This window comes from Muscardinus avellanarius (assembly GCF_963383645.1).
Source record: "Muscardinus avellanarius genome assembly, chromosome: 15".
Lineage (NCBI taxonomy): Eukaryota > Metazoa > Chordata > Mammalia > Rodentia > Gliridae > Muscardinus > Muscardinus avellanarius.
Window position 1 is genome coordinate 80,968,262 of NC_137801.1, and position 72,089 is coordinate 81,040,350.

Sequence of the window (72,089 nt, forward strand, 5' to 3'; positions counted from 1 at the left end):
GAAGAGGAGAAAGAGGAAGAGGAGGAAGAGGAGAAGGAGGAGAAAGAAGAGGACAATAAAGAAGGAGAAAGAAGGAGAAGGTGGAGGAGGAGGAAGAGGAAAGTAGGGAGAGTGAAGAAAGGCAACAAGAGAGAAAGAGGGGACAGAGACAGAAAATGAGAAAGGAAGGAAGGAAGGAAGGAAGGATGGAAGGAGCGAAGGAAGGAGCAAGAAGAGTGGGAGGAGGAGGATAAAAGAAAGATAAAACAATCAGAACTATGAAACGTAGGTGCCATTTTGTCACCTTTACTTCAGGATAGTAGCTTTAGTTTGGACAGTAAAAGTGACAATGTAAGCGACTTTGTTTCTAAACTCAGTGCTATTAGGGACCAGGGGTTTCTAGGTCAGCTTCATCAGGCATCAGAATCCCCTAAAAGACATGTTAAGTAGAGAATGGCAGCACCCCTGGAGTTTCTGATTTAATAGGCCTGGGTGGAACCCAAGAAATATAATTTCTAATACGGATCAAATTTTGAGAACTACCACTGCACTTAATTTTTGGACAGAAACTGACGAGCATCCCAAACTTGAAGCACCAGGTGACAAGCGACATGCAACTTTCACATCAGGAGGTCAGTGTCAGCTCCCAACCTGAGAGAGCACTGGAATCTGGACATTGTTCTTGTCTGTGTGAAGATAAAATTTCAGTAGAGCCGAGCCAGATCTGACCCAGGCGACTAGGCAGCCTATTGCACCAGAGAGTCATGCATGCAAAAACAAAAAAATAAGATTATCCATTCGTGTGTGTGTGTGTGTGTGTGTGTGTGTGTGTGTGCGTGTGCGTTTGTGGTTCTGGGGATAGAACCCAGGGGATTTCTACCTCCAAGCTACACTTCCAGACATATTTTGTATATTTTATTTGGAAACAGGGTTTCACTAATTTTAGTACCAATACTGTGTGTGTGTGTGTGTGTGTGTGTGTGTGGTACTGGGGGTGGAACCCAGGGGCTTTCTACCTCTGGACTATACTCCAAGACCTATTTTATACTTTATTTGGAAACAGGGTCTCACTAAGTTGCTGAGAGCCTCACTAAGTAGCTGAGGCTGGCTTCGAACCTGTGCGATCCTCCTGTCTCCGCCTCCCAAGCGCGGGGATTACAAGCGTGCCCCACCGCGCCCGGCTAGTAGCATTACTTTTAATACAGTGTACACAATATGATATCATTTTAACATCTAATCAATCTAAAACATATTAACAAGATGTTTTACATTATTTTAATTTTGGCAGGGGCTGAGATCCTGCTCTGGATGATTGGCTCCAGAACTGGTGTGGTTTGAGGCCAAAGTTCCTAGGCCCTGGGCTCAGAGAGAAGGCGAGGCTGGAGGAGGCAGAGAGAGCCCTCCGTACTGGGGACCAGCAAACATGTGGATGAAGCCCAGGCACCCAAGGAGCTCCACCCGCACAGAAACTGGAAGGGATGGCCAGGCAGGTGTGCCTGGTGAGTCCGCCCTCGGTCCCCATCACCCTACCCTGACTCACAGCTTACACAATGTCCCAGTTGTGTCGCTGAACCTAGCTATGGCTTGGGTACCAACCGAGGGACTTCTAGGCACAGAGAAACAGCTATGAGAGAAGTCTTTGTGTCAATCTGTTCTGCGCGAAGGGGTGGCGGGGGTCATGGTCAGTGTGGTTGTGGCTGAGGAAGCAAAACTCCGCACAAGAGGACATGGTCTGCCTGGACTGAGGCCCTGTAGATGTCAGAAAAGTGACAAGAGGAAAGTTTATGAAATAAATGTGGAATTGGGTGCATTTAAGTTTGTGTGTGTGTGTGTGTGTGTGTGTGTGTGTGTGTGTGTAGGTTCAAACAACAACAACAAAAATACCCAAGGGTCTAAAGTCCAAGAGAGGTTAGAAAAGTCTCATGATACTGCAGTGATTTTGACCAAAGGAATCAGTTGAATTTGATCTTCTGTCAAATTTTCTTTTCTGTTTACTGTCATCCTGTGCAGAGACTTATTTGTGACTGTTTAAGAACAAAAATAAAAGTGAAGCCAGCATGATGGTGCACGCTTGTAATCCCAGCATTTGGGAGGTTGAGACAGGAGGAACGAGGTTTGAGGACAGCCTCAGCTGGTGAGGCTCCGTTTCTAAATAAAGAATAAAAAATAGGGCTGGGGGTGTAGATCGGAGGTAGAATGCCCCTGGATTCCATCCCCAGTACCACAATAAATAAATAAATAAATAAATAAATAAATAAATAAATAAATAAATAAATGTGAGAGTGGCCAGTTCTTCTGGAGCTAACAGCTCAGTGTACCCTAAAGAAAATATTAAAGTCAATTTTGCAGGTGGTAAAATTTCTGATGAGTCATTACTTTATTAATTCATTACAAATGTTTCCCTTGCTGTAGGATGTTTTGACACGGGATAAGGGGGCACTAGCTTATTTATGAGAAACAGGAAATTAAAATCATGCTTCAAGCCGGTCGTGATGGTACACTCTTGGAATCCCAGTACTTGGGAGACTGAGATAGGAGCATCACAGGTATTCATGGCCAGCCTCAGCTACTTAGTGAAACCCTCTACAACTTAGTGAGACCCTATTTCAAAAATAAAGAATAAAAAAATAGGGCTGGGGGTGTATCTTGGAGGTAGAATGCCCCTTGGTTCCATCCCCAGTACCAGAAAAAAAAAAAAATTAACAGAGCCAGACATGGTGGTGCATGCTTGTAATCTTAGTATTTGGGAGACAGGAGGCTTGCAGGTTCAAAGCCAGCCTCAGCAATGAGTGAAACTATCAGCAACTTGGCAAGACCCTATTTCCAAATTAAAAAATAATTCTAGGGGTATAGCCCAGATATAGAAGGCTCCTGGGTTCCATCTCCAGTCTCAAAAGCAAAATAAAACAACAAAACAATCCCTTATCTGGCTCACAGATCTAGCATTTGAGCAGAGCTCCTTGGGGGAGTCTTCTCCCACATGGCATCTGCGAGTTGATTGGATTACAGATGGGGTAATCTGTATCCAAGATCATGCATGGTGTTGGTGGCCAGATGAGAGTCTGACCACAACCAAGGGCCAGGAAATCGAGCTTCTCTCCATCTGGGCCTCTCCGTGGTCCGGGTTTTCCTCACAAAATGGTTGTGTTCCCGGGGGCACATCCCATGACAGTCAAGAAGAAGCCACATCGCCTTTTTGACTTCACCTTCAAAGTCAGGTGGCATGATTTCAGCCCCACTCTAACAACAAAGATAATCCCAAAGGCCACCTAGTTTCCAGCGGAGCAAGAATCCATTCCTTGGCGATTAAGTCTGACTAGCCATTTTTAGAAAAGGTAATCTCCCCCTTGTGGCAGCCCATGTGGACGATGGAGAGAGGGCTGGGACTAGAGTCGGGGAGATTCACTGAGACACTCATTGGAAAATGAGAAAGAGGAACAGGGAGAGAGAGAAAAAGAGGGAGAGAGAGGAGAGAGAGAGAAAGAGAGAGAGAGAGAGAGAGAGAGAGAGAGAGAGAGAGAGAGAGAGAGAGAGAACAGAACCTTCCTCTACTGTTTAGTTACTATTTCTCCTTATTCATCAGCTAATATCTTCCATGAATGACCGCACAGACATGCCCAGAGAGAATATTTTAACAGCTAACTGAGCATCCCTTAGTCTAGTCAAGTGGGACACTAAAGATTAACAGTAACTGCCAGGCTTGGTGGTGCAGATTTGTAATCCCAGCGCTTGGGAAGCTGAGACAGGAGGATTGGACAGGTTTGAAGCCAGCCTCAGCTAACTTAGTGAGACCTTGTTTCCAAATAAATTATAAAAATAGGGCTGGGAGTGTAGCCTGTAGGTAGAAAGGCCCTGGGTCTCACCCCTTACCAGTACCACAAAAAATGTTGAACAATAACACATACTTTTCCAGAAAAGCAAAGTAGTAGATTTTGATAATTGATATGAGCACAAGCATTTGAAGTACATTTAGGAGGAGAGAACAGGAGATTGAACCCAGGGGCATGCTACGTCTGAGTTATACCCCAGCCCTTCTTACTTTTTGAAACAGGGGCTCACTAAGTTGCTGAGGATGACCTTGAACCTTCCATCCTCCTGTCTCAGCCTCCCAAGTACTAGAATTACCGGTATGTTCCATGACAGCTAAAGCACATTTTTTTTAAGAGGGAAAAAAAAAGTCAAGGTCATTAGGATCAATTAAATTTCTTGACTTCCCTCCGGGGACATTTTCTTCTTTTCTTTTTAGTTACCAATTATAGCACCTTCAAATTTTCAGTTTGCAAGCCCTCTTCCCCAAACATATCAGTCATTCTTCCAATTCATTAATCTTTCAGTCTCACCAAAGACCTCCCAGCTCATCAGTCTCTGGAATCTCCTCTTCATTTTTCTGCAATGTGTGTGTGTGTGTACACAAAACAAATATATATATAAATATATATACACATACATACACACACACACACACACACACACACACACACACACACACACACATATATATATATATATATATATATATATATATATATGTTTTGTTTGTTTTAAGACAATTTCCTTGCCACAGTAGACCACAGAAACCCTAATTTTTTTTGCTGCCTTTAACTGGCCATAAAGAAATTCTCTGACCTACCTTGTCTGATAGCAGGTCATAAAACCCTCCTCATTACAGAGAGGTCCTGCCCTATAACCTGGAGGAAGGAATGCTAAACAGAGAGAAGAATCTGACTAGACATGCCTTTCTGGATTCCTCACCAGTCTATTAGCAATCACACCTGTGCAATGATGTCTCCATTAAAGCCTGAAAGGACTGGGTTCAGGAAGTCTCTAGTTCATGTGAAGGTACTAGAGGCTGTTGCCTGGGGAGATCATGGAAACTCTGTACCCCTTCTCTCGTAACTCACTCTTGCATCCCTTTCTCCATATCCTTTGCTAAAATATCTTCTAGAATAAACCAGTAAACATGTTTCTCTGCATTCTGTGAGTTAGTTGATCAAGAAAATTAATCAAACCTGAGAAGATGATCATGGGAGCTCGTATTTATAGCTGGCTGGTCAGAAGCTCTGGTCAGAACAACCTAGGGCTTGCGATGGAGTCTCAAGTTGGGTGGGTAGGAGGAGTCTTGGAGACTGAGCTGTCTTGGGTATTATGATCTCTCTAAGTAGGTAATATCAGAATTGAATTCAGTTAGGTGTCACCCAGCTAGTGTCTGCTATGGAATTGCTTGCTTGCTCCTGGGAAGAAATCAGCAAAGCTTCTGAGATTGTAGAATCTTTTGGAGCAGAGTTGATTGAGCTGGAAAAACCACAGAAGAAAAATAGGCAGATTTTGCAACATACACTTCCCCTTTATCCAGTTGAGAGCCCATGGTTTGGCTTCGTAATTCTAGCAGAGGCGTAGTGGCGCATGCTTGTAATCCCAGGAGACAGGAGGATCACGCAGGTTCGAAGCCAGCCTCAGCTACTTAGTGAGATTCTCAGCAACTTAGTGAGACCCAGTTTCCAAGTAAAGTATAAAATAGGTCTGGGAGTCCCTGGGTTCCATCCCCAGTACCACAAAAATAAATAAGTAAATACTTGAAAAGTGAAAAAGACTAACTTATAAAGTTGGGAGTTTTGAAAAGTGAGGCATGTACCTTTCAACATCTTATTTCAGTTTATAACATCCAAACCTATTAATTCACCAATCCGTTGAGTTAGACCCAGGCCTTCATTTGAGAATGTGTCTGCTGATTGGAACTTGGCATTGCTTTTTTGTTTTGTTTGTTTTTGTTTGCTTTTACATATGTTACTATAAGCCCACCTCTGAAATTTCCAGGTTGATTTTCTTTACAGTGGAGTAAACAGCGAAGGACATTTAAGAGCTAACTCGTTCAGGTTTCATCATCTCACAGAAACACACAAGCCTGGAATTAACAGGTGTCGGGACACCTGTGAGCCCAGAACAGATAGAATCGATGCGTATAAATAGCAGAGTGCGGGTGGGCACTTGGGGCGGAACCGTCTGGTGATCGCTCTAGTCCAGAAGGTCAAATAAACCCTCGTGCTCACTGAAGATGACTCAGAGCCTCCTGGAGCCCCTTCCCCAGGCCTTCTCAGCCTGGAGCCCCTTCCCCTGGCCTTCTCGGCCCCTTCCTCAGGTGATGATCCGGCTTCTGGATTCTGAAGGGCCTTGGAACCAGACAATGTCACAAGAGACTCATCTGGGTGCTAGGTATCTATGTAAGAGTTGCAGAAGAGCAAATAGGAAACGAATTCTACCTAAAATGGACACAGTGAACAGATTTGGTGCAGACTTCCAAAAATTAAAAAAAAAAAGCCAGAGGAGAGGGCCAGAGCATCTGCTGGAATGGGACAGTCTAAGCCTCAGGAGAGCTGAGAGAGAGTGCAGGCCAGAACCCAGCCACAGTCTTGGATGGGACCATCTTATTTATTTATTTATTTATTTATTTATTATTTATTTATTTGCAGTTCTGGGGATGGAACCCAGGGGCATTCTATCTCCAAACTACACCCCTAGCTCTATTTTTTATTCTTTATTTTGAAACAGAGTCTCGCTGAGTGGCTCAGGGCCTAAGTAGTAGCTGAGGCTGTCCACGAACCGGGATTCTCCTGTCTCAGCCTCCCAAATTCTGGGATTACAAGCGCGCACCACCACGCCCAGTATCCACTTTGATACTTTTAATTGGACAGCAGCAACTACAAAGCAAGCTCAGAAGCCCCTTTAGGAAGTTATGTTGAACTCTTTGGAGACCCCAAGAATTTCTTTTATAAATAAATATTTCTTTACCTCAGGAAGATTTTGAAGTAAATATAGAAATGTTTAGGACAAGCAAAATGTTAGCATTAGCATTATTGAGATAAGAAAAATGGGTACGTATTTGGTAGTGTATGTGCTTATGAAAATTTGGCCTGTTGATTTAAGTTGTTGAGGTTGGCCCCAAACCTGCAGTCCTCCTGTCTCGGCAGCCCCCCCACCCCCCCCCAAGCAAGAACTATCACACCTGGCTGGCCTGTTGATTTAAAATGTATAATTAAACTTAAAATATTGAATTTAGGCTGTAATCTTACTAAGTGTATAACATTGGAACATTAAGAAAATGTAAAATTTGCCATATTCCTAAGTTTAAATTATTGGATCTTCAAGTATTTCTAAAAGATGCAGAAAGGCTTGTTTGTTAGATATCTTTAGGTACTTAAACAAGAAAATGGAATTGAGACAAAAATGGAGCTCGAAACACTTGAAGGCTATTTAATTCTATTTATAAGTGAAACTGGACATTAATTAATTAAAATAAATTGCTAAATGCTAGGTTTATAAATAGGATAAGTAGTTCGGTATGGAGAATTTTAAAATATAAGTAAGAATTAGGGTTTCCCCTCTCTCCTCTGGAGGGACTGAAGCCATCGTACAGATATTTCTATCCTGTTGACCAAAATCTATAAGACAACGGACAACACTGTTCATTCCTCCTTCCAAGTGGCAACCGTCTTCTTCCACGATTTTGAGTCCAGACCCCATTTTTAGTCTAACCCTAACCCTCGCTCACAGGATGCCGCTTTTTATGACCAGCTGCCCCTTCTCTGTGTGACCGATGGCGCTGGCACATGAACAGTCTCTGGTGTCTGGTGTCGGGAAACACTCCACAAACCCTTCATCTAGTCTTCCTTTCTCAGCTCCAAGTTTCTTCCTCTCCACTCACTCCTTGATCGTCCTGTCTGGCTTTCCCCAACCCTAACTGCTCATTGGTGATTATATCAAGGATGTGCTGTCACTCTCCTGGCTGGTCTTGTCTCTCCCCTCATCTGCCAACATCTGATGGTCCCTCCCTCCTCCTTCTCAACTTCTCCTGGACTGCAACTCACCACTCTAACTTCCACGTCTTAGTCTCTAGGTCCAAGAGCTAGATTCTTTGGGTGTTGATTCTGGACTTCCTTTTCTTCTGTCCCTACAATTTTGCCCTGAATAATCCCATCTGTCTTCCCGGTTTAACTGCCATCTGTATCCTCACAAATCCCACCAAGACTGATACATGCAACTGTCTTTGACAGCTCCTGTGAATGTCTCTCGGCATCTCGGAGGTACCACATTGAAAAGTGAACCCTTGCTGAACAGAACCATCTCTCCTCTGACCCATTTCTTCTCTGGCTCCCTCTCAACTGTCCTCCCTCTCTCCCTCCAAACCAGCATCAAGCATGCTGCGCTCCCCAGTTCTCACCCACCTTCTATTTTCAGGGCTAACCCACACTGTCTTTGGGAACAACTAGTTCCGTCTCCCCTTTAAGTCTGTACTTAAATGCCAGCTCTTCAAAGAAAAAATTTTCCCCTCCATTCACTCTGATTCAATTAGGCAGCTTCCTCCTTTTCTATCAAAACCTTCTCGGTTTATCTTCAGAGTTCCTCTGTCAATCCAAAATCTGCATGCTTGCTTCCTTGTTTGTTTAAATGTATTAGTTATTGTTTGTTTCCTTCTATGCTGATTGCTACCATTCTCTTAAATTGAAAGCTCTCTGAGGGCAGAGAACTGTATATTATTTTACTAATGCAGACTAAACCTAGAACAGGGGTCAGCATTAAACTTTGGTTGTATGAAATGCTGTGTACCTGCAAGAAAGAGGTAGGCTGCCTAAAGGTTCAGAGACATTGGATAAAAACCATTTGGAGTCTCACAGTCCCCAGTGGGCTGGGATTGTCTGTCTTGATCATAATGGATAAATCTTTTAAAGACACAGGCTGAGGGAAAGTGGGACAAGATAGCTCTCTTTATTATTTATCTTGGCTACTTTAAATGTTTTTTTAGCATCAACTTAATTTTAGAACTAATCTCTAACCACCTGTTTTCTTTCAATTTCAGCTTTTCTAATGTAAGGTAATATGTACTCTGTGCACACCACCTATGGGTTAAGATAACTAAGAAATCGACCTTTCAAGACAGTCTGACGTCATAAGTTGGATGCACTTTTAAATGCCAGGAAGTGTGTGGGTTTGAGGCCCTACAGGAACTGAAGTTTAAGCTCCCACGTGCAGTAATGAACATGAAACTGAGCCCTAATGGTTTGACAACATGCTAAAAGATAATAAAACCTCGTCTAGAATTTTGCAAGGAAAAAATGGGATGCATGCATGAATCATATCATCAGAATAAGCACTCCTTTTCAAGGTCAGTTCAGAGGATTTTTCAGCCTGAAAGGACTCTACACTGTTCTTTGCTCTCAGGCTGATTCATTCACTGATAGCAATAAATGTGTGTTGAGTGCCAAACATCTATTGAGGTTACAGCAGTTAACAACAACAGCAAAATGCCCTGTCTTTGTGGAAAATAAATAACAACCACGGTAAATGAATAAATTATCCAGTCTGTTAGAAATTGCTTACTATGGGGAGAAAATGAGAGCAAAAAAAAAAAAAAAGGGGGGGGGGACAGAGCAACTTTGAGTACTTTGAGTATTAAAAGATAGGCTCTCCAGAGAAGGCTCTTCAGAAATGTTTTTATATTTCTTAGAATATGAGTTAAGTATTCTGCAACATTGAATATGCTGTTAACTGGTGTCATTTTCATTTTCAAACCTGGTAGTCATGTTAATAGAGGTTTGCTGGAAATATTGTCTGAAGATAAAACGTTTTCCATTATACCTGGAAACAAAGCAAGGTCCAGAGCAGACATCTTTCTCCTCTAGCCAGTAGAGCCAATCTGAGCATCAACATTTACTTGGCCAGTTTGGTTCCACCTGAGTTAAAATACACAAAACTTTTTCCCTATGTAATGTTCACTCAGGTAATTCATATTCATCATAGAAAATCTGGGATATATTCAGAAGTGAAGAAAGTAAAAAAAAATATCACTAATTCTTCCTAATAATTTCCAGATAATTTTGTAATTGGTATCACTATCTCTGCAAAAAAAAAAAAAAAGGCAATTCTAAACATCTTATACTACTGGTTGTAGGCACTGTGGACTGAAGCCAAAGGCTACCTGGAAGCCAAACTGAAGGAATGGTGTGAATGGGATTCTGACTCTGGTGAATTCTCTCCCTGGTAATTTGCTCCCTCCCAGGCTTTTATCCCGAATAAAGCCTGTTCTTTGCCATCGAGTCGTGTCTCTTCGTTTTCTAACATTGGTAACTAAAGACTATACTATAGTAAGGGTGGACCTTTCCCAAAGACAAATTTCAAAAGAACCTTCAACAAAAATTGGCATCCCTAATCCTCCAACCCCTAAAGCAACCACTATGATAGGATCCGCACCATTTGCATGCTATTTGAACATCTACATTCTGGTTTGGCCAATATTTAAGTTTGTTTCTTCAGTGCCGTGCGTTTCTTATTGTATGGTCCTCTGATTTTCGACAGGAACTTCTTAGCCCTTGTGGAGCTGAGTCTTGCTGGCATCCGGCTTTCACCTGTGACTAGATGGGAGTTCTAGGTTGAAATCATTTGAATACAGCATCTCTGTGGTACTCTAAGCAGATGTGGTCTGGGATCTCAGATTACTCACTCACAGATTCATTTAGATAACAGTTGAGCACATTAGCCTATCTTTTCTCTTTCCATCAAGCTCATTTAACATGCAATATATAGGTTCTAAATGTTTTTGCATTATCACCTACAGCATATAAAGCAGTTTACCTCATCGAAATGCCCGATCACATCTAACAACTCTTATACCATCTTTAAATGGCTGCATAAAACATGCATCTCTGTGGGTTGTCAACACATTTTGGAACTTGCTGGAAGTCAAGCCACAGATGAGGCAGAGCCTAACTTTAGCTGTAAGGTAGATACCAAAGGTGGGCAGGTTCCCCTACTATGAAGCAGGCTCTCTGCCTCACACAAGCCCGATAACATTTTAGACTTGAGGTTTCTCACGCCGTGACCTAATGTTGGAAGGCCATGTGTCTTGACCCACTAGCAACAGACAGAGGACAAGGCCCCGGTGCTCTGGTTCCTGACTTGAGCTGTAGATTTTGGTCATGTAAGCCAAGGAGTTGGCCAAATGCCTGCTCCCGGAAAGGAGGTCATGCATTTTTAAAAGTGGTCAAAGATGAGTTTCTAGACCAGCTCTCAGGTTCATCCTTCTTCTGAAATCACTTAGTGTCAAGTAGCAGCATCCTCCAAACATAGGATATACTGAGTCTTTAACATTGGCATGCATGGCTAGTGGCAGTGCTGTGGAGAATCCCAAGGGAGGATGGGGTAGATAAGGGATGTTAAAAACAAACAGGCAGACAAATCCCATAATACTCTTGGGGGGTGTAGCTCAGTGGCAGAGCACATGCTTAGCACGTGTGGTGCCCTGAGTTTGATCCTAGCACCAAGCCCCAATGCAGATGACTATCTTCTGTCTTGTTCCAATTGGCATCTGAGTGGTTGGAGGGACCATGTGTAAAGGAGCAAATTTCCTAGGGCTGGAAACTGCTCTGGATCTTAGAACAGCAACAACCAGTTCCTTGGAGCAGTGAGAATCCCTTCTGCTAAAAAGGGCCATGGTGTTCCTGGACACTGGTAGGCTTATTTAACCATTGTTCAATTCTCAGTAAACTATTGCACTGTCAAAATCAGGATGACAATATTCCACTCCCTCCACCCAGTGTGAAAACAAACATGCCTCCGAGGATCGTTAGGGTTAGGATATACAACGTTCTCCAGGAAGGCTCATGTGTTTGTTAGCGATGCAACAATACTCAGAGGTGAAGTCATTGATTGGGGCTCGCATCTTATCAGTGCATGAATCCACGGATGGATTAATAATTTGAATGGACTTACTGGGTGGTAACTGTAGGCAGGTAGGGTGTGGCTGGCACTGGGGTCACGGCCTTGGAGACTCTGTCAATCCTGGGTCCCTTTCTCTCTATTTGCTTCCGGCTGCCATGAGCTGAGAGTGGTTTTCCTCTGGCACGCTGGTACTGCCTTGGAGTCCGCTAACCATGGACTGTACCTCTGAAACTGTGAACCCAAATAAACCTTTCTTTCTCTAAGTTGTTTGAATCAAGGCTTTTTTTTGTCACTGCAATAAATTTCTGACTAAAATAAGGATCTTTTCTAGGGATGTGAATCTGTCAATCATGGCTGAGTATGGCTTGTGGTCCTGGGCTTGAAAAGGAAGGCAGGTGGCCAGCATTCACTGACACAACCCTTCCTCAAATTCTCAGAGTCTGAGCTCTGAAAGCAGTGTGTTGGAGCTGAGACTGCCAGGTCGGGGCCACACTGTGGGCTGATGGAGGTGGCTCCTCAGTGTGGTCCTCTAAAGGAACTGATGAGGCACAGAGAAGTTTCAACAAATGAGGGAGAGTAGCAAGCAGATCTCATGACATGTGGTAGGTAGAGGCTGACTGGGACCAATTCCTGTTACGTAATGCTTCCTGCAAAACACTTGTACCTGGGCTACACAGCTAACTCAGCACCAACCTGTGAATTACAGCAGTGGAGAGCAGCCCCGTTTTACTTGTGAGAAAATATATTCAGAGAGGCTGAGCAATTTGCTTGAAACCACGGGGCTGATAAGGACAAGCTGGCATCACCGCGGTGCATGGGTTTGAGCAGGTGTTCCCAAGTCTGAGAAGAAGCAGCGCCACATCACAGGAACAGCAGCTGGCTCCCACAAGGTGTTAGAACTGAAATAACCATATTAACGAAACTGGTGAGAAACTGAAAGAGATCACGTGTCAATTTCCCATCACTCTGACAAAATATCTGAGAAAATGTTTATTTGGGCTCATGGTGGCAGAGGCTCCAGTCTCCATCAGCGCTTTGCTCTGTGGTGGGACGAGCTTCAAGGCAGGGAGTGCGTGATGGAGGCAACTTGGGTCTCAATATTTCTCCTGCAAGGACACTCCCCCCAATGACCTCATTTTATCTCACTGTATTCCACCTTCTAATGGTTCCCCCACTTCCCAAGAGTGTCATAAACTGGGAACCAAACCTTTACTTTGGGAACATTCAACGTCTACACTATAACCAGCTACCTGCTTATAGTTACTGAATCAACCCCCTAGATTTCACCTGCTTTTAGTTGACTACAGACAACACCTCTGAGTGTCAGTCATGATGCCTTAGCCCATAAATAGCCCCAAATCCTATCCTGGGGGTAGTGGATTTGAACTTGGCTGCCTCATGAATAAACTTCGTCTTTTGCAAAACTCATCATTGATTCAGTCACTGGGATACTTTAGGGGTGGGAAAAAAGAAGCCCAGTTTGTAGCATTTATTACATTGCCACATACTAACAATAAACGAGGCTGGTGCTAGCGTAAAAGGCCAAGACTTGACCCATGCTTATTAAAAAGTAAGTTATGCACTGCATGACATATTTGACCATGGTCCTCTGGGAGTATTCTGTCTAGTGAGTTGTAGTTGTCCTTGTTTGTATACATACACTCCCTGGTGCTCATGCAAAGGTGCAGCCCCCAACGCATGTTACAAAATGTGTCCCAGTCATTGAGTGGGAAGTAACTGTTTTCTAAAACAGCACTTTCAAACTTGTGCTGGGGGTGTAGTTTAGAGGTAGAATGACTAGGTTCACTCCCCAGTACCAAAAAAGGAAAAGAAAAAATAACATTGGTGTATTTGTGTCCTGGCATTGGGCATCAGGTAGTCATGGCAGAAAAGTAGATTACAGACTAGTTAACACACAGACACCAAGACCACGATTGTATGGGTGCTGGGAATGGTTTGGATATTTCATAATTTCAATAGTCTAATGATTATAAGGTTTTGTGATGCACTTTGGGGGAACCATTAAAACTCCAATACTTGTATCATTTGGTGGCATTTGGTCGTGGACCACTCGAGAAGTCTGGTGGGAGCATCCTGTAATTCAGCAAGGCTCCCACAGACCACGATGCTTATATGAAACGATGCTTATGCACACGTTCATGCAAAAAAAGTGAACAAAGTCACCAACTTTAGAATAACTTTTATTGTTCTTTGCTGTGTAGAGGCAACGGGGTAACAAAGCAAGATTTGTCTAGGAAATGTCTGAACACGCAGGAAGGTCAGTGGCATTACTGCTACCTGGTCAGGTCATCGGTGGCCGACATCCCAAACCACATAGGAACAATACTCCTGGTTTTCCTTTCTCTCTAGGCTCATCCTGGGACCATTAATCCAGCCTCGGGTGGTTCACCCAGTGCTAGGATGTCCCAGGGTGCCAGTTTCTTAATAAAACACAGGCGCACACAAAACTAATTCTGATCTCCTCATCTATATCTCCGGCAGCTGGGGGACTTTCAGAAGGCAGTCTGTGACATGACTGAAAATTGCTGTCAGCTACGCCTTAAGCCTTAAAAAAGTTCATGAAGCCAAAATGTGCATCTGTCTTCTGCCCTTTAACTGCTGGTTCCTTCCCAAAGTGGTCTATATAAATCAAAGCTTTTATGTGTCCAGCTGTCCAGGAACTCACTAGAGAGATTCTGGCAGAGATAAAAATGTAATACACAACAGTGAGACCTAAAGAAGTCCACAGGAACCGTTTTCCCATGGATGAGGTGGAGAACAGACGTATATTAGGTAATGATCGTCCTCACTCACCTGAATGCCTATACACTATGATTGGGTACAGCCAACCCCAGCTCCTGGACATCCAGCTATAATCTATTAGAAGGCAACAGAAAGATACAAAGAACTCACAGGGAATGGCGAGGGCAGAGTGAGTGAAGGTCATCAGGACGTATCTCATGTCTCTTAAATTCCTTCCCAGGTTGGGGTTAGAGAGGGCCAAGCCCCAAAGCGGAACCAGAGCTGGCATCCCTGACCACCCATGTGGTGGCCACATGTCTTTGTGTCCTGACTTGGTACCTCACTGTCTTGGGTGTGCTAAACAACAAACACTGTGCTTGGACCGAGGGAGGAACATTCTGTGCACATGAGTTGTGGCTGGACCCCCGGGACACAAGTCATATGACTGCACTTCCAGGCCAAATGGTGGTGTGTTGGAAAATAAAGTGTTCTGTGATTGAGAGAACCGAGTGAGACTGTGGTGGCTAGAGCCACTGAATGTGAGAACTCTGGCTGATGATGGACTATAAAATACACTTGGTAGCCGGGCATGTGGTGCATGCTTGTAATCCCAGTACTTGGGAGGCTGAGACAGGAGGATCACAGGTAAACAGCCAGCATCAGCAACTTAGGCCAGAAACTTAGTGAGACTTTGTTTCCAAGTAAATACATAAGAAAAAGGACTGGGGCTATATCTCGGAGGTAGAATGGCCTAGGGTTCACAAAGAAAATAAAAAAAGAAAGAGTCAAAGTAATAATTTCTAAAGAGTGAAGGTCACACTTGACATTCTGGGTTTCTTGGCATTTCACGAGGTAAAGTTAACTATTTCAATATACAAAAACGTAGTGGTAGAAACTGAAAACATGGGAGTCATAAGTGTGTTCAACTCTTAAAAACAATTCTCTCAGCCGAGAGTGGTGGCTCACACTTGTAATGCCAGCACTCAGGAAGCTGAGACAGGAGGATCCCAGTTTGCAGACAGCCTCAGCTACTTAGTGAGGCCCTTTGCAAATCAGTGAGACTCTGTTTCAAAATAAAGAATAAAATATAGGGCTGGGGGTATAGCTCGGAGGTAGGATGCTCCTGGGTTCTATCCCCAGTACCGCAAAATAACTAACTAAATAAATAAGACAATCCTCTCTTGGCATGGAGTGCTCAGAAGGCTGAAGTCCTTTCTCTCCCATAACTGAGTCTGTTTTCCCCAAAGACAAACATGGACAGAGTTTTGTCGTAATACTTTTTTTTTTTTATTACAATATCCAAAAAACTGGGTATGCAAGTTTAAGGGATCTCAAGACCCCTTCTTCAATCATAGGAATGTGCCATCTCAAAACTGTATATTTAAACTATAAAGAAGTTCAAAAAGAAAGAAAAAAAAGAAAATGCAATTTCTTCATAAACATTCTGTGTCTCATACTACCAATCACGTATTCTTTTGTAAACCCTGAAAAATTTCCCTGTAAAGCAAATAATATATATATAATATAGTCTACACATATATTATATATATATATATATAATGTGTGTGTATAAAGTGTGGGTAGCGCCCCCTTCCCCCAAAGATCACCTGTTTTCCTTAATCATCTGTTATTAGTGTCAACAAACGCCTACGGATACATATTACTTGGAGAATTAAATACATAATTGTGAAATTCAAACAAGCTGAAGGGCAAGAGGGAAAAAAAAAGCACTATGGAGATGGCACATCTGGGGATAAATTACCAAAACACGTCTTTCTGCCTCACCGGTTCCCTCTTTGCAGACGGACTCTCACGAATTTCCTCTCTTTATTGCAAGCACAGCCTTGAAGGCACTGGACAGTTCGCTTGGGGCCACCTCTCCCGGCGGTTCCAGTATTGCTATCCGCAAGCGCGCTGGCTGGCTGCAGACCCAGGAGCCATGTCAGGGTCCAGGAGCCGGGACCAGGGCCCTGGGCATCTGCCGCCTGGCGCTTCAGGCCACCGCTTTCTGAGTGTGCTGTGGTTCACGAACTAAGCGCAGCCTCGGGGCCCTCCAATTGCGCCCCGTGTCCTTCAGCAGGGAGGGGAGTTCTGCGAACGTGAGCAATTTGAACAGACAAATGCCGTTTCCAATGGAAAAGGAAAAGAGTGAGCAAACTTGCCCCTGCACCTCCCGTTCTCTGCGAGCGTGGCTGCCAGGGCCTGGGGTGGCGAATGAGAAACCAACCGAGCTGAACAGAAAGACTAGGCTAAGCGGACCGATCCAGGACGAGCGCCCACACAGCAGCGCAGCGTCCGCGGAGAGCAGCAGCGACAGCCACCAAGGCCCGGGCCCGGGGAGGCCGCCGTCACTGCAGGGCTCTGACCAGGTAGAGCTTCTCCCCGTGCTCGCTGGTGAAGATGGGCGCCTTCTTGTAGTGTTCCACCAATTCGTCCATGCTGTGGAATCGCCGCTGCCCAATGCAGTAGACATTGTCCACGAGCTGCACCTTGAAATGTTTGTTCTTTCCTGATGCTTTGAGAGACACGGAGAAGTCGCTGGGCTGCGGAGGAAGCAGAAGGAGAATTATAACCTGGGTATCAATAGGCGACCGTGGCAGCCTGGCTCTTAACTATGTTGACCTGCTGGATTCTGCCCGAGAAAGCCGGGATCGTGTCTGGCTCACGTAGCTAGGTCTTGGGTCATTCGAGCAGCAGAGATCACCAAAGCCACGTTATGGAACCAAGCTAGCATCCATCAACAGATGAATGGATGACGAAATGATGGGATGGATATACTCAGAATGGAATTTTACTCAGCAACCAAGAAGAGCAAAGTTATGTCATTTGCAGGAAAATATATGAACCGGGAGAACCTTATGTTAAGCCAAATTTTACCAGTCACAGAAAGTGAAGGGTTATATATGTTTTCTCTCATTTGCGGAAGCTAGGGAGAAATCAGGACACAGGAGAGACTTCAATAATGGAGGAAAAACTCCAATGGAGCCAGAGAAGTGGCCTAGGGGAAGGGGAGAGAGAGAGGACCAATGAAGGAATCGCTCCCACTGACATTCCGTTCATATGTGAGGATATCAACATCAATGTCAATACCCAATACTCAATGAAGGGGTTGGGGGTAGAGCGAGAGAGCAGGGGAAAGCCTGCCACGTGCCGTGTGCATGGATGTGCACATCACCGTGAACTACAGCATAATGTGAAACTATAATACAACAATTGGGAAAATATAATACACCAATTGGGAAAATAATACACCAATAGGGAAAATAAATATACCAATTGGGACACACCTGAGGTGGTCCAGGGTCTCCCGTTCTGCATCAAAGACAAGAGAAGTGAGTCAGGCGTGGTGGCGCACGCTTGTAATCCCCGCGCTTGGGAGGCTGAGACAGGAGGATCGCACAGGTTCGAAGCCAGCCTCAGCTACTTAGTGAGGCTTTCAGCAACTTAGTGAGACCCTGTTTCCAAATAATGTACCACCAAAAAAAAAAAAAAAAGACAAGAGAAGTCTGGCTTGGCGCAGTCACAGTGCCAAAAGCATGTTAGTTCTCGGACCCATAGAAACTCACTACGGGAAGAACGCTGCCCTGTTTGTTAGCCTGGGTGCTGAAGGCCCGTGAAGTTTTCATTTCCCAAACTGTTTTTGATAAATTGGGAATAATTCAAAGAGGTGTGCATGCAGGCAGCAGGCAGAGATTTCTGCTGACTTCTACCAGAAATAAAGCTGTCAAAAAAAATTTCTAATTTTAAGCTCTTAAACAATAGATATTTTAAAGACAGTAGAAAAGTCTGGTTGCATTTTAAATAGAGTCAATAATATCCTGTAAGGGGATGCACTATTGTCTAAGCACAGATTTTATTAAGAAATCTTAGCCAGGCGTGGTGGCATACGCTTGCGATCTCAGCATTTGGGAGGCTAAGACAGGAGGATCTCAGTTCGCGGACAGCCTCAGCTACTTAGTGAGGCCCTGTGTAACGCAGTGAGACCCTGTTTCAAAATAAAGAATAAAAAAGAAAAAAATTAGGGCTGGAGGTGTAGTTCAAAGGTAAAATGCTCCTGGATTCCATCCCCAGTACTGAAAAAAAAAAAAGAAACCTTTAAATTCTGTAATTATATCAATGCCTTAATTATATTTGGGCATATTTTAGAAAATATGTCATTTTTATTAAAATTGGCCTTTTATTTCATTTTAAAATAAAAAAAAAAAATAGCTGGGTCTGGTGGCGTACACTTGTAATCCCAGTACTTAGGAGGCTGAGTCAGAAGGACTGCAAGTTTGCGGCCAGCCACAACTATTGAGGCCCTCTAGAATTTAGTGCAATCTTGTTTCAAAAAATAGAGAATAAAAACTAGGGCTGGGGGGTATAGCTCAGAGGTAGAATGGTCCTGGGTTCAATCCCTAGTACCGAAAATAAAAGTAATAAAAAATAAAAAAAAAGATCAATGGATGACTTTGGAAATAGGAAGACTTGCTTTTAACCTGAGCTCCTCAATTTAACATCCAAGCGTGCATGTGTATGTGTGTGTGTGTGTGTGTGCGCGCGTGTGCGTGTATGCACACGCGCTTATGTGCATTACGGCAGTAAAATTAATGCAGCAGAAAAGGTAATTTTTAATTTCATGGGCTCTTAAGCAGAAACTTTAAAGTTAAGGACACAGAACCAACTTATGGCGAGCAGGAGTGCTGAAAATTGGGGAGTGTTTTCCATTCCAGTTGAGTTGATTTTGAGCAGAGAACATTTGAAAATGAACGCTCTGTCCTGGTATACAATGTTGTATGCATAGCTTGAGTATCCCTTGTCCAAAGGGCTTGAGGACGCAAATATTTTGGCTTCTTCAAATTATGGAATACTTTCACGTGCATAGTGAGATACGCCTCAGGGATGAGACCCAAGCCTAAACACCCAATTCTTTTATGTTTCATATAAACCCTACACATATAGTCGAAGGTATAATTTTAATCAATATCTTTAAAGAATTTTGTGCATAAAACAGTTTCGTGATGTGGAAGTTTTCACTCGTGACCTTCTATCCGCACTCCGAACGTTTCGGGTTCTGGAGCGTTTCGAATTTAGATTAAGGGATGTTCAACTGCACTGCTCACTGGCCCTGAAGGAAATCTGAGGATGAATAGGCTAATGGGGTCTCCAAAGGTGCTCCTAAGACCAGCAGCCTTGGCATCACCCGAGAGCTTCCTAGGCAGATTCCCAGGCCTTGCCAGGCATGCAGAAGCACAAACCTGCCCGGGCTGGGGCCTGGCCATCTGTGTTGCCAAGCGCCCTGCCCTCCAGGAGAGCCTGATGCAGTGTGAGAACCAAAATATAATTTGGGCCGACTACCCTCGGTGTTGGAGTCACCGGCAAAGGTTCAGAGCCACCAGAAAAAGACGTGGCTGCGTCTGATGGGCGAAGTGGTTCCACTTCACCCCAGCCGACCATGTCTTTGATTCTCTCCAGACTGTCCCTGCGTGGACTGTTTCCTGACAGGAGAAGAAAGAGAGCTAAGGTCTCCTCCCTGGACTTGCTGGAGAGGCTGGAGCCTCTGCTGATCTAAATCATCATGCTCCCAGAGCAAGTGCAAGGCAGGGAAGGGTTCCCCTGATGGCAATTCCATCAGTCCTTCTATCCTTGAGCACGTAAGAAAATCAGACGAAAAAGGACCGCACCACACTCACCCCTTCAGTGAGCTGCGGGATACTGCTAGTATCCCGGAGGATTCTGCATCGAAGTTTGCTCGAGAACCCTAGAGTGTTTTTGAAACATGCAGTCAGGATACTGCTGGGAGCTGCCTAGGGTAGGGGCCTCCCCGTGGGGCTGCGTAAGTGTCTGCACACTATAGGGCCGGCTCACCCCAGGTGGAGTGACCCGAGAAGGACTAAAGAGCAAGCCAGTCTTGGGAGGTACCCACCACACGTCTGCCATGTCTCATCACCAGAAGCGAGCAGCAAAGTATAACGCCAGTGCAAGGGAGAGGGCCGGGCTGCGCCCTCCAAAGGGAAGGGATGATGGAATTTATGGACACCTTTTCAAGTCGTCCCAGATACCACTCTGCCTACCTTTCTGTGGTTGGACTGAGATCTAGCTAGCTGCATTCCTGAATCTTCTCTTCTATTTCGAAACACTCGCCTTCTATTTCCATCTGTTCATTTCCTCCTCTGCACTTCCTCCCCCTGTCTAAAGGCCTCTCTGCTTTCCTCCTCCCTACACAGACTTACTTGGTATTATTTCTCTTTGATGATTACTGGGATAATCGTCACCCTTCATCCTAAAGTCAGGTCATTTCTTCTCGTTATCTCTTTCTATGACTATGGGAATGGTCATGCTTTTCTCATACTTTTTGAATTTTCCTATTCTCGTGCTTTTGAATCAGAAGTCCTGGAGTAATTTAAGTACTACCACCCATTTATTCCTCTCTTGGCTCAAGAAAGTCATTTTTCAAGTGGTATCTGCAGATGAGAAACAGGTTGGTATAAAACCAACCTCTTTGGGGGCCCTTATGATTATTGTTTTATTTAGGTTTTAGGTCCCCTGTTTAAATGTAATTCCTCCATGTGCAAGAATTTGATTTGATCCCCCAGCACTGCCTTGGGCTCAGAGTATCTGCTGTTCAAGAGACACAGTGACTTACACATTTCCAATTTTGACCACCTTTTCTACTAGTCATTCCTTTACGCAATTCTTACACCTGAGAACACAGTCGGTGATACTCTCTCTTCAGGATCAACCGGTTCCTACAGCTTCATCCGCTTGGTCGGCTGCCTCAATTACGCACTCAGAAGCACACCTTTGTGTTTTTATAAATTAGATATAAACTGTCCAAATACTTCCCTTCCTCGCTCACTGAGGGGGGTGGATGAATACCAAGAAAATTTTTTTGATATCCTTTCTTCTTTCTTCACACCTGAGCTTAATAAGAAAATAAGAGGGCGGGACCCTGCTCCTAAGCTCTTGCAAACATTCCAGTGGCTTTGACATTTCTCCTTATCATCACCCACTCTGAACCAGAGTCAGCAACGTCCTCCCCGTCACTCACCTGGCCTCCCACGTGGACTTTGGTTTAACCTCTATTGTTGTGCTGAAGTTGCCAAGCACCCGTAATCTGAATACATATGTCAATAAAGTTATTAATTAATTTATTTGGGGTACTAGGAAGTGAACCCTGGACATTTTCTGAGCTACACCCCCAGCCCCCCCCCCCTTTTTAAAAATAGGGTCTCACTAAGTCATTGAGGCTGACCTCAAACCTGTGATCCTCCTATCTCGGCCTCCTCCCAAGCACTGGGATTACAAGCATAAACTATTGTGCCTAGAGGCTCTGCTTCCATATTTAACACTCCTTCTACCCCCAAAGGCAGGTCACTCTGTTGGTTTTTTATCAAAAGCTACGTCATTCTTCTCTCTCAGTGCAGTCAATGGATATTTTTTCTCCTTTAACTTCCTCAAGGAAGGCCCTGTGGTCCAGAGGAGCAGTTTGCTGACTTTCAAAATAAAGAATAAAAAGAGGGCTGGGGGTGCAGCTTCAAAGTAGAAGGCCTCTGGGTACCATCCCCAATACAGCAATAAGAAAAGATTAAATTTGTTATTGTGACCATTAGAAGTGGCTCCCATTAGATTTCTGTTGGACTGCTGAGCTTTAGATATTTGAGGCACATTTTGCCTCTGCAAAAATCATGTTCCACTGGTTAATATTTTCTCTGTTCTTAGCCTCCCCCCAACCCTGGTGTATAATGTGTCTTCTTTTAGTTAAAGGAACTGGCTGCCTATACTAATATAATAATGTCACCAGCTGTCAGCCGGCACTATTTTTCCCTCACTCCCAAGCATGGCCGGCCTCCCTGGTATTTTCTGGTCTCCTATAAACATGTCTCTGAAATACTTTACTCTGTAGGCCTGAAGCCAGTCCACATGTAGCCTGATCAGATGTTCATCTCATTAGTATAATGTAAGCTTATTTTCATAAATAAGAAAAAAATCCATCACCAACAGAGGAAAGCCCTCTGAGCCCCACTACCTAATCTTTAAATAAATGGAGGTCTAACTGTTCCATTTTCAAGTTAAGGTGTGTGCTTATATCTTTATTTCTTTTTTTTTTTTTTTTTTTTTTGGTGGTACTGGGGTTCCTGGAAGCCCTTCTACCTCCGGGCTATACTCCCAGACCTAGTTTTACATTTTTATTTGGAAACAGGGTCTCCTAAGCCAGCGCGCGTGGCTGGCTTCGAACCTGCGCGATCCTCCTGTTTCTGCCTCCCAAGCGCGGGGATTACAAGCGTGCGCCACCACGCCCGGCTGCTTATATCTTTCTGTCATCTGTAATATGTTTCCTGAAGTTAAGTGCAAATGTCTCCATGCATGGAGAACCTTACAATACTGTTCTTTTGCAGGGTCATACCTAGTGTAACGAAGTGATAGCAATTTAAGTGAGAATCTTACCATATAACAAAACCATGTTCAAAAAGGTTTGAACCTTGTCTCTCTTCTGTAAGGCTGTGATTCTCAAAGCTGAGCATGGGAACTACTCAGAGGACCCCCCCTCCCCCTAGAAATACAAGTTCAGCAGGGTGGGCAAGGCCTGGCAATCTACAATTCTAACGTGTGTGTGTGTGTGTGTGTGTGTGTGTGTGTGTGTGTGTGTGTGTATTATGGCAGAAATAAAGCTTCATTGATTACATGGCAGAAAGAAAATTCAATCTATAATTTTTCATAGTAACGGATGGTTTTAAGGCTGAAATCCCATGATTCTCAAGAACACACAGCATGACTGAAAGGCCAGTTTTTCGTCTGCTTGCTACATGCCACTTTGATCCCAGCGTGTGGCGCTGCCATGGAGACCGTGAGGACCAGAGTCATGAGGAGGCCAGCCTCGCCCACCCTCCCAGGAAGGACTACGTGCCTGAAAGAAACCGTGAACAGCACATGCACCAGGTGTGCTCCTACTGATTAGATCCTAAGAACTACATCATAATCAGACCCTTGCCTTCCCTACAGATGCCAGCGCGTGGCCGGCTATTTACTTTGCAGCGAGAACTGAAAGCAAGCAGGTGGAAAGGCAGGGCGAGGTCTGTCTCTAAGGCTCTGGCTCACCTGAACCTCAGGCGAGGGAGGGAATCGAGTGGCGAGTGCTATATTCCCGGAAAGGAGCTCTTTCTAAATGACTTTGTGAGCCCTCTAATTTTAAGAGATAAATAGGTTTCAAGGTAGAAATATGACAAAAATCCAGGCTTAAAACTTCTATTGTGTCCTGGGCCAAAAGCCTGACAACTAAAATAACTTGTTGGCTTTGGAACAGGGAGGATGCCCCCTGGCACAGCTCACGGCAACCAGCTCTTCTTAACATCAGCTCGGTTGTGAGGTCGCTAGTGCTACAGGTTCTGGTGTCTGGATTGCTCCTCATTTGAGCTGGCCTCAAAGAGGCTTGTGATTTGCTTTGACAACTGAACTCTTTCTAGTTCTCCAGCAGAAAATAAATCTAGTTTATTTTCAAACACGAAAGAGGAAAAAAAAAGTTAACTGAGAAAAACCTTTTCGAAGGATAAATTCCACAGACGTAACTGATTTTTGGTAAAATTAAACTTCAGGACAGAGTTATAATTTCTACTTTTGAACATTTTTTAAAAAAATGTTTTTTAAATGTTCTTTTAAATGTAGTATTGCATCAAAATTGTGTTTTAATAACTGCTATCAACATGTCTCAAACCATTAAAACTGCACAACAGAGGACCAGAGGTTTTCAAAATGTGGTCCCCAGGCCTTAATAACTGCTATAAAGATGTATAAAGCAAATAAGAATGCATGGCAATGTGGTCCCCCGAACAGCAGCCAGGCTACTGAGGGACTGTACTCAAGATGCAGATTCCCAGGCCCAGACCTCCTGAGTTAGGGATGCTGCAGGCGGGCCCCAGCAGTCTCTGTTCTAACAGGTGCCCAAGTGGATTCCAATCCACACCACAGTGTGCAAATCGCCACCCAGGGAGATGGATTGTGAGTGGTAGTCACAAATGGTTTCCATAAGAAATATTACCATTCAGAATATATCTCCAGGAACTTTTCTAATTCTTTTATTTTCTGAGCAAGTCATATTAATAGATTTAAAAAGCAAGAAGAACAAACTGCTTATCCATTTTACGTGTGGTGAATATATACACTAAATCTCTCGAAGCCAGACAATTTTTCTCTATCTGAAATAAATGTATCGGTGACAAAAAAAAAAAATCTTAGCATCTAAATGCTACTGTGAGAGCCGGGCGTGGTGGCGCACGCTTGTAATCCCCGCGCTTGGGAGGCTGAGACAGGAGGATCGCACGGGTTCGAAGCCAGTCTCAGCTACTTAGTGAGGCTCTCAGCAACTTAGTGAGACCCTGTTTCCAAATAAAGTATAAAATAGGTCTGGGAGTATATCCCGGAGGTAGAAAAGCCTCTGGGTTCCACCTCCAGTACCACCCCCCACCCACAAAAAAATGCTACTGTGGGGTGCAATACATACGAGGGAAACATGGTTTCCTTGGGATGTGAAGTCTTACCCAGGCATGCAGCCTCCTCCCTCTACCTGTGGTGAGGCTACCCAGCACACCACCCTGGCCAGTTAGATCTCTCCAGATCTCATCTAACAAGCGACCTGCCACTTTTTCAACAACCTTCCCAAGCAGAAGACAAAGTACTAACAGCTTGCAGAGTATACCTGGAGTCAACTGTAATTAAAGCTTCGTAACTACATCTGCAGAATCGATGTGGATGTGTGCACGAGGATTCACCAGGAGCATACCGAAGGACACAGAGGATTCCTGACATTTCTAGGTGAGAGAGGTTCGTTTTACAATGGAGGCCACTTAGTTAAATATGCATAAGAAAGGAAAGACTGGGAATTGTGTCCCCTTTAGCTGCTCAGGAGCAATGGCAATTGGAGAAGAGAGAGGAGAAAAAGAGAGGAAAAGAAGCCACTGTAATAAGAATAAGCGGTAAGAAGGAGAGTCGGGATGGGAAAGTGTCAGCACGTCTGCTAGTTCCTTTCTTCCTTGATGAATTCAAGATTCGGCCAGCAGATTTTTCTGAAGTACCCAGCACTGCCCTGACTTGCGCAGACACGGCGAGGGCTTCCTTTGTTTTTCCTGAAATATGTACTTCCTACCTCTCTTCCTAGCACTCAGACCTGGACATATTTTTATTCTTCAAAGGAGAAAGAGTAGTTTGCATTTTTAAATGTACAACGTCCTCCATCAAGAGTCTACCTCGTTCACACTACCATTACTTGGGATAGGTCTAAAAATGATTCACGTCGTGAAGATGCGCTCCCTGAAACTGCCATGCTTGCTGAGAAGTCAGGGTTCCTGCAGTAACCCTACCAAAAATAAATAAATAAATAAATAAATAAATAAATAATAAAATAAATAAATAAATATCCCAGGCTCAAAGACTACAAGAGGAAAAAAAAAAAAAAAGAATATGAAGATATGTGCCTCTGGGTCCTGCTGAAGTCTGAGCTCTTTTAAACCTTCCTGTCCTGTACTCTGAGACACACAGTTATGTCAGATGACAAATCTCAGGTCTCAGTGGCTGCGAGAACCAGGCTACACCTGAGAAATGCCGACAAAGCGAAACAAAACAACAATAGCAACAAAACAAAAATACCAGGAAGAAAGATAAAGGGGGAGGTGAAAGGGAAATGAGGGGTTGGGAGAAAAAATAAGCAAGAAATTTGTCCCCTTGTCCTGAGCAGTTGCAGGTGACAGCTGAGAACAGGGCATGGCCAGGAAGAGCATTGTGGGAATCTGGCCTCTTCTCTCAGCAGAAAAGCTCCACCCTTAGAGCCCTCGCAGCACCCCACGTGGGCAGAGGATGCATGCCGGAGTGCAAAAGGGCCTGCGTCACAGAAAGGCCACCAGCACAAGCTGCCCTGAGTAGCATTAGGCCACGAGAACTTCAGGCTAAGACAGTGTTGCTCCCTAGGCAGAGCCGGTGCCAGCCCCAGCCAAACGCGTCCCCCGTGGCCAATCTGTCCTCCCTCAGTTTCCAAAGTCAAGTCAGAGTGTAAACGGCATCCACAGAAATGGTTAAAACATGAACAGTTAGTACCTCCATTACTCAGTACTTCCATCAGCTAGAGAAAGTTAATTTTTTAATAATGCAAGACAGACAGTGAGTCGTACTCATCCAAGTTCTGAGAGAGAATCCAAATAGTATCTGTGACTGTCCCTACCAAAAAGGGCTTGGTCTCCAAGGTCAGAAAGTGACAACCATCTGTAACATGTCTCACGAATAAAGCAACAGGTCTGTCCTAGGGCCAGTGACTTTGGAGGACACTTGCCCATCTACTCTCTTTCTTTTTTTGTGATATTGCTGGGGATGGACCTCAGGGGCATTCTAACTCCGAGCTATACCCCCAGCACTGTTTTTTAGTCTTTTTATTTTTGAAACAGGAAGTGAGTTGCGAAGGGCAACTGAGTAGCTGAGGCTGTCTGCGAACCGTGATCCTCCAGTCTCAGTCTCCTGAATGCTGGGATTTCAAACACGCGCCACTAGGCCTGGCTCTACCCTCTTTTTAAGGGCTTTTTTTTTTTTTTTTTAAACCCCTGGAGCCCTATACACAAAGAAAATGAGAGCCAGGTGTGGTGGTGCTCGCTTGTAATCCCAGTACTTGAGAGGCTGAGACAGGAGGATCACGCAGGTTCAAAGCCAACCTCAGCTACTCAGTGAGGCACTAATGTAGTGAGAGCCTGTTTCCAAATAAAATATAAAATAGGTCTGGGAGTATAGCCTGGAGATAGGATACCCCTGGGTTCGAACTCCAGTGCCACAAAAAAAAAAAAAAAAAAAAAAAAAGGAACAACAATGAACAGGACCAACACTTCTACGGTTTCTTCTGCCTCTACCTCCTACAAACCTCTTCAAACTCAGTTTTAGGCTCAGCATTCTGTGTGTTAACTCTGATGAGCATTCCTGATGGCGCATTTATACTATAATTGGGTTTTCAGCGCTTTCTCTAAGTTTTTGCCTTGTGGAGTTAGAAGAGCTACTGTACTTAATCCCCTGCAGGCCTTCAACACGATCTCCTCAGAGCCATCCGCGGAGCTGACGTCGCGTGAGAACAATTTCATGTGATGTCTTGCCAGAAATGATAAACTCGGACAGCTAAGCAAATCTCAGGGCTCAGATTTCAGATGCAGCTAACTTCCAGTGTGCCTGCCCCAGCCTGTCTCGGGCCTTGGCCAACCTCGCAGAGCTGCTGACACCATAAAAGGGTCCGGTTTCCACCACTACCATGTCCCCCCATCTTCAAAGACCAGATCACAGCTACCCTTCTCTCTGAAGAGCCGTGGCTCAATCTCCACCAGTCATGGGAATTTCACTGCAGTATTAACCTGCTCAGAAGCCCCTTCTCACAGTACATCCAAACCAGTTTTATGATCTATATTTAAAAAATGGAAGTCAAGTATACTAGAGTCTAAATACTCTGGACTCTGTGCTTAAAACTCTTTCCAAGTTTGGGGAGGCAGGAGGTATCACTATGTAGAGGGTACATTTGGAAAGATGTCTACAAAACCAGTTAGGTATTGTAAGTTACTCACAAAAACCCTGCCTCGTGTGTCAACAGACCTGGTCTGTCCAAACAGGCCTCCCCGAAACTCTAACCCCCAACTCGTGCCTCTTGGCAGTAGATCTGTTGCGGGTGAGGCCAGCTGCCTGCTCCCTCCGATTCTCTTCACACCTACAAAGCTCCACTCTCTCAAGCACCGCTGTGTTCTTTTAATACAGCTCCTAAGTGCTTCAAAAGCCCTTCAAAGATGAGCTCAGTGGTGCTGCAGCAGCAGAGATGACCTTGGGATTATGTGCTTTACAAAGAAAAACAAACTGGCCGACGAAAGGGGCTGCGTCAGAAACCAGGCACAGGCGCCCGCGGTGCAGGAAGGCTCTGTGCGCCCAGACACACACACACACAGCGCTAGCCAAGGTAAATCCCCAGGGCCTTTCTCATGAGCAGAATGAGGACCTGGGAAAGGAAGGGACAGCTGAGTCTCTAGAAAAGAGAAGAGGGAACCTTAATAAAAAGGAAAGCAGCCTTCACATGCTAGAGCCCATTTTACTTACTCTCTCCCCAGCTCCTGAAGAATACGTGACCACAGGGAACAGATGGTCACGTTCCTAAACTGTGGGTGCAAACCTTACCTTACATCAAATCGTATTCATCCAGCTCGATAGGAACCCCAAATATCTTTTTGCCGTTTCATGTATATTTACACAATTTGAAAAAGGAACAGAACACAAGAGTCATAGTGTGCAATCTACACACAGTGCCTTCCTCTTCCTCTCCAGCCATGGGGGAACACGTTCCAAGACTTGTGGTTGCAGGAAATCTTGGCTCCTGCTGAGGCTTACATAGACAATGCCTTCCCCTGTAAATACCTAGCTCTGATAAAGTTTAGTTTAGAAATTAGACCTGCTAAGAAATAAAAAACAGAACGGAGTGATATCAGCATCCTGTTATAAAAGTTAACTTCAGGCTTAGGAATTGTTCATTTGGAGAACTGTCAAGAAGTATTTTCTGACCTCGGTGGACCCTGACAGAGTGAGATCGTGAGATGAATGGATGGGGGAGGGGCGTAGGATCCGTTTACTGTTTTCTCCTGGGGCGGCCTGGGCCGGGCAGAGCTCACTTACCGAGGACTCGCTGTCCCTAATGAGGAAGTCGCCCTCGACGCCCCGCTCGTTGAGGGCGCACTCGGCCTGATGGCGTGTCACGTTGCCATAGTACCACTCCCGGCCCGCGAAGCGCCCGCTGGACGAGGGCCCGGTGTAGCTGATGGGCGGCGCGTGCGAGGGATGCAGGGCCGGCCCATCACTGAGGACCACCACGTAGTTTTTGGGTACCAGGCCAACCTGGCCCCGGGCGTTTTTGCATTTCCACCACTCGGGGTCGTTCTCGGGCTTCTCAATCACCTCCATGGTCTCTCCCTTCTCGAAGTTAAGCTCCTCCTCGGTGACGGAGCTGAAGGGATACAGCGTCTGCACCAAGTGCAGCACCCGGGCGCCCTGGCCATTGCTCAGCGAGGCGCCCTTGCGCAGGCTCAGGAAGCTCGGGGACTCGGCGGCCGCCTCGTCCGCCTCCTCCAGCACGTAGTTGGAGGGGAACCAGCCGATCTGCCCGTTGAAGCTGCCCCGCCACCAGCCGTCGCTGCATTTCTCCATGACGGTGACGCGCGAGCCCTTCACCAGGGACAGCTCATCCTCCCTCTCGGCCACGTAGGCGAACTTGACGAAGGCCGGGATGTTGAGGTCGTAGATGCGGTCGGCGCCGCTGCCATTGGAGGGGTACTCGGCGTCGGTGCTGGGGGTGGGCGATGCGTCCCGCGCGCTCGGCTTCCTACGCGTCTTGCCAAGACCTGCGGGGAGGAGACAGTGAGGGCTCAGTGGGTACCTGCATGCCGGGCAGAAGGCAGCCTCCCACCCTGGCAGCACCTGGATGCAACATCTTTGCTGGTGAAATACAAGGGGGACATTTGGCCGGGTTGCAAACCACGGTGACTATCCAGAAAATAAAATGCTAGCCCGTGCACCTGCAGCGTGGTGACTGCAACGTTGACACTTGCTGAAACCCATCTTGCCCTTCCCCGTTAAAAAATATCTGGGGCATGAGCATAACACTCTAGTGGAGAGTTAACTTTTCCTTCTGTAAGGATGAGCCTGTTTTAGAGAACCCTTTGGTAGAAGGGTGAGGTGCAAGGGTAGATAAATGTCCTTTACAGTCCTGCTTTGGAGAGGAAGTTGGTATAAATGCAAAAGCTGCCCCAACTCCAGGACCCGCCAACTCTAAGCTCATCCATGAGACCCCGGAGGCTCTCTGTCTCCTAGGCGCCCCGCTGAGAGCTGGCAAGCTGAACAGAAACCCCCAGACCACCTTTCCACCCACCTGTACCTGGCCTTTGCTCCCAAAGCAGCACCCTCATCTTCTGCAGCAGTTGAGACAAATGAGGTAGGAAAAATTAGCGGGTATGTTAACCCGACGGCAACTGGATGGGTGCAACCAGGCTGTAGGTGTGTGTTGGGTTTAAGGCAATAAGACAGGAAATGTCAGGGTGTACCAAAAGTAACTAGGAAAAGGATCGTTTCCTTAGCTTTGGGTCAACTTGCAGGGTGAAAACATACTCCTGTCTGTAGACAAGGTAAATGTTAGAAAAGTCCTAAAGTAAAAACCCTTTGGCCCAGTAAAAATATACAAAATTCTGCAAGATTCTAAGAGAAAAAAAGCACAGTCTGGTTTTTCTTCTGAGAGATGGCTGCTGGACCCCCAGTTCTACTTTGACCCTGGTCACTGTGGAGGTTCTGATGGTATGGAAACCACAGCCAGCTGGAGACTTCTCTTTCTCTCCAAAATGTCACCGCAAGATTGTCATGAATCGCTCACCTCTTGTTCCTTTACTGGAGTAATGACGGGTTGGGTCTAAGAAATATTTTACTCTTACTGGGAAAGGATTAGTTGTGTGGCGTTGTCCTCAATTGCATAGAGGGTGCTGCTGCTCCATGGGCACAGGGCTGGGACCGAGGTCTGTGGCCCGGGGACACGTGCCCAGGTCAGAGCCAGGAGCACGGGAGGACACCGGACATGGTCACTCACATGGGATTTAAAACAGATACACCAATTCATCCAGTTCACTTAAGCTAATAGCTTCTGCTGTTTCATTTTGGGCCACTGAATTTGACTCCACTGTATAGGAAATTCAAGCGTACGCCAGAATATTCTGCCATGTTAAAAATTGAGATTTCGGCTTAAGAGTTATTCTGCTTCTTATGAAAACAGATAACGATAATCTTACAACCCAGCTGTTCACATGTGGGAAAGTCCAGCTATGAAACAAGACAGCACTGTGATAACTTTATATCCCCGCAGCCAGACAATACAGGGAGAGTGTCCCTAATTAAAATATTTGACGTCCTATAAGCTCCCATATCCGCAATGTTTTGAGCGCCTACACAAAGAGTCCACACCTGATTTCACGGAATGGGTTGTAGCCCAAATGCAAGCATATTAGAAATATTATATAATATTATCTTCGGGCCATGGTATAAAATGTACATAAAACATTATAAATGAGTTTAGTTAGAACTGGGTCCAAGCTGCAAGACATCTCATTATTTAGATGCAAATATCCCAAACCCCCAAATAAATCTGAAACCCAAAATACTTCTGGTCCCAAGCACTTCAAAAAAGTTTGCTGAAGTAGCCATGACCAGATAAGAGTAAGGCTTTTACTGATAACAATGATATCATGAAATAACACTCAGGGCTGGGCATGGTGACGCACACCAGTAATCCCAGCTACTTGGGAGGCTAAGGCAGGAGGATTGCAAATTCAAGGCCAGCTTGAGCAACTTAAGAGAGACCCCCCATTTCAAAATAAAAATTAAAAAGGGTTGGGGATGTGGCTCAGTGGTAGAGTGCCCCCTGGATTCAATCCCTAGCACCACAAAAAAGGGGAAAAAAAAATTAGCAATGCCATTTTAATAGACCTTGCCAAGTGTGTGACTCAGAATAGACTTGAAGAAATCCTGGGTAAAGCAGGTTTTGCGGTATTCATCAGGACAGGGAGATAAAGGGGCCAGGATGAGCCAGACACAATACGCCATCAAGGACTTGTGAATATGATACTGACTTTCCTCCTAAACAAAATAATTTGATTAATTCAGCCTCTGAGTTCCTGTGAGGTGCCAGGTACCATCAGCACGGAGAATGAAAACAGGCATGCTCCCCACCCACCGGAGCCCAGGAAGACCAGAACACTTGACGCACCAAACACGTGGTGCAAAAATAACCCGTTTAGTGCTAGTGTGATGTAAAGAAGTCTCTGAGGCAATTTTGGGGAGGAACAGAAAACACAACCCTGGACAATCCCAAGGTGGTTACTTCTTCGCTGAGTGCTCTTGACTGAACTGTACGTTACCTCTGCATCTGTTTGCTTACCCCCACAATGCAAATAACAGCAATCCTGTTTTAGTCCGCTTGGGCTGCCATAACAAAGTACCAGACACCGAGTGGTTTAAACAACACACAACTATTTCCTCATAGTTCTACAGCCAAAAATTCCTGACCTGGGCAGCAGGAGGGGTGGTTCCTTCTTGGGTCTCTGCCCTTGACTTGTGGATGCACCTTCTTCCTGTGTCCTAATCTCTTATAAGAACATGAGCCACAATGGATCAGGGCTCATCTTAGTGACCTTGTTGTTGTTATGTTGTTATTACCTCCAAGCTATACCTCCAGCCCTATTTTTTATTCTTTCTTTTGAAACAAGTTCTCACCCAGTTGCAGAGGGCCTCACTGAGTAGCTGAGGTTGGCTGCCAACCTAAAATCTTCATGTCTCAGCCTCCCAAGTACTGGGATTACAAGCGTGCGCCACCTCACTGAGCCAGTGATCTTGTTTTAACTTAATTTCCCCTTTTGAAGACTGTTTCTCCAAATATAGGCACATTCTGAAATATGGAGGTTTAGGGCTTCAATATTCGTGAATTTAGGGGGAAGGCCCTCACAGGTACCTAAGTTCTGAGGATGCCCATGAAACACAGAAATGTTCTAGAAAAATCTGTTACTTTTCATATTAACTGAGTTGGGGCTTTGAATTTCTTTTTGCTCAGAACAATATTTTACCAAAAGAAGGCTAAAGACACTCGGCCACGGTCCCAGTGATGTCAACGGCCACCAAGATAGAAAAGCGTTCCTATTGGGCTTTTGGCACCTAAAACAGACATTCTCCCAAGACAGATGCCATATGTAACTGCTGGTTGTGATGACTAGACAGAGAGGGACTCAATATTCTTGAAGCTGACATACTCTGAACCCTCAGGCCAGTCCTGTGATGAGATCAGTGTTCTCCCCAATTCTGCAGATGAGAAAATTAGGGCGTAAGAGGTTGGGGAACTGGCCCAAGACACCCTGCAAGTGAAGTGGTGTAAACCCGTGTGCTGAGTACAGATCTGTCAGAGACAGTTGTGTGGCAGAAAACACCTCCACAAACCCAGCCTTATTTCATCCACTCACCAGCCAAGCACAGTTAATGTTCCCTGATTCTGAAATGGTCCCTGTGTCTCCCCAAGTGGGGATGGGCTGAAGTTTAAGATTTGAGATAAGACACAGGAGCCCCAAAGCAGCATGGGGACAAACTGGGATGGCCCGAGGGGTGCTGGGTGGGAATGGAACAAAGGTGCTCGGGCTGCTGAGAAGAGGGACCCCCATCTCCCTTTCCTTCTACCATTCTTCTCCTTACTTTGATCCTTCCCAATGGCCAGAGGCAGAGTGTAATGGTTTAAGGACAGAATGTAGAAGAGCTCATGTATGGGCAATGCAAAAATGTTCAGAAGTGAAAAGATTGAGTCAGAGCTCTTATCTCATCGACAAATAAATCCACTTCAGGGTTAATAACTGGAATGGATTTACTGGGTGGTAACAGGCAGGTAGGGTGACTAGAGAAGGTAGACCACTGAAGATATTTTCTTGGGAACTACATATGTTTCTGGTGTGGTGTGGTGTGGCGGTGTGTGTATGTGTCTTTCTTTCTCCTTCTCTCTCTGCTTTACCAGCGACCACAAGACAACCTGCTGTTCTTTGCCACGTGCTGTAATGCCATTATGTTTACCTTGGAGCCATCCAACTATGAACTATACTTTGAAACCATAAGCCCAAATAAACCTTTCTTCCTATGCTGTTTATGCCAGGTCTTTTGGTCCCAGTGATGTAAAAGCTGACTGAAGCACAAGGTCATTGGGGCCCCTGTATATTGCAGAGCAAGATGGGGTTTCGTCAGCCCTTCTTTCTAATAAGGACACTGTGGACTGCAACACAGTGGTCATCTGGATCAGGGAGCAGCAGGTGTGGTTGGGCACAGTGTCACGGGGCAAGGGGATTGCAGAAAGAGACATATATACTGATAGTGAGGGTGGCCTTCCTTTCTGTATGAGAACAAGGGTAAAAACTGACCCAAGGGGAAGGCGGCCTGCCACAGGATGACGGATCTGAGAGCAGGCTGTGGGGACTCAGTGGCTTCCTGTCACTCTTCTTACCTGGACTTCACCTGGAGCCATGGCCCAGCCATTTGACAACTCTGAGAGCTCAGAACAACCACACGCTCATGTGTGTCTCACAGAAAAGGACAGCGCTGCTGTGCACGTGAATCCGGGGTGAACAAAATTCAACCCATCATGGAGACGCAAGACCTCTGGCCTGCCCTGAGTAGCTCAGGCTCAAAGTGAATTCCTTTCTCTACTCTGAAGATAAATCTGTGACCCCGAAGCTTCCAGGCCTCCCTCACCCTCTGAGTATTCTCTACACATCCGCTTTACCATTTCTCCTTTCACTAAAGTCCCCTTCTATGAGATGGTGAATATCAGCAACTTCTTCCATTTGCAACAGAAACCCAATTTTGAACCCCAATGTGTGACTTTAATTTTAACAGGGTATCATGATATTTTTCTTCCTCCTGGAATCTGACTTATTTTCTCAACAGGAGAGGAGAGCCCTCACACCCATTTCTCAAGGACTCAGTCCATCCTTATCTACCATAAATAGGGCGGAACTGACTCAAACATGGCAGACCAGAAGCCTCATTAACCAGTGCTTCTAACTTGTGCTGGGTCTACGCCACACTTCCAGAGAACACGTATTTCCCAGCACTGTCTCTCGGGACTTGCTTACCTTGGGCCTGATGATGAACTCCTAGGGCAAGTGTGGCCCAGGATAGAAGGAATTCCCACAAGCAAGTGTGCATGCCCAAGAGGAGCCTCCAGGTAGTAGGAGAGCCCCCCCCCCCCCCAGGATAGTCCCGATGCCTGCATCTGGCACTTACTCAGGCACTGCGTGCACTAGTGTTTTAGTTAGCCTCTGGATGGAGAATTCAAATGATACGTCCTTCTTCCAATTTGCATGCTAACCATAAAATCCCCCTGCATGGAATTTACTTTGTGTTTGAGCGGTTTGGCTGGGGGTGTTGCTGCAGAGAGCTTGGGATAAATCATTTTGGGAGTGAGAATATCCAGAATATGGCCATTACAAAATTTTTCCAATTGCTGGAAAGCTGCATAATGTCAGGAGAAGTATATATTGCAATGAAATGACTTTATCTACAGCTCGCTCAATAATGTATAAACCGCAACACCTCTGCAAGAAAAATGAAGGAAAGAATGGAAATCACTGAGAAAAATACATAACCTAGCCAAGATACCATCTCCTAGAACACGCGCTTGGGATGAGCAGAATTTTAACACCTACACTGAAGATTAGGCTTGGAGATAATCCCAATCTCTTTACATCAATGATCATAAAATCTGAGTGTGGGCTGGGGGTGTGGCTCGGAGGTAGGGCATGCCCAAGGCCATCAGTTCCATCCCCAGCACCCCGCTCCCCTCCAAAATAAAAGGTGTTTAAGATCGTGAAGTATAGCAATCTAGTTGTGTCTTGATCTGTTCCAGATGCTATAACAAAATATACCACTGAGCGTGTGACTTACAGACAATAGGGTTTTATTTCCCACAGGCTAGAGGCCAACAGCAAATTCAGTATAGCTGATGCTTCCTTGCTGTGTGTTTGATCACAAAGGGCCTTTATTTATTTATTTATTTATTTATTTATTTATTTATTTTTGTGGTACTAGGAATGGAATTCAGGGGGCATTATACCTTCAAGTTACACCCCTAGCCCTATTTTGTATTCTTTATTTTGAAACAGGGTCTCACTGAGTCGCATAGGGCCTCACTAAGTAGCTGAGGCTGTCCACGAACCGCGATCCTCCTGTCTCAGCCTCCCAAATGCTGGGATTACAAGCGTGCGCCACCACACCTAGCAATTTCATGTTTTAAACAAATATTTAAACATGTAGTTAATAAACTTGTTTTTCTCTCTCCCTAGAAGCATGCATCACCCTGCCTGGCCGGGGCCTCTTTTTCTAAAGGTGCTCTGATCTTGCACTCTTGAGGGATCTACTCTCACAACCTAATCTTCCAAAGGCCCCACCTCCTAAAACCATCACGCTGGGTGTCAGGATTTCAATATGTGAATCTGGGAAGGACATAAACATTCAGAGCACAGCAGCTTGGCCAGTGGTCTTCAGGCTGCTGCTGTGGTGACTGGGGCCCTGGGGTCCTGTGTGTATACTGCCCAGGACATGGGGTGGGACAGACGGTTCTGCACTCACTCCATTTCTTCCTCTAGCAGCTACAGTGGTTCTTGCTCTGCACAAAGGCTTTGGGTAGGAGGGTGGCTGGCAATGTGCTCCGAAGATGAGACAGGTGGCGATGTTTGCAAAGATTTGGCCATTTGCCAGGTGTCCCTGGAACTCAAGGGCCAGGCTGGAGAGCAGAGACATGGCCTTTCGAAGCACCGAGATGCCCAAGATGGGTGGGGCATGTGGCCACAGGAGGATGTGGCCAAGCTCCTTCATGGTGCCACCTCTGTAGCCACCCTGGAACTCAAGGGCCAGGCTGGAGAGCAGAGACATGGCCTTTTGAAGCACCGAGATGCCCAAGATGGGTGGGGCATGTGGCCACAGGAGGATGTGGCCAAGCTCCTTCATGGTGCCACCTCTGTAGCCGCCACATAAAAGACCAGTCACAAATTGTGCAATGACTTCACCTGTATTATCCAATACTCTAACAAATAATAAAATAACATGTGCGCCACGCCACAGAAATGATATTTCTTGCTCTGTGAGCAGACAGATGGCGCCATTTTAAGTGGCAAATAGCTGAGTTGGTCTTAAAGGTAAACTACACTTTTCTGCTTTTGTGCCGAAATTCTGGCACCGGGCTATTAGATCTTTGATCCTGAGTTACATTTTTATTGATGATAATAAGCACACTTTAACTTTCCTGAATAAAATTACATACATTAAAGACCGAGTTCTAATAAAAGCTTGAATGTGTCATACATCATTAATGTCAGTAATTTTAAAGTCAAAATTTTTTATATACTCCTCTTAAGATGAAGGGAGGTTATAACAGACGCCTTTAAAACATGCTCTGGCTGTCATCTTCCAGCTGGAGTTCTGGTGATTTAAGATAAAACGTCAAATAGATTTGATGGTTCAGAAATATATTCAAGCCAATTCATTCAGAGGGTGCTCAAGTTGTAGAAGCTGTATAGCAAAGTCATCTAATTTCTGCTACTAATCAGATCTATAACATCAACCAGATTTAACTAGAAACTTCCTTGTACTTAATATGCTTTTCCAATTGTTATGATTACAGGTTATTTGTAGGGATTCTCCCCATCAAGAGTTAGGGCCTATTATTAGGTCCAACTAAAAATTATGGAAAGCCTTTATTATTAAATCCTAAGGAGATCTGACAAGACTTGATTAAGGTACAAAGTGACCAAAGTTTTTTTTTTTCATGTTAAGAGTTAGGATGTATTTAATATTTGGCTTCTAACAGCTTTTCATGGTGTTGCATATTGATTTAATTTGCATCTAGTTTTTTTTTTGTTTGTTTGTTTGTTTTTGTTTGGTACGGGAGTAAGATCAGCTCCCTCTTACTTAAAGTATCCAGTGAAAAAATTTATCTTAATCACAATATATTTGGAAAGGGTGTTCATGTCAAATTACTGCAGTGATTCTCTGTTTTAATATGGTCAGCAACTGTATTGTTTTTTCTTACTCAACACAACTCCTCTCTTCAAAGGGGATACCCGTGCATCATTATAGTATTTTGATTTTAACTTTTTTGGAAAGATACCAGCAAACTATGGAAGCAACCTAGGTGTATGTCCATCAACAGATGAGTGGATAAAGGAATTTTACATAGCCTATACAAAAGACCAAAATCATGTCATCTGCAGGAAAATGAATGGAACTGAAGAATATTATGTTAAGTGAGCAGACCCAGACACACACTGCACTAACCCCTCCCTACAACTATTCCTTCTAGAACTTTGGTGAAGCCTTGAGGTCTTTCCCGGTACCTGGGAGAGTGGGAAGTTGCTGTTTAAGTCTCTATAGTTCACTACTTCTTAACACACCTCTTCCTTTCAACTTTCTCCATGCTGAGATTAATCTAAACTTATTATTTCTACATATATGCAACCTACAATGAAACACTACCAAGTATCATGCCTAAGTTTAGGGAGAGGGGTGCCAAAGGATGGGAGGGAGGGGGCGACTTGGAGGATGGATGGGAGTTCTCGCCTCTGAGGTGAAACCACATGCTCGGGTGGGGCCGTTACTCATCATCTCTACTGCCAGGTGGTCCCTGGCACCAGGAGCCCGCCTGGAGATGGAGGATGGGCAAAGGGTATCATCACAAGGGTCCCCATGTCCAGGGCTCCAAGCCTGAATTTAAATCTGCGGACGTAAGAAAGATCATTCCAAGCTGAGCATTCGGGGGGCTGCGACAGGAGGATCACAGTTCACGATAGCTTCAGCTACCTAATGAGGCCCTTTGCAACTCAGTGAGACCCTGTTGCAAAATAAAGAATAAAAAATAGGGCTGGGGGTGTAACTCGGAGGTAAAATGTCCCTGGGTTCCATCCCCAGTATTGAAAAAAAGAAAATCATTCCAGTGACCATAAATTATATGATGGAATACTTAAGCCTAAAAACACAAAGATGGTTTGGAAGTACAGGATTTCTTCACAAATGTGAAAGTCAAATGGTAACACACAGATGCCAATGAAAAATAATTTAAAAGTTTTTTTCATTATAATTTTTAATTAAAAAATACATATTTAGTATCTCTCAACACATAAACCGGATCCAGGAGCTTGAACATTTTTGAATATGCAAAAGGCTGTACGAGGTGTGACACAGATTAGATGTGACATCCTGCAGCAGGACTTGAAGTGCCAACCCCCAGGCCCCTCCCCGGCCAGAGTGTGGCATGAACACAAGTTCCTGAGACCACCCCTGCCATGCAAAACAAAATCTGACAAATAAAAACAAACAAACAAACAAACGGCTGCATGTTCACAGCAAACACACGGGTGGCAGGTGACTGGAAGACACAGGAGGATCATACCCTAAGTTTCAAACCCTCAGTCCACACCTGTTGTTCTTGACCCCCGGAACTGGAACTCTATGGCATCTCTACATCCACCTGTTTTCATCTGCAACACAGGACGGGTGGCAACTTTGGGGCTGAGAGAGAGAGCAAGAGCTGGTGGAAGAAGTGCTTAGCACAGAGGAGGGCACACTGTAAGAGCCCAAGTGAGGGCTGCTCTGTCTGTCCTCAGCACTAGCTCGGCTAATTGTTATGGTAAGGGACTGGGCAGATGAGGTAGAGAAGAGGTGAGCTTTCTCAACAAAGATATGCATGGATCTGTTTATCTTAAATGCTCCTGAAGGGCAGGACCTGCCCTCCAGCTCTTGGGTCAGAAGCAGCTAAGACACAAGGATGCTTATGAGCAGGCAGAAGGACAGTGCTCAAACAACATAAAATGGGCCTTGGTGTAGGAAGCAAGAAAGGAGCCCGTCCCCAAGTGGGGCTGGGCAGAGGTTGCGGAGGATTCCTTGCTGTAGCTTTTAGTTGTTGTTCTTTTTGAGGAACTGGTATTGGAACCCAGGGGCATTCTACCTCTGAGCTACACCTCCAGCCCTATTTTTTTTAATTCTTCCTTTTGAAACAGAGACTCACTGAGTTGCAAAGGGCCTCACTAAGTAGCTGACGCTGGTTGCGAACCATGATCCTCCAGTCTCAGCCTCCTAAATGCTGGGACCCCCGCTGTAGCTGCTGTCCTGAGGCTTCTAAGCCCAAGTCCTCTTTCCCTGATGGCCTGCAGTGGACAGTGCCCAGCTCGGGGTGCCAGGAGCCTGCTGCTGGCTCTGCTGCTTCCAGCCTGTTGTAAAACAAGGTTGCAGCCCCAGCCTCCACCATCCCCGTAACCTGGATTTAATAGCAAAGCAGGGGGCCAGGTCATCTGCAGGGCGCATTCCAGAATTCAACAGACAGCCCAACCTATTGGTCAAATTTCACCTTTAAACATAACTCTACCTGGAACAGCACAGCAACAAAGTACCACACCAGGAGCACAGGTGGGAGATCAAGTGATCTTTTGGGGCCCCACATAGTCGACTTTTTGTCTCATTAGTACACCAGGTTAAAACACTACAGATGTGGTCAACTGAAATTAGCAATGACTATTTTAAAAGGTAATGGCTGCATGTTGACGACTCACTCAAGCTCCACTTACAAACACCCACCTGTAAATTGAACATGTCAGGCAATCAAACTGCCCTGTCTCTTACACACACATTCCTCCTGCAAACAGCCACCACAGCTTCCTTGATGAAAACACAGGTGACCCCAGCCTGTGAAAACCTCAGGGGACAGCCTGGATGCATTCACAGAATCCGGGAATTCAAAAGTAGAGAGGGAAGCCAGGCGTGGCGGCGCACGCTTGTAATCCCAGCATTCGGGAGGCTGAGACAGGAGAATCGCGGTTCGCCGACAGCCTCAGCTACTTAGTGAGGCCCTCTGCAACTCAGTGAGACCCTGTTTCAAAATAAGAATAAAAAATAGGGCTGGGGATGTAGCCCAGAGGTAGAATGCCCCTGGGTTCCAGCCCTACTAAGGCGGGGCGAGGGGAGGAACAGAGAGAGAGAGAGAGAGAGAGAGAGAGAGAGAGAGAGAGAGAGAGAGAGAGAGAAGAGACAGTCTTCTGGACAGAAGGTGACCCCTGAGAACACCTGCTCTGGGTGAAGTCCATCAGGACACCAGCCCCAGGTGGGTCAGAGACCTCGGGTGCCCACCTGCCCTCTCCTGCGGAGGGCAGCTTCATAAGGCAGGGGTGGGGAGGGAGGAGGAACTACCGGCGGGAGGGGTGGGTGCAGCCTTCCTCCAATGCAGGGTCTCAGCCAGCACCCCATAGGCTCACATCTGCCCCCAGAAACGGACACCAAAATGAAGTAAAGGAAGATTTTAGATAGACAGGATTGGACTCAAAAGAGGGCCATATGGAAAAATGCAGTCAGAAACATGGTAAGATTTTACTCTCATTCCTATGCTAAGTAAGGTTTTAGTTCACGTTCCTCTTTTCCCAAACTCCATCACCTCAGGTAGGAAGGGGCACTAGGTGTTCTTCATGATGCTGAAAAAGATCAAAGTTCAGTTACAGGGGGAGTCAAGACGCTGGTTACTGAGAAATACGAGCATCCTTCAGTACCCTCGGGGGATTGGTTCCAGGATCCCTCCACAGATCTCAAAATTTTAGGATGCTTAAGTTCTTTACATAACACGGCAGAGCATTTGCAGAAAACCTGCGCACGCTCCTGTATACTTTACACCAACTCCAGACTACTTATAACTCCTAACAATGTAAGTACTGTGTCGGGAGCTGTTGTGCCCTATCATTTAAGGGCTAACAGCATGAGAAAAGCAGTCTGTACCTGTTGAGGGCAGACACTTGTTTTTTTTTCTGGCTATTTTCAATCTGCTTGTGGCTGGGGAAAGGCACAGGCATGAAATCTTTGGACCAGAGGGTCTGCTGTACTTGACACGTGTCGGGAGACCAGGGGCTATCACCTGGCCCAGTGCCCAGCGGACCAAGCAATTTGAGTTTTATACACCACACGATCAACTCCTCACCTGCCTCTCCACTTTTCTAAAGGGACCTCTTTGGTCTCTTCTGCTTTTGCCTCATTAGTATTTTTTTCCCCAAAACATTCTGTCTCTATTTTCTAATTATCCTCCCACTAATCTGTTGTGAGTTGTTTCTTTCTCTCTCTCTCTCTCTCTCTCTCTCTCTCTCTCTCTCTCTCTGGTTCTAAATACTTAGAAGCTCATGACATACAAAAACAAATCCAGGTTTATTCTGGATGGCTGGCACACAGCCACTGTCAAAGATTCCATAGTATTTGGGCAATACACGTGACAGCCCGTTTCTACTGGGAACAATCTCACAAGACAGAACTGTAATGAATTCTAAATTAGAATACATTATGTTTAATTCATCTTTGCACAATGGTAGATCACACAGTAGAGAGGGGAAAATAAACCTGAGGTGCTAAAGCACAGAGTCCCCGTCTTTGTATAGTAAGGAGATTTGTTAGAGAAGTTGGACATTTGAAATGGAATTGAATATCTGAATTAATTTTTTCCCTGTTACATACACACTTTTCAAGGGGAAGGATTTGGCTTTGTACCTTTTTCAATGAAGTGGTTCCATAGAGGGTGAATTAGTCTAGGGACCATATATCAAAGACATGCCAGATGATTAACAGGCATTTTCTCATTCCCAAAGAATATTCAACTCAGACAAACAAATGACTCCTAAGACCAATGCGCCACCAAGAATCAGATTCTCCTTTTACATGATTTATAGAGTATTCAAAACACACTGAATATCCCAACCACTAAAGAGCTAGGAAGTATATAAACTGAAACTAACTCAATAAATCTCATTCTCAGCAAATGTCAGCATCAGGCACAGTGTAGAAAAAGCCTGCTCTTCTCTGGACTAAGCGTGGTGAGAGTCAGTACTGATAACAGCCAGAGGTCATCCATAACGTGATCCTGATGATATATAAACACCGGGAAAACAGACACAAATGTTAACGGAGTTTATTTCTGAGTGATGAGATCATAGAGGATTCACTTTCTTATGTTTTTCCCATGTATTTCTTTTGTTTTTGTTGTGTGTGTGTGTGTGTGTGTGTGTGTGTGTGTGTGTGTATACCTGTATTTAAGACTAGGGATAACTAGCTTTATAAAACAGGCATTTCACAGATTACAATTCTGGGGAACATCTGTTTTTAGGAACCTGTGGCGTGCAAATGAACTGTGAGAAGCAGTAACAGCTTGACGAGTGTGCACCTGCCACCAGCACACACATGCCATGGATGGGACGGCACCAGGATGCAAATCAATTTTTTTAAAAAGGAGGCGTGTTCCTGGGACACTCAGCTTTTGAATCATTTAAATGAATGGTTCCTGTTCGCTTCAACATTAATGAACCAGGCACAATAATTAATAAGCAAGTGAATCTCTTGGGGAACAGGACCAGTGCTCTTTCAAGGCGCTGGTCCCTAGGACTTGAGGGGCTACGGCAGAGCAGCAAATAATCAAGCAGCTGTGTGGTTGGGGCCCGGGGGGGGGGGCTGAGCTCACCAATATCAAGGCCACACAGGCACCAACCAAGCAGGTAGCATACCTCCTCTCCCTGCCCTGACGTGCGCCCTCAGTTCCTGAGACTAAAAGACAATAAAAAGAGGTGAAAATCAGGCCAACCTGGGTTCAAGTTTCAACCCCACCATGTTCGCTGCGTGTTTTGTGACTTGCCTCTTAGGGCTAGAGTGAAAATAAAATAAAGATACCTGCGGGAACCTGGAGCAGTATCTGGTATGAATTAGGTGATCCGGGGGAAATATTCATTGATGTCCATGCATTGGGAAGAGGAATGCCAAGTCAGCTGGGGGATTTGGTTGGAGTTTTTCTACCATATGAGCTTTCGGTTTGGCTTCAGGGTGGGGGCTACACACTTCACAACAGATGCTAGTAGAGGGAGCGTGCACCTGGGCACCAGCTCGCATGTGCTGTCTAGATGTGGCTTGTGGGCCTTCCTGCCTGGGAGCTGGGCTGTGTGTGTGTGTGTGTGTGTGTGTGTGTGTGTGTGTGTGTGGTGGCTTTTAACTTAGGAGCTCCTGCCTCCTGTCTTTCTCTTCATCTCTCTAGCCAGGTCACATTGTACACAATGGAATTTTACTCAGCCATAAAGAAAAACGCAATTACATCATTTATAGGGAAAGAAGATGGTTGTCACTTGTGTCCAAAGTCATCCATTTGCAAAGAAAAGGGGAAGGGCAGGATGTCAGCTACAGGTCACAGATCTTTCTAGAAGTTCCGGGTCCAGCAGGCCAAAGTCATGTCTAAAGGGGAAAGAAGCCGGGTGTGGTGGTGCACGCTTGTAATCCCCACGCTTGGGAGGCAGAGACAGAAGGATCGCGCTGGCTTAGGAGACCCTGTTTCCAAATAAAAATGTAAAAATAGGTCTGGGAGTATAGCCCAGAGGTAGAAGGGCTTCCAGGAACCCCAGTACCACCCCCCCCCAAAAAAAAGGGAACAGAAAAAGTACTCACACATGGACAGGAGGGCTAAGACCAGTCCTCAAGACAAGACAGTGTGGCTAAGGTACCTTATAAGCTGCCTCAAAAATGCCAGGTCACATTGTACACAATGGAATTTTACTCAGCCATAAAGAAAAACGCAATTACATCATTTATAGGGAAATGAATGGAACTGGAGGACATTATGCTAAGTGAGATTAGTCAGTCACACAAAAAAAATAAGAACTTGAATGCTCTTCCTAATATGCGAAAGCTAGGGAGAAATGGGTCATAGGAGGAACCCTAGATGAAGAATTGATTCTACAGATGAGCAAATAAGGCGACCTAACTGACTGGATGGGAGGGGGGAAGAGGAAAACTCTATAATGCACATTAACATATAAATCAAAGTCAATCACTAAGCCAAACATGAGAAGGAGGAAGTGGGAGGGAATGGGGCAGGAACTGGGTAAGGGCTAATCGGGTGGTATGCCTGTATGTCCCCACCATCTTGTATCTCATTAAGCTGTATGACTACAATGTACCAATAAAAAAAAAAAAAAAAAAAAAAATGCCAGGTCGCTACTATAGCTACTAGATAACCTTGTTTATGTAAGTCCAGTACCCCAAATTCCCTGAAACAACGCAAGTATGTGTTGTGGTGTGAATGTGTCCCCTAAATAATGTGTGTGGTGAGCTGGGAATTTCAGGTAACCAGCCATGTGGGTGCTGCCCCATCAGTGGACTAACACCCCCAACTCAAACGGGGATCCAGGACCACAAGGACAGGCTTGTTATAAAAGCGGTGCCCTCTTGCTCTCTCGGGCCCTCTGGAGTGTGCCCTCCTGGCCTTCGGCTTTCTGTTATGGGATGATGTAGCGCAAGGGCCCTTGCCAGGTGCCCACACCATGCTTTGGGAGATCTCCACCCTCAGAGCGCTGAGAAACAAATCTCTTTTCTTCACAAAATTCCAGGTCTGTAGTATTCTGTCATAGCAGCACAGGCTGAGGTAGCTGTAACAAACACCTTGAGTTTTGTGTCTCCGAGCTTGAGATTCATGCCTGAAGAATTCCACACTCTCTTACCACCGATGTCTTGCCTGCCCTCAGCTCCAGCTCAAATGGGTCTTCTCCTCTGGCGCAGTTTCTCTTCCTGCTTCTCTAATCCCCTTAGTCATTCTGTTGGTCATTCAGGTTGAAAACTTTGAGTCATCTGTGACTGCCCTGTGTCCCAGACTCAGTCCACGGTGTCCCGGGGCTTTCCTTCAAAATCCCCTCTTCTCTGTCAGTCTGCTTCCCCAGTGTGGAGTTCAGGGGTGGGCCTCACAGCCCTGGTCACGCAGAGGCTTTGTCCCTAGCCTCCAATGAGAGGCTCAGTCCTCTCTAGTCCCACCTGAAGCCCAGGATCAGGACATCCAGCATACATCCCAACTGTCATCTCTATCAGTGACACAGATGGCCTTGGGTGTTCTCTTTAAATGGAGTCACACCTTCTGTCCAGGGCCTTTGCCACACGGGAAATGCTGAACACTGCGGCTTCCCCACCATTCTGCAGCCTGCTGGTGTCCTCACAGGCCCATGCCGTGTGGATAGAGCATCCCAGGTACAGGCTACCCCAGCCAGCCAACCCCACCTTTCCTCGCTGAGCTGCCACCAGCCCAAAGTCACTTTACATAATGACCTCATTTCATAAAATTGTGATGAGACAAGTGGTCACTTCCTCATTACACACATGATGTGGCTGAGGCACAGCGAGTCCAATACCTTACACAGATTCACTCAGCTAGCAGGGGAGAAACCTGGATTTGAATGCCGGTGTTTTAAGACCCTTTCGAGTTCTTCTTAACTACTATGCCATGCCGCGTTCTGAATGTCTAGGTGCCAAACTGCACAATTCAGTCCTAGTGTCCAGTGGGACAGGAGAGATAGTGCAACCATTGGAATGAGGTCTACTGTATGCAGTATTATTGCACCCATTAGAGTACAAACTTCAGAGAGTCAAGGACTAGACCTCATCTTTTCTCCACATCCCAATCTGATGAAATAGGATGCAGCCATGCTCCTGGGTCTGACCCAAACATACCCCATTATTGGACGATCCTTACGTAACATCTGTGTCATGTGGCGTTCCTTACAAAACATCTGCATCCCCATCCCAAAGCCGTTGGTTATTGCTGTCAAAGGTCATTCCACAGAGGAGACAGTGGCTTAGGAGAGGCTTCCAAGGGACAGAGAGATGAAGGATGTCAGACTCAGCTTTCCACATTTGTCCCTCATGGTTCAGTTCAGATCTGCACCATCTGTCCCTGATGAGGCCAGTGAGAGCATTTACAATCACAATGATAGATCCGCCATCCATCCTACGATGCCGAAGCAAGAACCCCACGCCTCTCCCCACAGCCAGGAGAGCCGTGAGCCCAGGAGCTCACCACCGACCCGCCACCCCATAACCCAATGTGCAGACGGAACTGGCTCATGACAGTCTGGGAAGATCCAGCAAGAGGCTGGGATTTCCTCCCGTGCTTCCCAGAAGCACAGAGAGAACCTGCGGAGTGAGTCAAAGCCCTTATTCTGGTTGTGCGAGAAGCATTCTGAAGAAGAATCAGCTGAACATGCTGACACTGGTGTTTTGCTTAGGTCTAAAAGCCTTAGAAGCTCAATGATAATTCTCTGGTTTCTGAAAGACCAATGCCACACTAAAATCCCTGTAGCTCATACATGCCAACAGACCTGGGAGTCCAAGGTCTTCTCACCTACCAGCTGCCTTTTCAGTCTGGGCCAGTCTCTAAGCCACACCTAGGTGTGTCTGAATGTTTTGATGCACAGAAAAGTCACAAGGACAGCACAAATGAATGGTATTTTCCCTGCCCCATTTGAGACTAAGCCATCAAACCCACTTCCCATCCCATAGATGCCCTTGTGCCCCTCCTAGGCTCCATCTTCCTCTCTTCAAAGCACTGTAATCTTGACTTTAATATCAAAGTCTCATTTTAACTGTCTTTGGACTTTATATAATGGAATCAAATGGCTTTACTCTCTTGTGGTTTATATCAATTCAACGGCTAAGTCAATCCTCCCGTGGACAGGCCCCAGAGAGCCACCATGTTGATTCCACCCTTATGAGCTGGTCCCCCCATGCTGGTCCAAAAGTAAAGCTCCAAACCAGTGCAACGGTGATTTTACAGACAGTTAATATCTGGGGCCCCCTTTGGCAACCTCCCTGCGCTTCCAGGTCTGGGCTGGATTCACTGAAGGGGGAGTTCTGTCGATTTCTAACTGTAAGCACTGGTCTTACCAAAGACTGTCTTTGATCAGACTGGTGAGAACATTTAGAGTCACGATGATAGATCCACCACCCTTTAATGCCGAAACAAGAACTCCAGGCTTCTCCCCACAACCTGAGAGCTGTGAGCCCAGGAGCTCACTGGATTTTACAAAAGACCAGTGCTTACACTTGGAAATCGACAGAACTGGTACAACTGTTGAAGGGCAGGTCACTCTTGGCTAGAGATGCCCCCAAAAGGTGGTGATCAATGGGCATGGGTGCCTTTGAACAAACCTTCCTGAAGAGGATATGAAGAGATTATAAATGAAACCCTAACTTTTTGATTCTGGTCAGTTTCTGAAAAGTGAGTTAACCTTTGACAATTAGCCTTTGGGAGCTGTGCTAGACTCCTGCTAATATCAGAGAGGTAACCAAAACGCTCTTTAGTAGCTCGCAGGGAAATCATTCAAAAATACCTCCCTGGGAGCCGCTTCTCCATCTCAAAAGATTTAATACAGTGCTTTTCCAACACCCACCCCACATGATTGTATAAGTCGAGCTGTAATATCAAGGTCAGTCAGTAGCCCAGGCTGCTGAGCTCTGAGCTTCCTTGTCCTTCAAAACAGCACGTGGATTCCACCAGCAGGAAATGTTCTTAACAACTGTTCCTTGTTATCTGTGGAAAAGGTCTCTTGACTATTCATGATCCTAAGTTGCACATAAGGGGAGATTCAGTGTTTAAACGTTTTGTCCAAGTGAAAAGAAGATCTTGTTTTATTCAATTTTAAGTTATTAGAAGAAAATAATTTGTGTGTGGGGGGGTGTGTGGGGGGGTACTGGGGATGGAACCCAGGAGCATTCTTCCTCCGAGCTACACCTCCAGCCCTATTTTTCTATTCTTTATGTTAGGTCTCACTAAGTTGCAGAAGGCTTCATTAAGTAGCTGAGGCTGGCCACAAACCATGATCCTCCTGTCTCAGCCTCCCAAGTACTGGGATTATATAAGTGCGTGCCACCACACCCAGCTGAAAAGAATGTTAATAGTGTTGTAAAAGAGATCTTTTTGCCAAAGGTACTGCTTTCTTCAAGTTGTTCTAACAAAGTACTCTATGTGGCAAAATGTGGGGAGCCATTAAGGCTTTCCCCTAGATTAGTGTCTCTGACTCAGCTGACTGTCCTTCGCCCAGAGTCAACAAGGTTTGGGGTTATGGAAAGTTCAGAGAGGTCTGAGAGAGGATCAGGTGGTGATGACACGAGGGTACTGATAGGCCTATCTGTAATGTGTGTGTTTTGTATTGGTCTTTATTGTATTCTGGTGGTGGCAGCACGAGAATGTCGATTGACCTGTAGCTGTGTATAAATACCTCTGGAAAAACAAACCCGGCATCATCACAATAAAGATGAGATTGACCCAGAAGCTGCGTTGTCCAGGAATATTGGTGCAATAGAGAATACTGACCCAGGCATAGTCGTCGACCCATAAGAAATATTGACCCATGAACAGGGGTCAACCAGTAGAGACAGTAGGCTGGTGGCTCCCCCATGTTAGAATTTAAAATTCTCCATCCTCACGCCTCACTTCAGAACCCGTATTCTTGCCGGCTGGCTCCGGCAGCAAAATTAAGTTCTCCACCAACCTTAGCACAGCAAGTGAGAGTGAAAAAGCTACTGTTGTCTGGGATTAGTGGTGTAAACTCACATTTCAGAGCATTGTGACTCTGTTGGGTCATGCGGTGCCATTTTAATCTAAACCAAGGGTCTGCCAAGGGAACCCTAGAATCGGATTTCCATAGCAGTAAAGATTCTAAGTGTGGTTAACACCATGAGTAGTTATCAGAAGGCCAAGGCACGCAGTGTAATTTTCAGTGTTATTTCACTCAGACACAATGGAAATCATTTCTGCTCTCCGCACAATTACTCTGAAAAGAATCACAATGTCATTCTGAGGGCCTGCCGGTGACAGTAATTAAGAATGATGCCATAAACATTTTGGCTCCAAACTTTGTAGCAAACTCTGACGACTGTGAGTGGTCTCCAGAAAGTTCTCGCCTTCCCTTTTTGCACAGGAAGTCAGGGTCTGGAGAAAACAGCCACTCCATCTGGTGAGTTCTGGGCAGGAGTGCTTCTCTGTCTACTTGATTCTGCTTCAAATAGGACGATGGAGAACTTCGATCAAACCCAGGACTTTACACAGGCTGGACAAGTGCTCTGCACTGAGCTACATCCCCAGCCCACAAAGCCCTTCTTTGTATAGTGACTAACAGCATGCTTTCAGGCGAGAATGATAAATCGAAACCCAAGCTATAAAAAATGGGGGCCACTTCTCCCTGATAAGGGGTTCTGACTCCCAAGGGACGTTGGGTTATGATTATCAATGGCTACTAGTAAATATAGATTTTCCAAACATAATTTGATCTGTGTTTTTTACAATATATAATGTTTAACATCAGTGTTTCCAAAGACTACATGGTGTGTGTGTGTGTGTGTGTGTGTGTGTGTGTGTGTGTGTGTGCGCGCGTGCATGTGTATAATGCCTGAATCGAGACTGGAGCCCAGAGGAAAGTTGTCATTCTGTAAAAGATATCCTCAACTCAGCCCTAGAGGGTATAATAAGAGCCAACAGGATGGAATTAAAGAAATGCAAAAATTTGATTCTATTTAAGGAAGAGCTTTCTAACAATCTGTGTTCTCCAAAAATGGAACTGGCTGACTCCAGAAGTCTGAGTGTTCCAGCAGAGCTGGGTGGCCATCTGTCAGGGAGAGGGGAGCAGGCCAGCGCCCGGCCAGAGGCTGAGCGGTTGCATCCAGTTGAGAGCCCGGGTATGCTCAGACGCGCTGGACTGAACCCAGCTCCGGGAAACGGAACACGCTGCAGGGAAGGCGCAGCTCCTAGCTTTCATTTGTGACTTAGCCTTGTCTCCTTCTAAGAAGCCAAAGAAGAATAAAAAAAAAAAAAGACAGTTTATTCAAAAGAATTTCTAGATAACCAGACGGTTGGCCTTGCCTTACTATAATTCCTACCATTTTCTGAGCATTTCAAACTTTATTAGAATCCTGAGAATTTTTTTAAGGGTATAATAAAAGACGACAAAATACATCAATAGTGTTTAGCATACTAAAAAGAAGGAACTTAGGTGAGGCTAAAATTGGAAAAACAAATAAAATTAAACTCAGGACAGCCTAAAATATCTATTCTTTTCTTACTGCTACCTTGCTATATTTAATGATTACCTATTATTATTCACTCATACTATCCTTTTTTCTTTACTACATAGTTAAAATTAAGAGAAATAAACATAGGACAAAAGTATTTCCTTCAAGTGACACGCATATACAAAAAAAAAAAGAAGAAGAAAAAAAAAAAAAGAAGAAAAGAAGAGCCGGGCGTGGTGGCACACGCTTGTAATCCCCGTGCTTGGGAGGCTGAGACAGGAGGATTGTGCAGGTTTGAGGCTGGCTTAAGAGACCCCGTTTCTAAATAAATATAAAATAGGTCTGGGAGTGTAGCCTGGAGGTAGAAGGGCTCCATCCCCAGTACGACCAAAAAAATAAAAAGAAAAAAGAAAAGAAGAAAAGAAAAGAAAAAGACAAAGAGGAGAGAGTTGAGAGGGGAGAAAAAAACAGATTGCCAAGAAAAAAGAATTTCTACATCAAGCTCAGAGTCTACTTTGGCCAGTGACCTGATATTATTCGCACAAAAGCTGGGATCTCATTCTCTCTACAAAACATGAGGCAGACCTCATCCATAACACAAAAACATGACCCATAAATGACGGCTTTGAATGATTTGGAGCAGACTGTTTGGGCTTTTTGAGATTGCAGAAAATGAAAGATGAACATTTCGCAACACCCACTGAAGTTGGTGTATAATTTTCTTTTCAGTTCTCCCATGTATTCCTCCCCCTAAAATGAAACAAATCCTCTTGTTAGAAATAAAAAAAAAAATCTAAGGAAATGTAGCACAGGTGATAATATTGACTTATTTCAATAGCAAACCTGTAAGTGATAATCTAGCAGCATCAGCTGTGAACAACTTTTTAGACTCGCATAAGGAAGTAATAACAATTTTTAAAATGTCAGCTCAGATCAGTCATTCTTCCAAAGAGCGCTCACAATTACTCTCTCAGGTAATCCAAAGTAGTGAGACTGAAAATAAGTCCAATGGGTGTAGAAGGATAAAAACTGAACACCACTCACCCAAGATGGCGGCAGCGCCCATGTCCTGGTAGATCCCAGCTGCTGTGGTGCAGATGTGGTTTGAGTGTGCCTCCTAATGATCTTTGGAAATTTAAGTCCCAGCATAAGGTAGCAAGTGGGTGAGAATGTAATTCTACTGGTGGCGCTTAGAGGTGAAGCTTTTGGAGTTGATTAGATTAGATACGGTCATGGGGTGAATGAAGCCCCTGGGGTTGAACCCTGGTGACCATAGAAGAGAGAGACCAGAACCTTGGTATTTCCTTGTAGTGACACAAAACTTAAGACACCAGGGAAGCAGAGGTTTGGAGGGAGAGAATCTGACCACACGGCTACTGAATGGCGTTCTCAGGGGCGCCCACCTACATGGCTACTCGCTCCAACCGCCAACTTAACGAGCAGTGCTGGGACTGTGGTGTGAAACAGGATCAGCCTCAGAGAGAGGAAAAAACACTTCTGCTGTCTTCTCCGCCATGCACCAAGGCCCAGCGGACAGGATATTTTAAGAGAGAAAATATTTCATGGGATGAACGGCACAGCCAGAGCTGTGGACACTTCTGGGGGAGTTCATCCCATTTCAGTGTTCTTCAGAGGTCGATGTGGGGAGACAGACACCTGAGCGGGGCTCTACAGCACGCACCAGTGGCACAAGTATCGATTAACATGAGACTCCATGTGCTCAACTCTGCGGAAGTGGAAAATGACGCACTTCTCCATCTTGACCTCTTCATTCTCATTCATTTTAGAGAAGACAACTAAGAAGATGTCAACATTTCAAACAGACGTTTAAGAAATGAAATGTGAATAAACTAGAAAGATGATCGGCTCTTCCTTGAGATGCACAAGGCTCTTCTTCCCCCCAACACGGGCAAGTGATGGTGCCCGGGGCCCCGTGCGGGCACACTCACCTAGCGTGTCCTTGAGGTTCTTGACGAGGGAGCCCTTCTTCAGGCTGTTCTTGCGCTCCACGTAGTTGGACGGCACATAGCCCGTCCTGTTGGCTGCGTTCCTCACCCGCCACCACGTCTTGGAGTCGTCCAGCAGCCACAGGCGCTCGTTCTTTTTAATGTCCAGTTCCTGGTCCTGCTGGGCAGTGTAGTCCCACTTGGCTATAACAATAACTTCTTCTGTCATCTTTCATGGAGTACTTCTGCGGGCAAAATATTTGGAGACGCTCATTAGAGACTCACATTAGGCAGTGACAGCGCTTATTACAACTCTGCCTCTGGTTTTCTCCAGGGTCTCAGAAGGCTCAACTTTGAGACGACCTTCTTTCAACAAGCTTTAGGATTTGGCTTAGAATCAGCTTGAATTCGTTAGCTATGAAACGAATCCGGCTTATCATTGCTTGTTGTACACGGGGAGTCTTGCCTGCTCCACCACAACCAAACGCAAACTTGCACATCTGTATTCTACATAACAATTTTATAATTAAACGTGCTTGCTCACTTGATTAAATAACACTGGCTTCTTACGGCAGTTAGGTTTACAGTCATTTTCTCAGTATACTCTGAGGTTTCATAAGCCTTTTTAAGCCGGGCGTGGTGGCGCACGCTTGTAATCTCAGCATTTGGAGGCTGAGACAGGAGGATCCAGGTTCAAGGTCAGCCTCAGCTACTTAGTGAGGTTCTTTGCAACTCAGTGAAACCCTTTTTCAAAATAAAGAATGAAAAATAGGGCTGGAGGTGTTGCTCAGTGGTAGAATGCCCCTGGGTTATATCCCCACGACCAAAAAAAAAAAAAAAAAAAAAAAAAACATATTTAATAAATATGACATAGTCAAACTACTCTTAAAAAATTAATGTAGTACTAATATGGTATTCCTGGATTAAATAATGAAGTAAATAAAGAAAACTGGTGAGAACACTAGTAAAATCTCAATAAAATCTAGGTAATAGTTCTGTACCAAGCTGGGCGTGGTGACGCACACTTGTAATCCCAGTATTTGGGAGGCTGGGACAGGAGGATCACAGGTTCGTGGCAGCCTCAGCTACTTACTGAGGACCTATGCAGTTTAGCAAGACCCTGTTTCAAAATTAGGACTAAAAAATAGGGCTGGGGGTGTAGCTCAGAGGTAGAATGGTCCTGGGTTCAATCCCCAGTACCACACACACACACACACACACAAAAGTTCTGTATCATTGTTCAGTTCTTAGTATTGACAAGGAAATGCAGGAAAAACCAAGTAAAAGGTATACAGTGATGCTTTGTATTACCTTTACAACTCTTCTGTAAAAATAAAATTATTCTTGAAAACTGACACCCACATAAAAGCCTACACACGGATGTTTGTGGCAGCTTTCTTCATAATTACCGAAAACCTGAGAAGCATCAAAGATGAACTTCAGGAAGTAAATGGATAAAGAGAACCAAAGTCTACCTAGATGATGGAATATTATTCAACATGAAAGAGAGAAATGAGCTTATTAAGCCATGAAAAGAAAAGTAGTTATCAACATTTCAGCTACTCCATACTTACTTCTGTGTTAGAGGATGGGCAAGTGTTCTTTCAGCAGAGAAATTCAATATTCACGTCCTTCCACTGACAAAATGGTTCCCCAAAATTAGGAAGGAAGGAATGATGAAAAGATGCTTGGCTAAAACCCCTTTCCTTCCCTGCGGAGAGTTCTCATTATCTTAAAGGATTTGAGCTCAGGATTAAGAGGTGCCCCAGGCCACTGACCCCATGGGAGCATTTTTTATTCCATTCATTCATTTACTTGTGTGGTACTGAAAATTGAATTCGGAGGAATTCTACCTGCAAGCTATGCTCCAAGATCCCTCCCCCTTTTGTTTTGAAACAGGGCCTCGCTAATCTTGAACCTGTGGTCCTCCTTTTTCAGACTCCCAAGAACTGGGATTACAGGCATATGCCACCACAGCTAGTTAATGGGTACCATTTTTAAATAACATCACACTTTCTACTACATACCAAGGACATTTATACAGGATCATCTCTTTCATCAACTTCCCCACATCTAAGACAGTACATCCTTACAACAGCTGCTGAAAATTTAAATCAGAAACAGTAGTCAGCATCCTTATAATCCCAGTAAGGCCACCCTTAGCAGCTTAGTGAGGCCTTCCACAATTTAGGGAGACCCTGTTTCAAAAATAAAAAATAATATAGGATTGGGGTGTAGCTCTGAGGTTCAACAACCCTGGGTTGAATTCAATCCCTAGTAACTAACATACACACACACACACACACACACACACACACACACACACACACACACAACACAGTAGTCTAAGAACACAATCATATCAGAGATCAGATCCAAAGCGTACAGCATGGTACTCTCTTCAGTTGAGACATTTTTCTGCCTTTATTAACTACAGTAAGTTAAGTTTATCACCTAGAGCCAGCCCCTTGAGAAAGAAGTCAATAAACTTGATATTCTATAATCAAATCCCATCTTTTATGTCATATGACAACTGTAATATGGAAGTTGGCAAAAGCCTCAAGTAGTAACAAAAAAAAAAGAAGAAAGAAAAAAATCAGCTCTCAGAGAAGCTCACAAGCTAAGTTGCTTCTGCAAGTCTTTAATGAGAGAAGTTAAAAAAAAAAAACAGAATAAACCAGTTATACAAATGTTCTTGGCTCAGTAGTTTTCGCTAATCCCTAAAATAACATCAATCCTATTCTAGGAACCTATTTTTCCCCCCTAAAATATATCCTATTAACTGTATCTCATTGGGTTATAGAGTCCTTATAATAGCCAGTGTTGCGAAGACACCCCCAGAAAGGTCAAATACTTTTAAAAAGCTCAAAGGGGGGCAGCTAAACTTCCTGGCCATAGTGGCAAACAGATGAGTCAAGGGTTTAGAATTTTAACCTTCATGGACAATTTGTCCACCGTGGACATGATTTTTTTGTAAAATTGAAAATAACAGTACTTGTACCACAGGTATGTTTGATTCTGGGGAAAGCAAGAGGATGGGGGTACTTATGCAAGTGGGGCTTCATGTTATTTAAGCAAGGGCAAGTGTCCTGCTAGATCACCTTAGCCTGGATGTCTCCCACAAGGTGGGGAAATAACAGCGACTCACACAGGGCCTGTACAGAAGGCCCCGAGCATGCTCCTCAGCACAGAAGGGCCTCACGTACGGCAACCAGTCATACCTGAGACTGTGAGAGGCGGGGCGCTTCTTATGTGTAGGTTGAAGCTATCTGCTGCCAATCCTTCCCTTGTTCTGGGGAAGAAAATTTCTTTTAGGGGAGGGTGTGTGTGTTAGAGTTTGAATATGGTATGTCCCCCCCAAAAGCTCATGTGTTGGTGATGAAGTCATGTTCAGAGGTAAAATAATTTAAATAGTGAAGGCTCTAGTCTTATCAGCGGAATAGTAGATCTCTGTAGTATGGCTTTGAGGACTATAGCTGCCTTCTCCTCTCCTTCCCCTTCCTTCTCCTCCTCCTTCTCTTCCTCCTCCTTCTCCTTCTTATTCTTTTCCTTCTTCCTTCTTTTCCTCCTTCTGTCTCTCTGCTTCCTAAATGCCATGAGCTGAACAGCTCTCCTCCACTGTCATGTGTCTGCCTTGGAGTGGGCCAACCATGGACCGATCCCATGAAACCATGAACCAAAATAAGCCTTCCCACCTTCAAGCTGTTCTGGTCAGGTATTTTGGCCACAGTGGTAAGAAGCTGACTAACACAGCAAGCCAGACAAACCCAGTGTCTGCTGTCATGTGATTTAAGACTAAGTATTAAGTGGCACTTCCTTAGGAATACCTCCTCAAGCTGAAATCAAAATCGCTGTCCTGGCCTCTTGATTTTTTTCCTAAAGAGCCTTTAGTACTACTTGAGGTGACCTGTTCACTTACTTATTTTCTGGGAGGCTCCATTATATTTGGACAATGGTTATTTTGGCTCCAACCATCTGGTTTAATAGAAGCAAAGAAAAGATAGACTGATAAACTTAAGATTCAAATACACTAAATACGCTGGCCTGCCACAGAGGATACGAACCAGAGTTACACAGCTTAAAAAAAAAAAAAACAAAAAACCCTGCTGATCCCACTTGTAATGTAACCCTTAAATGAAGACATATGATTCCCCAAACTCAATTCAATATACATGTGCAGACAGACAAAAGAAGTCTAACATTTTACCTCTAGAGTATTAACTTGAAATTCCAGAAAAAATGCATCTGTGTACATATATATAGATGTATGAAAATACATGTGTCTATTAGCAAAAAAAAAAAAAATTTAAAGGGTAAGGAGGCAGAAGAAACTGGGACCATATTTATAAAAAAAAAGTCATCTCTACCTTGATATTCAATACACAGTCTACTTCAATAGGGGTCTTTAGGATTCCTTTTTCCATCTAATATCTCATACCTTCACAGGGGAAATATGATCAACCACATTATGAAAACCCATTCAGATATAGGCTTTTATTAGATTTGCTAGGCAGAATAACAGCCACTTAAAAATGTCCACATCCCATTACTCACCACCTGTGAGTATGTTGATTACAGTAATGGCCAAGGGGAATTAAGGTTTCCAATCTCTTCCCCTTAAGATGGTGGAGGCAGGGGATGATCTTGGATTATCTAAGAGGTCACAATAGAATCACGGAAGTCCTTGTTAGTGGAAAAAAGAATCAGGAAAGTCAAAGAGAGTTTTAAAGATGCTCGGCTGCTGCCAAGGGATGAGGAAGGTCTCTAGAGCTAAAAAAAAAAAAGACAAAAGATTCGCCCCTGGAGCCTCTAGAACATAACCATGGAGACATTTTTATTTTAGCCTGTAACTGTGCTGGGCTTGTGGCCTCCAGAGCTATCAGAGAAGAAATTGATGTTGTTTTAAGTCTCAGAGTCTGTAGCAATTTGCTACAGCAGCAACAGAAAACGGATCAGTCCAAAACTAGGATCAGTCCAAAGAGAAGAATGTCTTCTATATTTCCTCCCATTTATTCAGTTTTTCTCTATGAGTATATTTGCAAATATTTAAAAATAGTGTATTCTGCATTCAAGAGACTGACTCATGAAAGAATCTCACAAGCAACTAAAATACTAAAACTCTGGGTTTAAATTTCAAGTTGTGTTACTGATAAAAGACTTGCCAGATGCCAACTAATTGGACAGGAGTTGGCAGGCATCTGTGGTCTCCTGTGGGGGAAAAAAAGGCCAGTTGGTGGCTTTTTACACGCAGTATCACTAATTACAGCTAATACACTTCAACTCTAACTAGGACACAATATGGAACCCAGTGACTGTTCCAACTCTCAATAAGTTAATTAAGCTGTGACAAGAGTCAAGGTCTTACAACCTCTCTAAGATACAAAAATTCACTATGTGTAAAAGAGAAAATACACAACAGACCTTCCTCTGTACAGAGGCAGAGGGGTAGATACCAGGTGCCATCTGACCGGTTGAGGGATGTATGGTGTTAGCATGAGCAGCTAACTTAGCTACTACTCATACAACACTGCCTTACATACATGAGATTTATATGCATGAAATATCCACAGTAACCCTCGGAAACAGACATATTTAGAGTTTATAACTGCTGAAACTGGAGCTTGAAGATAGCAACTCACCCCAACTCACAATGCTAGGGTGCTCAATTCAAACTCACTCAGAGAATCTGAATCACAAAGCCCAGGCTTTATCTATTAGTCTTACCACCTGCCAGTGTTCCTTGGTAGTGGAATTTTGCCACACTGCTGAAAAATCCCAAGGGGTTAACGGCTGCTAAAAAACAAAAGCTGAATTTCAATTCCTTCTGATGAACGGGTAAGTGAAATAAGTAAGGGTGAACCAGCAGTGGGCCCTGAAGATGCAATTTGGGAAGGCATTTGGGTTTGACTATTTCATTGGGAAGGGGTAAAAGGCGGCTAGATGAGTTGAAAGTAAGTTTCTCCTTCCAAAGCACAAGGTCGAAAGGCTCAGGTCTTCTTATCACGCCCTTTCTACTGGGCGCAAGGAGCAGGACCTACTGTACTGCTGTGGCCAAGAGCAAATCCGCACCTGCTTCTGAACCTGGCTGGAGATCACAGGGCAGAAGCTTCGAATCTGCAAGACCTCAGCTAGCTTTGCTTGATGGGTCTGTTTACGATTTGTTTCCTGGTTCTGTGGGATAATGATGAAAGTCTGTGGCCTGTAAAGTCTCTGTGCCTCTGGAATCGTGACAGTTTCCTTTTGTAGCCACCAATGTGGCCACATCTAAGAATGTTCCTCTGCTGTTGGAAAAGACCAGGGTTTGAAAACGAACCTCAGCATCACCCAGCTTACCCCAAGACCTTGGGGAAGGTGACCTTGGGGAAGGTGACCTTGGGGCAAGGTGCTTGACCACTCTGTCCTCTGTACCTGTGTTTGCAGATCAGGTTAGAGCTTGTGCAAGAATTAAGTAAGTCACTTCACAAAAGTAGCTGGTAGCCCGTCCACACCAGGTACGTGCTGTTCATTGCTACCCTATCCGTGTCCATGTGGTGCTAAAATCACAGGGCTCACTGGAATTGAATGTAATGCTTACAGGGATTCAAAAATGTATTTGCCTCAGATTATAAATATAACTTTAAAAGAAACAGAAAACTTAAAAGGATGAGCCAATGCTCAAAGGTAGTGCTCTCACTCTGGTATGCCACAGTACTGTGGAGACTATTTGGGAAGTTTTACAGAGACCCCCGTAGGTCTTGGAGACATCCCGGCTCCCTTCCCTAATGCTCCCATTGAGGTCAATACCAATGACGTCAGCTTGTATCTGGGGGTGGGGAATTTTCATATGTCTACAATACTTACTAGAAGATATTTTATAGAAAAGGAAGTGTGGCCATTTGTATTAAAAAATAAATTTAAAGTATTTGCTGAGGCTGGGGAGAAAAAAAAGTATTTGTTAGCCAGGTGTAGTGGTGCACACGTATAATCCAAGAAATTAGGAGGCTAAGATAGGAAGATCCCAGGTTCCAGGACAGTCTTGGCAGCAGTGAGACTCAGCAACCTAGAGAGACTCTGTTTCAAAATAGAAATAAAATAGAGTCGGGGACTTAACTTGGAGGTAGAATGCCCCCCAGTTCAGACCCCAGTACCACACACACACACACACACACACACACACACACACACACACACACAGTATTTATTGACATGATTCCACACATCCAGACAGTGCATGCAAAAAGACACTAAAGGCCGGGCGTGGTGGCGCACGCTTGTAATCCCCGCGCTCGGGAGGCTGAGACAGGAGGATCGCGCAGGTTCAAAGCCAGCCTCAGCTACTTAGTGAGGCTCTCAGCAACTTAGTGAGACCCTGTTTCCAAATAAAATAGAAAATAGGTCTGGGAGTATAGCCCGGAGGTAGAAAGCCTCTGGGTTCCACCCCCAGTACCACAAAAAAAAAAAAAAAAGACACTGAAGTACCAAGAGTGTCTCCATCCCTCTTTTTTGGTGACTATAAAGTAGAAATCCTTTTCAATTTCTCTTGCGCTGACTCTAGCTTAGTTCTAGGGTTATGTGTCATTGACAAATGTAAAGAAGCTATGCTTGGGAGCCAGTGGTATTTGATGTCCACCAGGCTGTCCCTTTTGCTAAGATATAGATTTATTTATTTATTTATTTATTTATTTATTTATTTATTTATTTAGTGGTGCTGGGGATGGAATCCAGAGGCTTTTAACCTCTGGGCTACACTCCTGGACCATTTTATATTTTATTTGGAAACAGGGTCTCACTAATTAGCTGAGGCTGGCTTTGAGCCTGCGTGATCCACCTGTCTCAGCCTCCCAGGTACTGGAAGGTTTTAAATAAAACCTTCCAGCCGGGCGTGGTGGCGCACGCTTGTAATCCCTGCACTTGGGAGGCTGAGACAGGAGGATGACATAGGTTCGAAGCCAGCCTCAGCTACTTAGTGAGGTTCTCGGCAACTTAGTGAGATCCTGTTTCCAAAAAAACATTTTAAAAAATAGGTCTGGGAGTATAGCCTGGAGGTAGAAAGCGCCTGTGTTCTACCTCCAGTATCACAAAATAAATAAATAAATAAATAAATAAATAAATAAATAAATAAAGCAAGCAAGCCAGCCTTCCTGGTTGTCTTAACATACTTCTCAGGGCTCAGCCCCCAGAAATTTCATCCTCTCTAAAACTACAGTGAGGTTCAGTTCCCTCTCCTCACAGGTAAGAGGTGGGTAGGGCAGGTGAAACTACATTATTACCTGGTAAAAAATAACTTTAGTACTTTTAATAAAATTCCAGCATTTAAAAACCTGTGTTTATGAATCTCAAAGTTTAACTTAAAAAATAGGTGGCTCTACACTGAAGCACCACAAAATGCCTATGGTCTTGGCAGCAGAACTTGAGACTACAAGGGTCTCGTCTTACATGAAAACTTTGAAGTTTACAAATAGTAGATGGTATCCATCGTCGGCACAATAAAAAAGCAAAAGGCTCTATGTTCTACTTAAACAGCAAGTCTAGAGTCGTAGTAGATTCATATAAAGGGATTAGGGATCTTTGGACATCAAAATATGTTTAAATTTACTTGTTAAAACTGTTCCAAGTAGCCGGGCGTGGTGGTGCACTCTTGTAATCCCCGTGCTAGGGAGGCAGAGACAGGAGGATCGCGCAGGTTCGAAGCCAGCCGCGCGCGCTGGCTTAGGAGACCCTGTTTCCAAATAAAAAAATGTAAAAATAGGTCTGGGAGTGTACCCCGGAGGTAGAAGGGCTTCCAGGAATCCCAGTTCCACAAAAAAAAAAAAAAAAAAAAAAAATCTGTTCCAAGTAACATATATAGTGACAACATACTGGTATTTAGAATATAGAAAAACCTGAGCCAGGTGTGATGGCACACACCTGCAATCCTAGTCGTTGGGATGCTGAGATGGGAGGATTGCTGGTTTGAGGTCAGCTGCCTTAGCAACTCAGCTAGGCCCTTGGCAACATAGAGAGACCTTGTCTTACAATAAAACATAAAATAGGGCTGAGGGTGTAGCTCAGAGGTAGCCCTGGGTTCCATCTCTAGTATCAAAGAAAAAAAAAGATACCGAAAAACTACAATTCAACCAAAAATAGACCAACAACTCAAGTGAATAACAGACAAGAGACAGTCGCCAAACAGACCCACAGCTCAACTGGTCGATAAACATGAAACAGCCCTCAACCTCCTTCAACATCATGGGCCACAATAAGGTTCCATTTTAACCTTAGCTGTGTGATAAGGAAAAAGGCTGATGAGGTATCAGAAAACCTGTGAAGCAACGGGAACCCAAGTATTCTGCTGGAGACGGGACGATGGAGTAACTCTCGGAAGGCAATTCAAAGTTATCTTGTAAAGCTCAACACTGACGTGAACAAGGGCAGCAATTACTCTGCGGCTTCCATCCCACAGAGACGCTCTCAGTGCCTCAGAGAACCTGTGTGACAGCGCGCACAACCACAATATGATGGCAGTTCAAGGAGAGAGAGAAATATCTCAGTCAACGCTGGGGAGATAGATGGGTGGGACCGGCACACACTCAGAATCCTACAGCATGGAAACAAAATTGTCACGGTGTCCCCCAAGTGCACGGATGGCTCTCAGAAACCTTATGGAATGAAGCGGGGGAGTCCAGGATTACACACGTCACAGTTCCATTTTTACTAAGCCCTAAAATAAGCACAACTAAACAGTGTTATTTTTTGTGGTACTGGGGATTGAACCTAGGGCCAGTCTACCTCCAACTTACTCCCCCACCCCAGGCCTATTTTAGTTTTATTTTGAAATAGGGCCTTGCTAGTTTGATAAGAGCCTCACCACTTGTTAAGGCTATTCTGGAGCTTGCGATCCTCCTGTCTCAGTCTCCCAAGTACTGGGATTACAGACGTGTGCCACCCTGCCCAGTTATTTTTTTTTTTAATTTTAAAACAAGATCTTGCTAAGTTGCTGAGGCTGGCCTCAAAGCTGTGATTTTCCTGTCTTGGCCTCCTAAGTACTAAGATTATAGGCATGTACCACCACATCCGCCTGGTGAAATTAATTTTAAAAAGCAATGGAATTAATTGCTAGTGAGTAAATAAAGGAGGTAGAAGAGACAGATGTCATGGTCAGAAGGACTGTAAATAATTCACATAGCTAGTTTATTATCAAGGGGATGGAACATCACTCCCACTTCTAAGTGTGGGTGTGCTTAAAAAGACTTCCTTCTAACAAACCCAGCATGGAAAGGCAGAAAGAAAGAAAATCTGCAGTGGGGAAACCTGACAGGTGGTTAAGGTCAACACCAACAGCAGCAAGTTACCCTGACAGTACGCATCCTTCTACTATGTAATGAGAAGGGCACTTTACCCGTGATCTTCCTCCCTAATGCCCCAAACCCCTATATGATCACATGAAATGCAAGAGCTAACTCCATAGGACTTTCTACATAATGCCTGACCCCACAAATCAGTTAAGGGCATCAAAACAAGGGAATTCTGAGAAGGTGTCACAGCCAAGAGGAGCCCAAGGAGATGCGGAGATCCACGAGGTGGTGCCCAGGATGGGATCTCAGGACAGAAAAGGAAGATTAGGTAAATAAATCCGTCCCAAATAAGGCATAATCTGCTCATCATAATGTGGCCAAAGCAATTCAGTCATGAAAGATGCTAAAAAGAGGGGAAACCTGATACTGGGAATCTGTATGATCTTTGTAAACCTCTTGTAACTAAAAAATGTTCTAAAAATCACCCGTTGGTGGGGGGTCATCGTAGGATAGGAGGAGGTAGAGAACACTGGGGTTTTCACTGTATGATAATACTCTAGGTTTTTAAAAGTTGGGACATAGTCTCTGGGTATTTGTTTTATTAGTTATTTATTAGTCCATGGGTATTTGTTTTCATATTTTGTTTCTTTCAAAAGTGGAATTTCATTTAGAAAGTACAAAGGCCAGGCAGAAAGGGGCCCTGTGAGTTAGTGTTTTGCCATTAGCACTTGCCGAAGCTGAACCAGAACACAGTCCACACGGCTGTGCCCCTGGCCTTGGGGACTCCACTGCCATCTGACTGCCACTGAGGCCTGGAATAAAGCAACAGTTCATTTGGGTTCTGGCAAAAATAATACCTATTTTTGGAAAGGTCTAAGCCACAGAGAGATGGAGTGTATGAACTGACGCTCAGGGCTAGTTTCTATTAAAAGATGACATTTCAGAGAATGACTACTATTTTCCTGAGGGTGCCTCTGAAAAGTCAAGCGAGTGATCCTTCCCAGCAGAAAGCACGCTTGAGCTGGAATTTACTAGGTGCTCACACATACAGCATCTTACTTCATTCCCACAACAGCCCTAAGGGGAAGTATCAGTTCTGCCAGTTCAGAAACGAGGAACTGTGGCTGTGCGCGCTGGTGACCTGCTCAAGATGCCCGGACAATCGAGGTCCGCCAGAGACCTCAGCCTGAACTCAGGGTTCGTGTGTGTGTGTGTGTGTGTGTGTGTGTGTGTGTGTGTGTGTGTGATGGAGCTTTAACTGTAGTAGTAGTATGGTTTATATTTCACGTTTGCTGACCAACATTAATTACAGAATAAATTATTCTTGATTATAATTGTATATGAAAACAACAACAAAAAGTATAGTTAGGCCCCAAGAAGAGAACAGGGAAACTTGTTGAAAAGAAAAACATTCCAGCCAGGTTTGGTGGTGCACACTTGTAATCCCAGTACTTGGAAGGCAGAGACAGGAGGATGGTAGGTTCACGTTCGTCTTCAGCTACTTAATGAGGCCCTCTGCAATTTTTGGAGAACCTGTTTCAAAATAGGAAATAAAATCTAGGGCTAGGGGGTATAGCTCAGAGGTATAATGCCCCTGGGGTCAATCCCCACTACCAAAAAAAAAAAAAAAAAAAAACCAAAGAAAAACATTCCATAGCAGCCTTGAACTGAGCCAAATTGTGCCCCCTCCCAGGCTATTTCCATCTTCCCTTTATAACGTACTCACCATTTGCTCTGTAAACTTAGACATCTCTTAGATCAAAAACTACAGGCCGTCGTAAGAAGAGGAAACGAGTTGACCCCTTGAAATTTTTTCTTTAAAAAAAAAAAAGTTTCGCCGGGCGTGGTGGCGCACGCTTGTAATCCCCACGCTTGGGAGGTGAAGACAGGAGGATCGCGCAGGTTCGAAGCCAGCCGTGATGGCGTAAGAGACCCTGTTTCAAAAATATAAAATAGGTCTGGGAGTGTAGCCCGGAGGAAGAAGGGCTTCCAGGAACCCCAGTACCACCAAAAAAAAAAAAAAAAAAGTTTCAATTTCAATTTTGAAGTACCTATTCATCATAGGAAATTCCAAAGGCAGTGTGCAGAGGTCCCATATACATGTCTCCCAGCTTCTCCCAAGGATTACATCTTACATAACCACAGTGTAATACCAGGCCCTGGACACTGGCCTCACATACAGATTCACATCAGAACCCACAACCATCCGTCGGCATGGTGGCCTCCCTCCTGCTATCCACTACCTGTTACAGTCATGCCCACCCCCTTCCTGAAAACCATTCCCACCCAAGCCAGATCCTAATTGCCTCTCCATCTAGAGCCTTGTCATCTTGAGAATTTTAGATAAATGGAATCATATGTGACCTTTGGAGATTGATGTTTTTGTGTGTTTTTTTTTTAAGCAAAAGGAGAAATTTCATTCAAAGGGCAGAGAACACGCCGCACAATTTCAATTTTTTAAAAAGTGTTGGGATTTGCTTTTGGGGCTGGGGACGTGGCCCGGCACTGCACACCTTCAGTGGATCCCCTTGCTGGGGGAGGGCTCTGGGCAGGAGCACTTAGTAACTGACGCCACTACTGAGTTCTGCTCATTTGATGAGTTTTTGTGTGGCTGTCTCTTTTTGTTTCTGCAGTACTGGGGATGGAACTCAGGGGCATTCTACCTCTGAGCTACACCCCCAGCCCTAGTTTTTATTCTTTATTTTGAAACAGCATCTCACTAAATCGCAGAGGGCCTCACTAAGTAGCTGAGGCTTGCCACAAACCTGCGATCCTCCTATCTTAGCCTTCCAAGTACTGGGATTACTGAGCCACCATGCCCGGCTCTTTGCTTGGTTGTTCTGTCCACAGGGAGAGGGGGATGTGGCGCTCTCCAGGTGTAACTGTGGGCTTGTCTGTTTCTCCTGGCAGCTCCATGAGTTGCCCGTGGGATCATTTCGCAGGTCAGCTCTCTACAACAGGCACAATAGGAAAAGCTACCTGTGGATTCTCTGTGTAACATGATCCTTCTCTGGTCCTTAATTGTCTTGGCTCTTAATGTTCTTTTCCGAATACTAGTACAACCATTCCTGCTTTATGTTGATTAATATAAAACATCACTAAAGTGTGCCAAGATGAGACAAGGACCAAGGGATGTGTCTCAGAGGAAAGGACATTGGCTGGACAGTACCTGGTGTTGACCCAGAGGAATTAGTCTAAAATGGCCCACACCCAGGCCCAGGACTGTACAAAAGACTTCAAAGACACCCTCCCCCCCCCTTTTTTTTTACCTTATCATCTATTTGAAACTTGGTTCTACTTTGGGAATCAGACATTTCTGGTTCATTAGTTATATTTTTACAAGACCCCTTCCATCAATCCCGAGTGATCATGTCTCCTACATATCAGCCTAAGTTTCCATTTACGAGATAGTCACAGTGAAGGGACTCAAATATATCACCAATTCTTTAAGCAAACTACCCCAGGGGACAGAATTGGGCTTGAGAGGTTCAGCCTTCCAAGGGATATGGGCCACCATCTTGTTGGTTAGTCAGAAATTCCCCCTGAGATTACACAGAGCCAGGAACTCCCATCCTAATTACCAGTAGACTGTGATTCTGAGGAGCCAATCCTGAGGGCTAAGGGGTCTGGTTATGTAATAGCGTATTATAAATGTCTCTGGGGGTTGAACATAACCCAGAGCATAGAGTGGAATATAATGCCTTCCGTAAAGTTATGAATATTTCCCATCTCTCTGTGTTCCGTAGATGACCCAGATAATAGCCCCACTGGGCAAAAATAAGATTCCATTAAAAAATCCCTAAAAGAAATCAGCATTCTCTGCTATGATAATACAAACTCTGCTATGTGATTTCTCCACTGAACCTTTTCCAAGAACCCACCATCCCCCAAGCCAGAATCCCCAAAGTGGAAAGAACAGGGCGTGGGAAAGTATTAGAGGTTCTGTTTTAGGTACCTTCTAAAGCACTACAGTGCACAGGGCTGCTTCCTGTTTCTCCCTTACAGCTTATAAATTTTTTTCTGTGTAACATAAGTCTCTGCTGAGGGTTAGCACATTGTCAGGGTCAAAGATCAGAACAGCCAATAAACACTAATTAGCCACGGAATGGGTTTTTTTAAAAGTCTGATGAATTATTTGCCATGTGACCACATGAAAACTCAAATGGACACCCTCTGAGTAGACGGTTCCTTGAAAGAAGAATGACGAACAATATAAATGTCAACCCCGTCTCCAGACCCCCTGGAGTGAACCCTGAGGATCCTGGGGGCAGCAGCAGGCACTGAAATGCACTTCAAAAGGCCATGTCTAGCCAGGCATGGTGGCACACCCTTATAATCTCAGCATCTGGGAGGCTGAGACAGGAGGACTGAGGTTCGTGGACAGCCTCAGCTACTTAGTGAGGCTTTTTGCAACTCAGTGAGACCTTGTTTCAAAATAAAGAATAAAAAAATAGGGCTGGGGGTATATCTCAGAGGTAGGATGCCCTGGGTTCCATCCCCAGTACCGCCAAAAAAAAAAAAAAAAAAAAAAGGCCATGTCTATCTCTACTCCACTCCCAAGCACCCAATCCTGTTGCTACTAATCTCCCACAACCCATGTCTGGCCCAAACAACCAAAACTTGCAGTGTCTACACACAGGTCAGGGGAACTTTCTGGTCCCTTTCCTGGAACTGAGATTCAGTTGGTCCATAATGAGCTCCTGATTTCACTGCAGATAGGTGAGCAGGGTGTCACTGGTAACCCACATGGTCTGAACATTGTTTCCCCCATAGAATTCTGGAGGGGTACCCTTACAATCCCAAGATCACAGACCCAACATCATCTAACTTCTTCCTCCATGTTAATGACACAGATTGTAAGGCCAGAGTTAACCCACAGGCATAACACCTCCAGCTCAAGCTCATGCACGCTTCTATACACATGCACACATAGCAATTCCTCCAGAGACCTCCCTTACCATCACTAACTCAAGAGGCCTGGTATCTACCTAACCACTGGGCAATATGGCCAGCATTTCCCAAAAATGCTTTGAAAATGAGCTCTGAGGTTATGAGATGTGGTCACTCAAGATCATCTGCATTCAGCTTCTCACAAAAAAGAGGCCCCCACCAAACTCAGGGAAGATGGTCCAGTTTCCATCGCCTGAATTAATGGCTTTCCCTAGTCCCTCTGATCTAAGTCTTTGTGAGTACCACGAAATCATCTCCAACAAAACCCCTGTGTCAGATCAAAAGCTGTGCCCCTGGATCCTCTAACCAGAGCAAGCCTGATGGGTTAGGCAGGGCTCACGCCTGCCATGTCAACTCTCATTCCTATGAGCACTGTTGGGGCGAGGGTACCCAAGCAGAAAGCAGTGCAGAAGTCACCACTTGTCCAAGATCTTGCATCTAAAGTTTCAGTTCCCATCGTCAACCCCAATCCAAAAATATTAGTATAGTACAATGAGGAATTAAGATACTTTTGAGAGAAATACCATGTTCATACAACTTTTATTATAGAATATGGTTATAGTTGTTTTACTATTAGTTACGGTTGTTAATCTCTTTATGTACCTAACTTACCAGTTAAACTTAGTCACGGAGGAAACCCAGGGTGCACAGGTTCATTACAATCTGCAATTTCAGGCATCCACTAGGGGTCCTGGGATGTACCCCTCGAGTAAGGAAGGGCTGTGGTACGTGGAAATGTAGCATTTATGGACTGAGTATTCTGCTTTGTGGTCAGTAGGAATAGGAGGTGTGTTTGTCATTCATGTATGAAATTTTACAAAATCATAAACAAAACTCCAAATGAAAAGTTGGCAGCAGAACGGACAAGCTATTTATTTGGAAAAACTACTGAGAATGCCACGTCTAGAGACTTCCCCCATCCACATCCCTGAATGGGCTGTCTGGGGCTAAGAGGCATGTCGCTACCACGGGCCTTCTGGCTTGAAGTCCATGCTGGCCACCATGGCTTGAGCACACTGGGGCCAGGAAACACTTTCAAAGAAGAGGGTCACGGAGCAAGAGCCATGCTCAGGAAACAGCCACAGCCCTTCAAAGTCAGGCTCATCCCGACTTCCTGTGGATGGCGGTCACTCCAGGCTCACCAAGGAGCCCGTCAGATAATGTTGTCAGGTGTGGTCTGGTGCGCTGCACTGCACAGGAGATACAGATCCTGTCTCCATGGTCACAGACTTGGAGGAGAGCACGGCCACCTTCCACCCCAGCGAGTACCGAGAGTCTCACGTTACCACCCAAAGCATTCATCGTTTAGATTTTTGCTCCTTCACCTATTAGCAAAAATCATTTCCTTTAAACTGCAATATCTAATGGTCTGACTCATTCATAATGCTGTTGTGGCCATTTTAACATCTTGGAGCCAGTAACATTCCCAGAGAAAACATGTGCAATGATGTAATAAATGTCAAAGGGGAAATCGGTCATGACAGGAAAAAGTAAAAAAACTCCGGAGTGTTAGCCCCCTACATTGAGGCCCACCAGTGATGTGTGAAGGTGGAGAATCAATGTCCCCTGGGCCCCATCTCCAATGCTCCAGAACCAGAGACTAGAGATACTTCTACATTTCCCACACGTAGGCTGCAGATGGGCGCGCTCGTGGTATCCAATGGACTATTCTCATACCTGCAGAGCAATTTCTTTTTAATTACCCTTTCCAGGTCTAGTTTGTGAAAAGCTTATATCCCCTGCCCAGGGACACACACACATGTGGTGGGAGTATATTTTTGTTCCTCTGAAGGATGTAAAATAAAAAACATTCCCTAATTTTCCTAATTTTAGAACCTCAGCATCAGCGATGATGCTCTCAGGTAAAGCTCTTGGTAGCCAGCGCTTTTCATAGTGTCTCTTGTGTTTACATCATTAACATGCCAGGCCTGGGAGAGAAGCCTTAAAATTAGACAGAGCGTGATGAGGCCAGAGTATCCGTCATCCAATAATTAGGCGTGAGTCATAGGGCACCAGCCAATGTTGTATTAGGCGAGAACAATGGCTTCTCTGGGCTCATTTCCTTGTATACACAGGGTGGGGGAGGGCATATTCACATCAACTGGTCTTAAAGAGAATTCATGAATGTTCCTTTGTCATACTAAGGAAAAATTCAGAGAATACTGTGGTTTCTCCTTATTCTCAGAAGATAGACCCTGAAACCCTTTGCAGATGCCTGAAACCACTGGTAGCATTGAACTCTGTATAGATATATTGTGTTTGTTTCTACACACTCATATCCTAGGATAGAGTTTAATTTATAAAGCGGGCAAAAAAAAAGTTGGGTGTGGTAGTGCACACTTGTAATCACAGCATTTGAGAGGCTCAGACAGGAGGACTGTAGTTCACGGAAAGCCTCAGCTACTTAGTGAAGCCCTTTGCAACTCAGTGAGACCCTGTTTCAAAATAAAGAATAAAAAGTAGGGATGGGGGTGTAGCTCAGAGGTAGAATGTCCCTGGGTTCCATCCCCAGTACTACAAATAAATAAGTAAAGTAGGCAAAAAGGAGATTAATAATTAATAATAAAATAGGCTAATTATAAGAACACACTGTAATAAAATTGCCAGCATCACAATTCTTGTGCCTCGAGGCCATTATTAAGTAAAATATGGGTTCCCAGAACACATACCAAGACGGGTATTGATGTGAGAGGTGGCTAGATTGACGACTAAGGAGTGGGTACCATACGCAGCATGGATAGGTGGATAAGGCAGACAACTTACATCATGAACGGACTGGAGCAACGTCTCGGTACTCAGAACTGGGTGCAATTTAAAACTATAAATCATTTCATTCCTGGAATTTTCCACTTAATATGTTCAGATGGTGGTTGACCAGAGATAACAGAAACTTCAGAAAAGAAAACTTCAGATACGGGAAGACTAGTGTAGCTAACAAAGTAACCCACTGCTTGGGTGTGTCAGAGACACTGGTATGCGTCAGGGTAGAAAGACGCTGGGCTTAGCAGCAGCAGACCTTGGTCAAAAGGCTGTCCTCGTGTCTCCATCTAGCATAGAATGTATCTGCCTTTGAGACCAGAGATGACATCCTAGAGGTCTCAAGCCCTGGCTCAGCACCTGCCAACAGGGCATGGCTGCTTCTACCAGCTGCAGCGTCAGGATGGCCGTGGTAGAAGCGATGCTGAGTCTTGCCTTTTCTTAGCCCCTCTTAATAATTGCTGGGCCAATTACCACACACCTATCCACTATACAACCCAGAGCATCAAAGGCTATAGAGATCCCTCAACACTCGTGGTACCTATAAGGAAAAAGAAACTGGTCCAAGCTGCAGAGACATTTCCCTTGCGCCTTCCAGGGGCTCCATGGGCAGCAGGCAGGAAGGGGGCTATTTTAGCAGAAACTCAGTAAGTAAGTCACTCCCAGTTATCAGAGAGTAATCAATTCCTATATTTGAATTCTGGTAACTTTATATGAAGGATAAAGACTACAAGAGTGGCGCGCACACCTCTTGTCTCTTGCCTTGTGATGACGCTCTATGCTACCTAAGGACTCTGTCAGCAAGAAGCCATCATGGGGGTCCTTGAACCTCCAAAAAGGTAAAGTCAACCAACCTCTTTTCTTTATAAAGTTATCTAGCCTCAGGACTATTTTCATAGTAACACAAAATAGACGAATACATGTATAAGCTCTGGGAGAAAATTGCTCTGATATAAACTGACTCTAATATGAAGATTGTAATAAAACTTCCCTTCTAGAACTATTAGTAGATAGAATTCTTATGAAGTAAGAATGACAGACAGGTTTAACTTTCCATTTCCTCCTGCTCAATTAAACAAGGCCCCTGCTGCGTCTATGCAGAGTGGGAAAGGATGCGGACAGGATCGTGGCTGACATTTACACTCTAGATATTCCTATCGGCAATTCCAGGTTAGTGACATCCGGGCCTCATTTACTGCACTCAGCCCTCGAGCCTCACCACCAAAGCCACGATCTGTCTTCCCCCGTAGCACCAACATCCTTCTCCGCTTGACGTCACTGTTTCTCTGAAAAGGCCTCCAATGGCTTTTCAAAAGATAAAGAGCTCTCAGCAGTGTAG

General features: G+C 44.7%; 1 protein-coding gene across 2 annotated transcripts; it reads right to left on the bottom strand.

Moving 5' to 3' along the window:
- Positions 1-16,778: 16,778 nt before the first annotated feature.
- NCK2 (NCK adaptor protein 2) lies at positions 16,779-53,019 on the bottom strand (the record flags this gene model as incomplete). 2 transcript variants are annotated; one of them, XM_080711203.1, is made up of 3 exons in its annotated part: positions 16,779-16,973; positions 29,077-29,798; positions 52,794-53,019. In XM_080711203.1, the coding sequence occupies 3 exons, from the start codon at positions 53,017-53,019 to the stop codon at positions 16,779-16,781; spliced, it is 1,143 nt and encodes a 380-aa protein (XP_080567329.1). The 2 variants fall into 2 exon arrangements, with proteins under 2 accessions (XP_080567329.1, XP_080567328.1); XM_080711202.1 differs by having other exon boundaries at positions 52,752-53,019.
- Positions 53,020-72,089: the final 19,070 nt, after the last annotated feature.